Source organism: Panthera uncia (assembly GCF_023721935.1).
Source record: "Panthera uncia isolate 11264 chromosome A1 unlocalized genomic scaffold, Puncia_PCG_1.0 HiC_scaffold_17, whole genome shotgun sequence".
NCBI lineage: Eukaryota > Metazoa > Chordata > Mammalia > Carnivora > Felidae > Panthera > Panthera uncia.
This window is the reverse complement of record NW_026057577.1, coordinates 109874142-109944519: the sequence shown is the minus strand read 5'-3', so window position 1 is coordinate 109944519 and position 70378 is coordinate 109874142. Positions and strand designations below refer to the sequence as shown.

General features: G+C 48.6%; 3 protein-coding genes across 5 annotated transcripts in view; 1 reads left to right on the top strand and 2 right to left on the bottom strand.

Moving 5' to 3' along the window:
• Positions 1 to 4429, bottom strand: part of ANXA6 (annexin A6) — a 49459-nt gene extending 45030 nt beyond the window's left edge. For 2 of the 3 annotated variants that reach the window (XM_049647974.1, XM_049647975.1), the window contains exon 1: positions 4292 to 4429. The gene's annotated coding sequence lies outside the window, so the exon portion shown is untranslated. Of the gene's footprint in view, positions 1 to 4150; positions 4173 to 4291 lie in introns of those variants that run through there. The other variant, XM_049647977.1, reaches the window with a different exon arrangement.
• Positions 4430 to 16758: 12329 nt separating this feature from the next.
• On the top strand, positions 16759 to 26576 carry LOC125935275 (platelet-derived growth factor receptor-like protein). The gene is made up of 6 exons (XM_049648907.1): positions 16759 to 16816; positions 22422 to 22752; positions 23523 to 23674; positions 23923 to 24216; positions 24671 to 24810; positions 26336 to 26576. Exons 1-6 carry the CDS (start codon positions 16759 to 16761, stop codon positions 26549 to 26551), a joined length of 1191 nt encoding a protein of 396 aa, XP_049504864.1. The 3' UTR covers positions 26552 to 26576.
• Positions 26131 to 59901, bottom strand: CCDC69 (coiled-coil domain containing 69). Its single transcript, XM_049647973.1, has 9 exons — positions 59714 to 59901; positions 45181 to 45250; positions 43154 to 43260; positions 42548 to 42635; positions 32539 to 32612; positions 31451 to 31552; positions 30861 to 30980; positions 29839 to 29936; positions 26131 to 29090 (listed from the first exon to the last, which is right to left on the bottom strand). The coding sequence occupies exons 1-9, from the start codon at positions 59759 to 59761 to the stop codon at positions 28913 to 28915; spliced, it is 885 nt and encodes a 294-aa protein (XP_049503930.1). The 5' UTR covers positions 59762 to 59901; the 3' UTR covers positions 26131 to 28912.
• Positions 59902 to 70378: the final 10477 nt, after the last annotated feature.

The window sequence follows — 70378 nt, the reverse complement described above, 5'->3', positions numbered from 1 at the left end:
TTCCCCTCTCCTTCTGCCGGAAAAACCAGTTTGCCTCCATTTGAAAATTCCTTTTAAAAAAAGTGTCTACTGATTCTCTTTCAAGCTGGTTTTAACATCTGCCTGTCCAGTCATTAGTAAGTTAGTAGAATAAAATCTTGGCACATGATCATTTTTATATCTTTTGAATCACGATTTTACTGGTTGTTTTTTTTTAATTTTTTTTAACGTTTATTTATTTTTGAGACAGAGAGAGACAGAGCACGAACGGGGGAGGGTCAGAGAGAGAGGGAGACACAGAATGTGAAACAGGCTCCAGGCTCTGAGCAGTCAGCACAGAGCCCGACACGGGGCTCGAACTCACATACCGCGAGATCGTGACCTGAGCCGAAGTCGGACGCTTAACCGACTGAGCCACCCAGGCGCCCCACGATTTTACTGTTTCTTAAAAATGACTGTTCCTGCTTCTTTGCTGTACCCCTTAGCATAGGGTATGACTCATAAGGATTGTTGGGTGAAATACATTGAGCTGTTTTAATACTTTCTTAGTGACCCCGTTGGGTGTAAAAAAAATCATACAATAAGAGGACATCCAGGCTAGTGGTTTTCAAACTGTGCTTAATTCCTCATTATATAGCCAGGAGAGGAAATAACTTGAGGGGTTAAGTATAATTTGCCCAATGTCACTAAGAAAACCTAGTGATGAAGCAGGGGCTCATTTTTCAAAAAATATTTACTGAGCTTGTCCATTGGCTGGAGATGGGGGTAGAATAAAAACTGAGACCGATGAGTCTCCCACCCACACAAAGCTGGCAATCTAGTGCAGTAATCCTCAATTGTTTTGGTCTCATATACCACCAGTAACAAACAACAACAACAAAAAATTGAGCATTCATCACGATAAAAATATATTTTGTAAGCATGAGATTAAAGGCATATGTAAGAAGAGGCCTGTCTCTTCCTGTACCCCAGAAAATCATCTTCGCGCCCCCCAGGATGTGTGCACCCGACTTCAGAGGCCCCTGGCCTATAAAATCGATATCCTTCCCTTCCCCTTTTCCTGATGGCTCCTCCCCCAGCCTACAGGAAGACACCAGGATCAGCCCCACAGTCCTCGGGGAGCAAGCCTTTGATGAAGCCAGGGGAAATGCCATTCCTGGCCTTGTGCCTGGGCACACCCCCCCAGCTGGAGGCACTCGGGTTTCTTAGAGAGCAGTGTCTCTCCCTCTCCTGACCCAGAACCCTTGATCTCAGGGTTGGGCAAGTCCCCAGGAGATCCTCGGGCTGCCCCAGGTTTAGAATTGGATGGGCCTGGGTTTGAACCCCAGTTCAGGTCACTTTTGTGAGAGACAGCAATGTGTAGTGTCTAATGGGACAGACGCTGGAGCCCCATTGCCTGACAGTGAAGCCTGACCTGCACTTTGGGAGCTCTTTGGCCTTGGGTAAGTACTTAGCCTCATATGCAAAACAGGATAAAAAGAGTGCCCAGCTCAGAGGAGTGCTGGCGAGGACAGAAAGAAGACACATCTAGAGCCTCGAAGTGGCCCTGCCACACAGGAAACACAACGTTAGACGTTAGTATTATTTCTTCCCTAAACTTCTGAGGTCTTACTTCCCACGTCGGCAAAATAGGCATGGTAACAGCATGTAATATATCAAGGCTTCGGCCAGAGCCTGACAAGTTGGAAGGGTTCAATAAACAATGCAGGTTACGATTTTATTATTATTTCAGATGCACCAGGACACCCGTTTTACAGATGAGGAACCTGAGGCTCAGGTCACCTGACTTCTCAAGCACCACACCCTTCTGAGATGACAACGGTAGCACTTGCTTCTCTGGGCACAGCACTCTGCAGTTTACAAGGCGCTCTCACAGCTGCTGTCTTATAATCTCAGGAGGGTATCAACCTCCTCCTCATTTTACAGGAGGGCAATCTGAAGCTCAAAGAACCCAAAGACAGTCATTTCTCCCTAGCCAGTCTCTGTGGGAGCTTCTCAATCCCAGGAGGAAAGGAAATGCAGTGGCTGGATGCCTAGCCAAGAAATTTATAAGCATAACAGTCCTCCCTTCCCAAAGACTCCGTCTCCTCCATTGTGGAGGTGCAGGGAGGGCGGGTGTGAGGACAAGACCCGGACTTGCATGCTCAGAAATCAGGGTACAGACCACATCCTGCACTTTGTCCCCACCCAGGAAGTATCTTGGAGAAGCTGGGTGGGGTGAGGCTAAGTGATACCACTGGGCCTCCCCAGAAAATCCTAGAATAATACAACATGAGGAGTCATGCAGCCTGCACCCATTCTACCAGCTGGATGCCCTGGACACATCTCTTACCCCTCTACAGAGGAAGGAACTAACGCCCAGAAGGGTAGATGTGCCCAGGGCCCCAGCTACTCAGAGGCTGGGGCCGAGGCTGGAGCCTGGTGGCCCAAGGCTCCTGCTGGGTGCTGCACTGCAGATGCTCCAGAGGCTGGCAGCTTCCCAACACTGCAGAACTCCCCCGCCCCGTCCCAGGGGTCAGCTCCAATAGGCAAGGTTCCGCACTTCCAAAGGACAGCCCCCCTCCTTTGCACACTGGTGTCCACATTCTGCCCCAGCAAGAGCTATGGCCCTTACTCAGAAACCGCAAATATTTTCTGAATCTGAGCAGCCAGTGCCTTGGGAACAAAGGGTGGAAGGCAAGGAAAGATGGATGAGTGACTGTCACAGCTGCAGAGGGGGATGCAGGCCTGTGCCTCCCTCCCTGGCCCCACCCAACTCCCAGAATCCTAAGTCCTAGAACAGTTGAATCCTAGAACACCAGCGCTGGAAGCGACAGCCAGTCAAGCAGCCTTTGCTACGGATGGTTAACTAAGCCCCAGAGAGGGAAGGGCCTTGCCCAAGGACCCCTCCAGCACCTGGAACTGTAACCCTGCTTTCCATGACTTCCAGGCCAGTGCCCTCTGCATGGCACAGGCCTGCCAGCTGGAAGGGCAAGGTCTGCAAGAGCTGCAGCTGGATGGATCATTCACCTGGAAGGGCCAAGCAGGACAGGATATCCCTCCTGGGTCAGTGGGCTAGCAATTTAAGGTGTGCTTTGGGTGGGGCGGGGGAAGTGAGGGAAAAGAGCAGAAGGAGGAAACCAGAGTCCTTTCACCAACCCGGGAGCCATATGGCCAAATTTGGAATTGTCAGGAAGACCCAAGGGGGTTTAGAGAAAAGGAAGGGGAGGGAGGAAGCAAAGGCTGGATTCTCTTAGCAAAAGCCCCCACCCCCACCCCTTCCCCTTACAGGGCTTACAAGGGTCGCCCAGGCTTCCCAAGCCTGTAATCAAGACTTCCCAAACTTGCAATCATTCCTTGCAGCTGACAAATCAATTTTAACGATACCCATCATTTCCACCAAGAGGGTCTGAGTTTATCAGCTCTCGACTTGGAAAAGGAACGTGAGGCTCAGAGAGGGAAAGCTACGGATTCAAGGTCACACTGAAAGTTGATGGTGAAGCTGGGATTGGATTCAGGGTATTTCAGTCCCACGCGGGTATTTTGGGAGTTATCTGAAGCCCCAAGAGCTTTGGTTAGGCCTAAAATGGGCTTCCGGAGAGGAGAAAGAAGGGTGGGGCCTCCGTCCTTAGAGCCCAGCTCCAAGTCTCCTTTAGGCCAGCGGTGATCCAAAGGGGACGGGCGGGTCCCTGGGGTGTGAACAAGCCAGCCCCCCCCCCCCATCGGTCTGCACACAGAGCCTTCTTTCCAACAACACCCACAAACCGCTGCACCAGCGGCTGGACGATATGACTCTTCCTGCAGCCTCAGTCTCCGTTTGGCCTCAGCCACACCCTTCCCTGCGGGTCCTTAGATCCCCGTCCAGCTGTCCCCAACCCTAGATCTTCTAAGTCTCTCCAGCCCCCGCCCCCTCTCAAAGCGCGGCCAGCACCCGGCTCTGCGTCTGCCGGGTTGCCCCCAGCCCCTGGACCACACCCGCTGCAGGTCGGTTCGCCCGCCCCTCTCCTCCCCTCCTTTCCCCTCCTGCTCTCCCCTCCCCCAGCCAGAGCGCCTTCGCCTCTGCTTCTACGCTAGCGGCTCTAAATTTGCTCCACTGCGTTCCCCCAGGCACGTTCAGCCAGCGACCCTCCCGGGTTACCGCGCCCTCGCGTTCCCGCCCCGCCGCCGCTCCCCACCTGCCCGCGCCCTCCACCTGCCCGCACCCCTCCCAGGAGCCTCGCGGGAGGCACAGGTCAGCAATGACTGGGCGTTTATTGCTCGTCCCCGCGTCCCTGCAGCCCTCAGGAAGGGGAATCCCTCGAAGCGATCCCCTCTCCGGCCTCAATCCACTCACCGCGCGGCGGAGGCTTCCTGTAGCGGACTGGGAGACGGACGCGCGGTCGCGACGCGGAGCTCGCAGGGTGAGAGCCCGTTAGCCGAGCAGGAGCAGCAGCGCGGGGCGGGCGGGGAGGACAGCGGGCGGCTGCTCCCCCGCAGGACACGTGGCGCGCGAAGGCCAATCGGGCTCGCCCCGCCTCCTCTCCCCCAGTCCCACCCCCCAAGTTCATTCGCTCCTGGAATCTTAGAATGTCACCAGCCCGGAGCGGCCCAGCCCCACAGCCCGGAGAACCTACGTCAGTGCTCAGACCCCCGCAAAGACCTAGAGAAAGTAGGGGGATTTGGCCAAGGCCACTCAAGGCCAGAAGTCAGGGCTTCCGATTCCCTGAGCTGGACATTTCTCCCCCAAATTGCTACTACTTGCCAAAACTTTGCTGAGAAACCGAACATTGAGACTTGACAAAAAAGAGGCCATGCACTTTATCTGCCTGGTCAGATTACATTCGTCAGTAGCCCCATCATACCCGTGACATTACTTGCCCACTTTTCGGAGGAGAGCCCAGAGACGTCCAGGTCTTTGACCAACGTGGCACAGCCGGTAAGTTGTGGAGCGGGGATTTGAACCTGGCCACAGAGACTCCAGAGGGACACTTATTAGAACTTGACTCTGGGGAGTGCATAGTTCACAGGAAAGGCAAAAAGACCAGCTGTTAAAATCCAGGGCTGTGTGGAAAATTCTAGAACATAAAAAACAATAAACTATTTGAGAATACAGAGGAAATTAAGAATGTTGTTCCCCCAGGATATTTGTAAAGACTTCCTGGAGGAGGTGGTCCTACAATAAAGTTCAGTAGTATCTCCCATCCCCCCCACATCTGCCTCAGTGGGGCGCCTGGGTAGCTCAGCCAGTTATGCGTCAGACTTCAGCTCAGGTCATGATCCCACAGTTCGTGGGTTCGAGCCCCATGTTGACACCTCAGAGTCTGGAGCCTGCTTCAGATTCTGTGTCTCCCTCTCTCTCTGCCCCTCTCCTGCTCACACTCTGTCTCTCTCTCAAAAATACGTGAACATTAAAAAATATTTTTTAAAAAGAAAAAAAAGTTCTGCTTGGGTGAAAAGATGGACAGATGGCAACCCTGGGCTCCCCACTCACCTGCTGAGTTTGCATGGACAAGACATGTAACTGCTTTAAATATCAATTTGTTCATCCAAAAGATAGGGATGACCAAAAGCTTTTTCCAATGGTTGTCCTCAATCTGTCACCAGTTCAGAGTCCTCTAAGAATTCTACAAGGAGACCTGGGTGGAAAGTATGTCCTTCCATCTATTTGTAGGCGCCAAGGGCAGGCTGCTCCAAGATGGGTGACTGTGGCATAAAGATTATTTTGAGTTAAAAGCAATCCATACCCAGCAGATTCAAGGAAAGCTCTCCACCTCCCCCTCAACTGCCTAAATTTACACTGGAAAGAGCCTGTACCAAGAAGAGAGCTTTTAACAAGACATTCCAATTAGCCTAAGAAACTTATCTTCATAACAGGCTCATATAAGTGTTGCATAGCTTCAGTGCCTTTGGGATTTCCATGTTTATGTGGATTCCTTATGTATGAAACTAAATTTGATTTTTTCCCGTTAATCTGTCTCATGTCAATTTGATTCTTAGTCTAGCTAGAAGGATCTTGAAGGGCAGAGGATGTTTTTCCTCCCCAACATATTCGTTCCCCCAACAACATTTATTGAGTACCTGCTGCATGCCAGGTACTGAGCTGGGAGATGGAAGGGAACAAATAGGAAGTGGGGGCCCTGACCTGCCCTCATGGAGCATCCACTCTCACAGAAGACAAACAGGTCATTGTTGCAAAGAAGTTTGGACACTTGTGATCTGTAAACTATAAAATACAATGCTGGCCCACAGCAGATGGACCCAACCTAGGCATCCAGGTGAGAGTGATGTTGACCAGAAAGATGAATAGAATCCAGTGGGAGACTAAGAAGAAATTAAAATAATTACCTTATAATGAGGTCTGTTAAAAATAAAACCACAGGCCCAACATGGTGTCATTGAGGCTAAAGTCACAAACCATGGCTTGGGGATTAATACCTAATCCGTTTCAACCTCCCCCAGAAATGTAGGCTTCACCGGTCAGTCAGGAATTTTTCAATCAGTGCCAGTGAATCTGCCACGGAGACCCCCCAAAGAAAGATGAGATGATCTACAGGATAAGACCCCTTGCTTTTCTCCCTAAGGAAAAGCCACCTTGCCTGGAACACCCCTTTTCTTTTGCTAATAACTTTCTTGCTCACCCTCCTTCTATAAAAACTTCCATTTTGTACAACTCTTCCAGGCTCCCCTCTGCCTCCTACGTGGGACATTGCCCAATTCATGAATTATTTAATGAAGCCAACTGGATCTTCAAATATACCTGGCTGGATTTTGTTTTTGTTTTAACAGATCTTCTAGTAGATGAGGCAATACCTTCTTAGACAGATTATAAAGGGGCTGGCCCCAGAGTGGAGGTTGGGGTTCCTCAAGCATCATAAATAGTAGCTGCCGTTCACTGAGCATTTTCGGTGAGCCGGGCAGTGTTGTAAGAGCTTTACTTGTGATGTTACATTTCATCTCCCCAATTCATTAGTAAATCCTCATTCAGCACCTGCTATGGGCCAAGTACTATTTTCAGAGCTTTATCAGCAAACAAAATGAAGATCTCTGCCCTCCTGGCCTCTGCGTTCCAGCAGAGGGGAGACAGATACGCGATAAGCAGACATGACAGTATCTTAGCGGGTGACAAGTGCTGTGGACAAAAAGAAGGAAAAGCAGGTGAAGGTTCCCAGGATAACAGGAAGTTGCAGTATTCTGTAGGGTATTCGGCAGGGGCCAAACAGCGTGAACGACAGCGTGGAAGAGGTAAGGAAGGTAGCCAAGCTGTAGGAAGAGTGTCTTTGGGCAGAGGAAACAGCTGGAGCAAGTGCTTGGAGGCAACAGTAGGCCTGGAATGTTCCAGGAACAGCAAGGAGGCCAGTGTGGCTGGAGTGGAGGGAGGGGGAGGGGGAGTATCAGGAGAGCAGAGATAAGGAGGGACCCAATGAAATGGGGGTGAGGAGGAGGCTTGTGGGCCCTTGTAAGGACTTCACCTTTTACTCTGAGGCATTTGGGAGCTGTTGCAGGGCGTGGAACAGAGGAGGGACAGGACGTTTATTTTCTTCTTTCTTCGGAGGTAAAATTCACATAACATAAAGTCAGCCATTTTAAAGGGAACCATTTAGTGAAATTGAGTACCTGACCTTCACATTGTTGTGCAACCACCCGCTCTGCGTGGTTTCAAGCCGGTTTCATCCCCCTAAAAGAAAACCCTGTTAAACAATCTCCAGTGTCCCCTCCCCCAACCCTTGGAAACCACCAGTTTGCTTTCTGCCTCTATGGATTTGCCTATTCTGAGTGGGTCATACAAACGGAATGATATTATGTGTGGCCTTTAGTGTCCGGCTTCTTTCACTTAGCATAATCGTATTAGGGTTCTCCAGAGAAACAGAACCAACAGGGTATATAGAAATAGATATATATAGGAGGAGGTTTATTACAGGAATTGGCTCAGGCAGTTATGGAAACTGACAAGTCCCATAAACTGCCGGCTGCAAACTGGAGAACCAGAAAAGCCAGGGGTGTGATTTAGTTAGAGTCTGCAGGCCTGAGAATGGGGGTGGGGTGGAGGGGTGGTCGGAGGGCAGGAAAAGATAGACGTCCCAACCCAAGAAGAGAGCTGCAGGGCGCCTGGGTGGCTCAGTTGGTTCGGCATCCAACTCCTGATTTGGGCTCTGGTCGTCCTCTCCCGGTTCCTGAGTTCCAGCCCTGCATCAGGCTCTGGGCAAAGTACACAGAGCCTGCTTGGGGTGCTCTCTGCCCCTCCTCTGCTCTCTCTCTCTCTCTCTCTCCCCAAAATAAATAAACTTACGAGAGAGAGAGAGAGAGAGAGAGAGAGAGAGCGCTGCATTTGCCTTTTCTTTGCCATTTGTCATTTGTTCCATTCGCCCCTCGATGGACTGCATGATGCCCGACCAGACCACATTGGTGAGGGCAGTTCCTTACTCAGTATACTGTACCAAATGCTAATCTCTCAGTGACTCATATGCTAACCATCACAGACACACCCAGAAGTGATGTTTTATCAGCTCTCCAGGCATCCCTTAGCCCAGTCAAGTTGACATGTAAAACTAACCATCACAATAATGGCCTCGAGGTTCCTAAATGCTGCAACATGTAGCCCCACTTCATTCTTTTTATGGCTGAATAGTATTTGATTGTGTGGATATATCACACTTTGCTTATCCTTTCATCAGCTGATGGGCATTTAGCTTTTTTCCTCTTTTCGACCATTGTGAGTAGTGCTGCTATAAACATTTGTGTACCAACCCTTGTTTGAGTACTTGTTTTTAGTCCTCTTATGTATTTACTAAGAGTGGAATTGCTAGTCTGTATGGTAATTCTATATTTAACTGTTTGAGGAACTGCTGAGCTGTTTCCACAGAAGCTGCACCGCTTTATATCCCCACCAGCAATGCACAAGCGTTTTCCATGTCCTTGACAACCCTCGTTATTTTCTGGTTTTTATTTTTTGTTTAATGCCGTCCTGGTCAGTGTGAAATGGTATCTTGTGGTTTTATTTTCTCTTTTTGTAGCTGAAGTGTAGCTGAGTTGTTTTTCTCCTTCTTTTTTTGGTATCTCGTGATTTTGATTTGCATTTCTCTAATGACTAATGATGCTGAACATCTTTTCGTGTGCTGATTGGCCATTTGTACACACATCCTCTTTGAAGAGATGTCTATTCATGTCCTTCGTCCGTTTTAATTTTTTTTTCCTTTGCCTGTCTTTAAATTGGGTTGTCTTTTTGCTGGTCAGTTGTAAGAGCTCTTTATATATTCTGGAGTTGATATATTTCTGTGTCAAGGATACTGAATACTAATGGGGGGCAAGAGTAGGCACTGGGGATCTGTTAGGAGGCTTTTGTAGTAATCTGAGTGAGAAATGCTAGTGGCTCAGCCAAAATGGCATAGAGTTGGTGAGAAGTGGTTAGAGACTGGATATATTTCAAGGTGGAGTTAACATGATTTCCTGAAGGATTGGATATAAGGTGACAGAAAAAAAGAGTCAGGAATGATTTCAAGGATCTTGGCCTGAGCCACTGGAAGGATGGAGTTACTCTGAACTCTGATGAACAAAATTGCAGGAGGAGAAATTTGGAGAGTGAAAGTGGGAAAAAAGATCGACTTCAAGTCTGTGACCAGTTTCGTAAGATTTCTGTTGGACATCCAAGAGGCAATGTCTAAGAGCCATTTGGATAGACAAATCTGGCATTCAAGAAAGAGGTCGGGCTGGGGATACAAATTTGAAAGTTACAGGCATATAAATACTGTTCAAGGCCAGAGAAAGCAATGAGCTCATCAAAGGGGAAGAGAACCAAGGGTCACTCCTACAGTAAGAATCAGAAAGAGGAGAAGGACCCAGCAAAGGCACCTGGGAAAGAGCTCACAGTGAGGTGCAAGGAAACCCAAGGGGGTGTGGTGTTTTGGAAACCAAGTGAATGAAAGGGCTTCAAGGAGGAGGGAGTGGTCAGTTGTGCCAAAGGCTACTCTTAGGTCTAGTAGGACAAGACCCAAGAATCCATCACTGTATTTAGTATTATGAAGGTCAACTTTTCCCATGGAGAGCAGATTCCGTAGAGTGTTGGGGACAAGGGCCTTAGAGGAACAGGCTTAGCATAACAAGTGCAAACTACTTATTCCAGGAGTTTCGTCACAAAGGCCAGCAAAGGAAATGGGGCATCCCTGGTGGGGGGATGAGGATCAAAAGGAGAGTTTTGGATTGTTTTTTGTTTAGGATTGGTGAAATCACAGCATATTTGTGAGCTGATGGGAATGACCAGATAGAGGGTGAAGAAATGGAAGAGAAAGGGGAGCGATATTTGGAGCGAGAATAGTATCTAGTATACAAGTGGAGGGGCTCTTAGTATCCTTAGTTTGGGGTAAAGATTACTGAAGTTCAGAGAAAATACAGCATTTGCCCAAAGTCAACCCAGATGACTGAGGCAGGATTGAAAGCCTGGTCCCCTTGACTGCCTGGGCCCAGGGCCTTATTCCCTGAGCTGCAGAAACAAGGCTAATATACTGCTCATTTTCTTTGACGGGTCATCTTATTTCTAGGAATCAGTCCTAAGAAAAATAATTTGAATTACAGAGAAAGCTTTTTAGGTCCCACACCATATTTTTTAAACACAGAAAGGAAACAACATAAACATCCAGGGGCTGTGGAGGAAGCAAGTAAGCATATGTCACACACTGTCACTGACTGGTGGGAACAAAGCCTGGAAGGAGGCAAATATGGGAAGGAAACATACTGACATGACTTCATCTTTTTGGTTCTGTTCCAAGCCCCTTCCTACATGGAGTGGCCCTTCCAAAATGTTTGTGAGAGAGAAAGACAGTGTGGTGTGGAGGTGTGGCCAGAACAATGCACTGAGATTTCAGACCGTCTTCCCCCTCTCTCTGGGTGGTAGTTTCTCTGATTTCAGGAGAAAAGTTCAAAATCTCTGGGCGGCCCTCTGGAGAGCTGGAAGTGGGTAGATACTGCCACCTGCTGGCAGGTCCCAGTTCTGCCGGCCTCCATCAGGAGAGTGTGCCCAAAGATGGGTCTCACTTTTAAGTTTAGTTAAAGGAAGGAGTACCGGGGCAGGGGGACTGTTCATATGAACACCAGAAAAACCCTCTTCCCCTACAAGAAAGGCCTATATCAGTGTCCGGTATTCCCCCGAAAGACTTGGGGATTGTCCCTCTGTGTGGGGAAGAACACAAGGACTTTCTAACCACTTGGCACAAAACAGATTATTTTTGGCTATAGGTCTCAGGGATGCGAGGACACTTAGTTTGGGGCAGAGGTCACTTAGCGGGTGGAGAGATAGAGAAATACAGTGCAAACAAAAAATAGGCTTAAAAGTCACAGAATCACTTTTCTCATGATTTTTATTGTTTCTCTTGGAAAAATATTAGGCGTTCGTTATAGATAGTTCATCAAAAGATAGATAGTTCATCAAAAGATGAAAATAATTTAAAGCCATAATCCTATAATCCAAAGACAGCCTACATTAACACTATGATTAATATCATTCTTTTATTACATAACAACATCAACAGCAATAATAATAATAATAGCAACATTTATGGATCACTTATGTGCCACTCATGTATACTTTCATTTGTTAAAACCTGGAACTTACTGTGAATATTATTTTATCTCTGATATACCTTAATTTGTTATGAACAATATTTTATGTGATTAAATATTCTTCAAAACATTTAAAGTAACTATATCAAATTCCATTATATGGTAATAGTATAAGTTATTTATCTAATCGCCTGTTGTCAGACATTTAGGTTGATTCTGAATTTTTCAGCATGGCTCCGAGATTGTTTCCTAAAACTTGAATTCCAGGTAAAAGAGTAATGAATATTTTTTGAGGCTCCTCATCTTTCCAAATTGGCCTCCATTGAGGGAGATCCAACCACGCTCTCACTCACAAGGTAGAAGAGACACCATTGAACCTTAGGATCCTTACATTTATTTCATAAGTCACAAAGCATGTTTGCATGCATTATCTCTCCACCGTTGAGGTAGGCAGGGCAGGCACTAGAAGGTCATCTAAGAGACGTGGAACCTGGGACCTACGGAGGCTCCATCACTTAGCTGCCAAAACATAGCTATTTAGTGCCTGACCTCAGACGGGAACTAAGTTTCCTGATGTCATACTGTCGCTTGGATCCCATAAACAAACTCACTTCTTTTAGGCTTAACAGCACATTTAGGTCTTCAGAAGGCTTCTTTGACATGAGAGTGTATTACAGATCTTCCAGGAAGTTTATCACCCCACAGCAAGCTCAAGCCAAGAGAGTACTTTTACTCCTAAGGGCAAAGTTACAGGAAAGCTGGGGTCACTGGGAAGAGGCTTGAAAACAGCTGTAATTAGAAAAAAAGCTGTGTAGTACCGTGCATTAGAGCACAGTCTTTAAATTAAAACGCAAATAAGCAAAAACACCCTAGGGTTCTTACCGCATTCTAGCTGAGTGACCATTAACCATTTTTATTCCCCCTGAGATTCTGTTTTCTTAGTTATAATATAACTAAGAAACTATTAATATAATATTAATATAATATAAATATTATACTATATATATATACTATATATATACTATATATATAATATAATATACTATTATATTAATATAATATAACTATTAAGGTAATAATATAATATATTATTTATAATATAAATTTTATAGTATATACTATAAAACATATACTTCACAAGTTTGGTGTTGGATATAAATCGCTTAGCAGCAATTAGCACATAGTAATGAGAGTAAATGTAAACATTGTTGCTATTATTATTATTATTATTATTTACTAAATGTATGGAGTCCTAATCTATTAATAATAAGAAGTGAGCGTTCTGGCTGGCTTCTATGACTGCACTCTTTAGTTTTGTTCTGTTACTATCTGTACAATAGGAGAGAGAAGGTGATGCAAGTAAATTATCTCTTAAGATTCCCTTTGTTCTTGGGGCGCCTGGGTGGCTCCGTCGGATAAGCGTGTGACTTCAGCTCAGGTCATGATCTCACGGTTCGTGGGTTCGAGCCCCGTGTCGGGCTCTGTGCTGACAGCTCAGAGCCTGGATCCTGCTTCTGATTCTGTGTCTCCCTTCCTCTCTCTCTCTCTCTGCCTCTCTCCTGCTCATACTCTCTCTCTCTCTCTCAAAAAGAAATAAACATTAAAAAAAATTGAAAAAAAAAAGATTCCCTTTGTTCTTCTATGTGAAGATTCTGAGCCTTTAACATTGAATTCTAAGGTTCCATTTACTGTTGAAGAATCTGTAAGTATTTGTTTCAGGATTCTGTGAGGTTAAGATTCTGTGACTCTGAGATTCTCTTTCTAGGATTCCAAGATCCCGTGACTCACTCGAAATTCTATTGAAACATTCCATTTCCATGGAATGAAGGCACTTCTTGTAAGCCTGGAAGCCTACTAATAGAAGCTCATTATTCTTGTGGGTTTTCCTTAAAATAGCACTTCTTCAGAAATTCCTTCCTAATCCTTTCTCCAGAGCACTTTTCTATTTATTTATTTATTTTATTTATTTTTATTTGTTTATTTTAGAGAGAGAGAACACGAGCAGGGGAGGGGCAGAGGGAGAGATGGTGCAATGATCTTAAGCAGGCTCCGTGCTCAGCTCAGAACCCTAAGCGGGGCTCGATCCCACCACCCTGGGATCATGACCTGAGCCAAAATCAAGAGTCAGATGCACAGTCAAGGTTCAGCCAACTGAACCACCCAGGCACCCCCTCCAGTGCACTTTATACACCCCTCCCCATTATCTCTCCTAAGATCCTACTTTCCCATCACAACACTGTCCTAACTGGTGGTTAGATCATTATTTGTGTGATTTTGGCTAATATCTGTCTCCATTGCTTGGTAAAGTAGATTCTCAGTAAATATTTGATGGATGAAACAGATGAATGAATGAATAAATACTGCAGTTCAGAGCTTCTGTGAGTACCAATTCCCCAAGGCCTACTATTCCAGAATCTCCCCATCTCCCATCCCCAGCCCACTGGTGGGCTGACACCCAGGAAGGGAATGACCTTTCTAATTCTGTGATGTTGTCTGGCATGTTTGCACAGCGCCCCCTCTGCTCCCCACTCCTCCTTATTTGCCCCTTTGGGCCCTTGGGTTAAAGAGAAGGCTGTCTCTGTGCTTCTGAAACCAGGCTGGAGCAGCTCATTTATTCATTCAGCAGGTGTTTGTCTAGTGCCCACAAAGTACCAGGCACTGTGCTAGGGGACTGGAATAAGGGCTGAGCAATACAGACCTGGTCCCAGCTTTCACAGAGCTCACGCCCTACAGAGTGGGAGCCAGACATTCATGACGCAATCACACAAATTCCCATAAATAACAACCTGTGTTAAGTGCTGTGGAACAGAGGGGAATGGGGTGCTCTAAGAGCGTCTGGTAGCCAGCAGTCCAAACCCAGGATGTTGGGTTCCAGTCCGCCATGAGCGTTCTCTAGGGCCTTGGGCTGGGCTGCACGGACACTCTGTGAGATCTCTCTCCTGGGGAACAATCAGTGAGAACTTGGGTTCAAAGTGGTGGTGCCCTGCCCTGCTCCCAGCACCTCCCTTGAGAGCACTCTGCCCACGTGGCTGGAAGCTACACCATCACTTCTCAGAGCTCTTCCACTCCTTGAAGGACTCGGTCACTGAAAAGAGGAGGTTAAGGCTCTGCAAGGCCAGAGCTCTAAGTGTCCAACACCTTCCTTAAACGGATGGGGAAACTGAGGCCCAAAGAGAAGAGGCTGATCAAGGTCATACAGCAAGTGGCAAGGTGAGAACGGGGCCCCAAGCGCCCGGGCTCTCCATTCTCTGCTGCTTCCCACCCATCACACTACGTTCCAAGAATGCCCATTGAGTTTGTACAGAGGGAATCCTGTTTCAACCAGAAGCCAGGAGGCTTTCCACCTGCTTCCAACCAGTAATTAGCAGGTACACAAAACTTCAGCAAGAGGCTTACGGCTACATTTGGAGGGACTTGCCTGGTGGTGTTTACTTAGTCACAAACATGGATGAGTGAGAGTACATCCGGTCACGTGCCTGCGTTGCATACCATTCTTTCATTTTTTTTTTTTTTTAAACGTTTATTTATTTTTGAGACAGAGAGAGACAAAGCATGAACGGGGGAGGGTCAGAGAGAGGGAGACACAGAATCCGAAACAGGCTCCAGGCTCTGAGCTGTCGCACAGAGCCCGACGCAGGGCTCGAACTCACGGACCGCGAGATCATGACCTGAGCCGAAGTCGGACGCTCAACCGACTGAGCCACCCAGGCGCCCCACCATTCTTTCATTTAATAAGCATTTTCTTCAAGGAAATGTAGCTATTTGAGCCTTGAAGGGCTAGTTCTTGCTCTTTGTAGCATTGTTTCCAATAGCAAAAATGGAACCAGGTTACATGTCCTCTCCTAAGGGAATAATAAACAGTAGAGCCAAGCCATAGAATATTAGGTAGTGCTTTAAAAAGTATAAAGGTAGGTCCATATAGGGGGCCACGGAACACTGTTGAGTTCAGAAAAAAGCAAGTTTAAGAAAACTATTTGCGGTGTAAAACCATCTACAGAAAAACAAATTCACAAAACAATCCTTTGTTTCCCTGTGGATACACATATGCTTATGTCAATGCAGAAAAAGATCTAGAACACACACCCAGGCGGTAACCCCTGAGGAAAGCGGTGGTGGGGGGGGGGGGGTGGGAAGGAGGGTCAAAGGGAGCTTAAGCTTCACATGGAATATTTTTTGAGAATGAATCTTATTTACATCTTATTTAGTTCAGAAAATTATTTTTTTAATGTTTATTAATTTTTGAGAGAGAGAGAGAGAGAGAGGCAGAGTGCGAGCCGGGGAGGGGCAGAGAGAGAGGGAGACACAGAATCTGAAACAGGCTCCAGGCTCTGAGCTGTCAGCACAGAGCCTGATGCGGGGCTCGAACCCACGGACCGTGAGATCATGACCTGAGCCGAAGTCGGACGCATAACCGACTAAGCCATCCAGACGCCCCCAGAAAATTATTTTTTATAAATACCAACCTTTAGAGCAAGAGTTGACCAACGTTTTCTGCAACGGGCCAGACGGTAAATATTTTGGGCTCTGTGGGCCACGCGTCTCTGTACACAGCTGGGTGGTGGTGTAAAAGCAGCCTCAGACAGTACGTACCGGAGTGAGTGTGGCCGTTTTCCAATGCTCCTTGATTCACGGACACTGAAATTTGACTTTTATATCATTTTCATGTATCGCCAAATATGGATTTTCAGCCATTTAAAAATGAGAAGTGCCTACTTTGGCTGCGTGCACACTTGAAACTGGGACTCGTGAAGGGTTCCATACGTATATTGTTTTCAATGTGAAGCCATTCTTTGCTCAGGGCTGTGGAGAAGTGGGCTGCAGCCCACGGCTTTGGTCCTGCCAGCCCCTGCTTTAGGTCTGGTTCAGGCCTCACCCCCTCCTTGCCACACTCACCTGCTGTGTCCTCAAGTAGTCCTGTCCTTCAGGCCCTGTCATGACCCTTCTGTGACCTTCAGCGGCCCCTCCGGCTGCCTCCCAGCTCTCCCCGTCTGCCCTTGAGGACACTCCCCTCCTGGCTGCACAATTGTTTTTTTCCTGAGCAGGGCTCTGAATAGCTCCATTCACCTGGGCGGGGGGAACCCAGAGAAAGGAATTTTGTTTGGAGTCCTAGAGAAGCCAGGACTTTGATTTACCATTGAAATCAGTCCCCCTCACTTCTCCCCCCCGCCGCCCCCATCCCTCGTCCCTGGCCACTTCCCTGCTCACACAGCCCCAGCAGTCCCTCTCCTGCAGTCTCTGTGCCACATCACCTTGGCTCTAGTTCTCTGCACAATGGTCTCCCGAGCCTGCTGCTGGCTGTCCTGGTGCCTGCTCATCTGTGTCATTTCAGGTATGGACATCAATCTCGAATCTTTTTATTCCCCGGGGGTCCTGAGAACCCCCTCCTTGTCTCTGCCTTTCCCAGGAGTACCCTGTTCACAGCATGGTGGGGACGGGGACAGTGAGCACTGGAACCCCTAAGCTCAGCTTATCCATGGACTGTCTGTGCCGTCTCGGCAGGGTCTCCTCTCTGAGCTCAGCTCCCCCATCTGCACAATGACAAGGATGGACTGCGTGATCTTGCAAACCCCTTCCACACCCCTGTGTGTTACATGACCTAAGGTATGGGAAACAATCTGCACAGCTCCCGGGTGCCCGCTACTTTTCAGCTCAGATCGTTGTCATCCCCTCCAGGTCCCAAGATGAGACTTGACATCTTCACGACTTTTCCTGGGTGACTTGTTGGCTTGGCAAACCCAGAAGCTGCAAAGCTAAGGATGTCTAGATGGCTCCCAGAGAGCCACTTCCCCCACAGCCCAGCGGTGCTCATGCTGGGAGGTGGAGCCTCTCCTGAGGAAGATGTGTTTGCAGCACCCTCCCGGAGGTCCTTTGGGGCCCCGATTCTGCCAGCACAGCCCCAGCGGGGGGGGGGGGGCACTCTAACCCAGCCCATGGTTGGATTTCAACTCCAGATCATCCAGATCAAATAGGATGCCAGACACAGAACCCAGAGATACCTCCAGCCGGCTGCTCTAACGACAGCCTATCAATGAGAGCGATCAGAGAACCAGCAGGTACCCCACACCCTCTCTTATCCTGCCCTCTGATTGGCTTGCTTCTGCTTCCTGGAAGGACTCTATCTATGGAAGTCTGGCTTTGAAAGCCTTGGCTTTACATTTGCATTTGAAAAAGTTTACTATTTGTGGTAGGCAGAAAAACAGCCTCCGGAGAGGTCTCCGTCCTTATCCCCAGAACCTTACAAGGCAAAGAGGCATTAAGGCTGGAAATGGAATCAAGGTTGCGAATCAATTGACCTTAACATAGGGAAGTGGTCCTGATTAGCCATTCATTCAGGTGGCCCAATGTAATCCCAAGGGGCACCTGGGTGGCTCAGTCGGTTAAGTGGTTAAGCGTCCGACTTCGGCTCAGGTCTCGATCTCTCAGTTCGTGAGTTCGAGCCCCGCGTCGGGCTCTGTGCTGACAGCTCAGAGCCTGGAGCCTGCTTCACGTTCTGTGTCTCCCCTCTCTCTCTGCCCCTTCTCTGCTCATGCTGTGTCTCTCTCTGTCTCAAAAATAAATAAACATTAAAAAATTTAAAAAAAAAAAAGCCTCCTTGAAAGTACAGGAGGGACTCAGAGGAAGAGGCAGGGCCACGCTGCTGGCCTTCCACGCTGGCTCGAGGAAGATTCCATCCAATAGTGCTGGCTTTGAAGATGGATAAATGGGGCCATAAGCCAAGGAATCTGGGCAGCCTCTAGAAGCCAGAAAAGGCAAGGAAACAGATTTTCTAAGAGTCTGCAGGATTGCATCCTGCAGACACCTTGATTTTAGCCAGCGAGACCCACTTTAGACTTCTGACCTTCAGAATCGTAAGACGATAGATAAATTGATGGGTTTTTAAAAAAATGTTTATTTATTTTTGAGAGAGAGAGAGATCAAGCTAGGAGGAGAGAGACAGACAGACAGACAGACAGAGGATCCGAAGTGGGTTCTGTGCTGACAGCAGACCGCCTGATGCAGGGCTCGAACTCACAAACCATGAGATCATGATCTGAGCTGAAGTCTGAGGCTTAACCAACTGAGGCCACCCAGTCTGAGGCCACCCAGGTGCCCCTAAATTTGTGCTGTTTTAAACTACTAAGTCTGTGGTAATTTGTTACAGGGACAATAGGAAATGATACACTATTCTTGACAACAGCAATTTATTGAGCTTCTGTTATAAGCCAGGCACTGCACTCAGTGTTTCACATATATTATCTCATTTAATATGATAACAGTCCTGCAAGGCGGTGTTTTTGTTCCCATTTCCTAAATGAAGAAAATGGGGCTCAGAGAAATTATATGACTTGGCCAAGGTCACACAGCTAGCTTGTAGTAGAGCAAAGATTCAAAGCCTAGCTCTAAACCTCTGGCTCTAAAGTCCATCTTCTATGAACTCACCCAGGCTCCCCACCCCTTGTCTGGAGTGGCCTAGATAACTCTTTAGAGAATCTTTGTTTTAGATGCCAGACTGCAGTGTTCTAGGTCACCTCATTAATATACTGAGCCTAGCTGTTCTCTCTGAGGCTTAGTTTCTCAACCTGTAAAAAGGGGATGATAATGCTTGCTGGGGACACTTTTTGGGCTATAGCAAGGATTAAACCAGACAGTGACTTGGAAAAATTGTCTGTGAACTAAGTGCTCTCCCGTGTAAGAAATTCAGAATAAACCTACTGCCAAACTAGCACAACTTCCCCAAACCATTGCAGTACTCTATCCCTCCAGGGCCAGGCAAGGCCCCCAGGATAGATGTCCCCACCAGGGAGACCTTTTACATCGTTGTGAAATAATAGAAAATAAATATATTGATCTCCGCCCCTAGTTCCTGGCACAGGGCTCCTAAAACCTTTGCAATTTCCTAAGTGGTAAGAACACTAGGAACATGTTTTGTTCTAATATTTGCCCTTGACCCTGGTCCCTGACACAGAGTTCCTAAATCTCTTCCTAAATCTGGGTGATAGGAGTGGCTTTTGTTCTAATGAGGTGACTGCCGGTGGACTCCTGGAGAGCTTCAGGGAGGGGGCTGGACACCAGAAAGATCTAGCCATGAATAGAAGCTTGGAACTTTCAGGGCCACCTCGCATCCCCCAGAAGGGGGAGAGAGAGGGTCTGGAAACTGAGGTGATGATGGATCGTGCCTCTGTGATGGAGCCTCCATAAAAACCCCCAAAGGGTGGGGTTTGGAGAGCCTCCGGGTTGCCGAACACGTGGAGGTTCTGGGAGACTGGTGCGCTGGGAGGGGCCATGGAAGCTCCACGCCTCCTCCCGCACCCCTTGGCCTATGAACCCCTTCCACCTGGATGTTCATCTCTACCCTTTGTCATCCCCTTGTATAAGAAACCAGTAAACATAAGTGTTCCCTGAGTTCTGTGAACCATTGTAGCAAATTATCAAACCCCCAAGGGGGTCGTGGGCACCCTGACTTATAGCTGGTCGGTCAGAAGCACGAGTGACAACCTGGGACTCGAGATTGGCATCTGAAGTGGGGGAAAGGGCAGTCTTGGGGACCTTAAGCTGGGGGGTCTGATGCTCTTTCCAGGCAAATAGTGTTAGACCTGACTTAAGTTGTGCAATACCCAGATGGTGTCTCGGAGAACTGCTTGGTGTGGAAACCCCCTCCCCCAATCTGGTGTCAGAAGTCTTGTGAGTGTGGTAGTCGTGTGAGCGTAAATGACACACACACAAGAGATGTGTAGTTTTTTCTTAACAGTTGTGAAAAACAGAGGACTCAGGTTTAAACGTGGTGGTTTGGTTTCTTTCTTTATCTTGTCTTGCTTTTACCCTTTGGTACCTGTGTGTGTTGATGATGGTGGTTTGGGGCCATTAAAAAAAAAAAGACAATCGCTAAACTCCATTGGGATCTTCTCTGTTGCTGCTGTCCAAACATTATATCCACCGCTTGCCCCTGTCCCCTGCTCCCCCATGATGGATGGGGTAGCCTGAGGCTTTTGGAACTGGTAAAATAACCCATCATGTGTGAGGTTTTTTTAAGTTTATTTATTTATTTTGAGAGAAAGAGAGAGAGAGAGAGAGAGAGAGCACGAGTGGGTAAGTAGACTCTGAACTGTCAGCACAGAGCCTGACGCGGGGCTCAAACTCACAAACTGTGGGATCATGACCTGAGCGGAAATCAAGAGTTGGACGCTTACCGGGCTGAGCCGCCCAGGCGCCCCTGACCGTGATGGTTTAAGAAGAGGTGTGTGATGTGTGTCAGACTGGAAGCAAGAAGACCGGTTGGGTTCCTACATCAGCAGACTAGATGAGGTCTGACCAGGATTTGGACGGGGTGGTGACAGCAGTGGGCACGACGAGAGATTGTGTCTGGGAACTATCAGGACGGAGAGTAAAGAGCCTCAGAACTTGGTACGAATTGCACAGCCCTCTCTGTGTGAAGAGACGGTTGGGCGCTGGGGTAGTAGGCAGGCACAGGAAATGACTGCTTCCTCTTCCACAGGGAAGAAAAGTTAGGTCAGTGGTAAGAGCTGAAGATAGTGGGTCTGAAAGGTCTTTTTAGCAGGGACAGCCATTCAGCCCTAAGATATGCTGCCGGGGGTGCCTGGGTGGCTCAGTCGGTCAAGCATTCGTTTGATTTCAGCTCAGGTCATGGTCTCGCAGTGTGTGAGTTCGCGCCCCGCGTCGGACTCTGTACTGACAGCTCAGAGCCTGGAATCTGCTTCAGATTCTGTGTCTCCCCCTCTCTCTGCCCCTCCCCTGCTCATGCTCTGTCTCTCTCTGTCTCTCAATAATAAATAAATGTTAAGGGGGAGTGGGAGGGAGGGGAAAGTGGGTGATGGGCATTGAGGAGGGCACCTGTTGGGATGAGCACTGGGTGCTGTATGGAAACCAATTTGACAATAAATTTCATATTAAAAATTTTTTTTAAAAAAAGATATGCTGCCGGTGAAGCTACCATGGGTTCTGGAGCCAGACTGACCTGGGTCAGAGTTACAGGTCTCCCACTCCTTGGCACAGTACTGGGGGAAAGTGAGCTTCTGTGAGCCCCAAAGTCCTCATCTGTAAAATGAGAATAATACTTTGCATTCATTAAGAGGATGAAATAAAAAATATATATATAGACAGGGACAGGTACGATCCCAGAAACACTGCAGGCACCATCAGTGGTAGCTCTGGAGTGGCCTACATAACTCCCTAGGGAAACTTTGTTTTTAGATGCCAGACTGCATTTATTTATTTATTATTTAATAGTGCTAAATACCGAGCTCCTCATCACTAGACATACCTAAGTGCGGATTAAGTGACCTTTTTTGGAGCATGCTCTAGAAGGGTTTGAAATATTGGTGGCCACTTAGATAAGAAAGTGTGTGAGTTCCTCTCCATGGCCCCCCCACCCCCCGCAGTTCCATTTCGAAGGAACTCATTCTAAGGAAGCAATCTGATCAAAGGTGTGTAAGATGATTATTGCAGAACTATTTTGGCTGAGAATGCAGAAAACCCCAAATGCCCAGCAATGAAGAAATGAATCATCATACATCCCTACCATGAAATACCAAGCAAATTGTTTGGAATATTTTAGTATACATGTTTATTGACATGGAGTGATAATCACAACATATTACTAAGTGAAAATGTAGGTTATTAAAAATATGTGTTATCCTGTTCCATTTTATTTTTTGACCATTTCTTCAAAATATGTGCATTAAAAATGGAAAATTGGAAAAATATGCTTTAAATACTCATGGTGGTTATCTCTGGATCGTAAGTTTTGGGGCAAATTTAACCCCTTTTCTCAGGTTTGTCTGTATTTTATCATAGAGTGAGGATTATCTTTGTAGTAGTAATAAGCATAAAGGGTAACAGAGCTCTGAGGTTCTATCAACTGCTGGGGTGAGGAGAGGACCCCATTTGCGATGAACAGTGAAAGCTGGTGACCCCAAACCCATCCTGTCTCTCCACAGCTGAAGTCCAGGAGCATGGCAGAACTCCCAAGGCTCAGAAAAAGAGAGGCTTCAAAGCAGCCAGCCCTGGAGAGGTGAAGCCCCCAGGAGCCCCAGGTGGGAAAAAACCCGAAGCAGACCTCAGCCAGAAGACCCTGCAGATGGAGGCTGCAGCCCCAAGCCTCCCAGCCTCCTCCATTCTGACACTGGTGTTAGGGAGGGGCCGCTTCCAGAAGGTGGGGAACTCTCTTAGCCTGCGGGCTGGGGATCCCCTGGAGCTTCACTGCCGGGGGAAGGTGGTCCACTGGAGGGTGCCTGTATACCTGGAAGAGGAGGGCAAGGCACGCCTGAGGTATGCAATGGAGTAGCTCCTCTGACTACAGGCATCTGAAAGAAACAGTGAGATGGGCTCACGAGACCCACCAGTTGCGGAGCGGTTTAACAGAATGAGAGCCATGGCTTCCCACAATCCGGGATGTCAGTTCTGGGGGCAGCAAATGGTGCCTGCAGGGAGAAAGGTGGCAGTAGTACGGGGGACAGGCTGTCTGACCTATCTGTGCCGGAATGTTGGGCTGAGACGCCCTTATGTCAGGGATGCCATCATAGGGGAGGCAGAAATGAAGGCAGAGTTGACCCCACCAGCATCGCTCACCCCAGGTCCAGAAGCAAATCAGGCAGAGGCTGGGACATAAAAGGTTCAGGAGATTTGTCCACCTTTTCTCAATTCAGCCTCTTAGGGTGAGATTTCCTGGAACCCTGCCTCCTTTAGGGGGTAGAGTCGCTTAGAGGGCATTTACTGGCCTGAAGAGCGAGACACAGGGAAGGAGCCAAGGACAACAAAGGAGTTTGGGGGATGCCGTTTGCGATGCCATTTGCGATGCAAGGACAAGGTCTGTGAGGGGTAGATGGACCAATCAGAAGATGTGCATGAGGCCAGAGAGACAGGCGAGCGATCGGCAAACCCTTACAGCCTAAGTGGGGAAGGGAGAAGACTGAGTGGGCCATGTGATGAAAGCTGGGGAGGGGGACTCTCAGACGACTCCACGCTGCTCGCTAGGTGTCCCAGGCCATCCCCGTCTCCTGCCTGCCTCACCCTGGCCCAGCCCCACACCTGTCTTTCAGAATCAAGCACTTCAGCCGTCACAGCCAGCTGCAGCTGGTCAACTCCACGGGCGCGGACACGGGGGAATACAGCTGCTGGGCTCAGCACTGCCAGGATGGCGAGGGCGCAGAAGGCGAGGCCCGCCAGGGAAAAACCTTCATCTTCTTCACAGGTGCCCCGGAGTCAGGTCTCCAAGAACGTCAGTCAAAATGACAAAGCTGGAACTAGCAGGCTGGTCTTCAGCTGTCAGTCTTAGAAGCCCTTACCAGAGAGGAAAAAGCACCCCAGGGCAGGAATGGGCAGGGAAAGAGGGATTTTAAGTCCCCGAGACAGACCTCATGTTCATGGGCGGTGGTAGAGCGTCAGGAAACAACGAATCTGTGCCAAGCTCATTCGTCTCTCTCCCTCCTTCCTTCCCAGACCCAGAGGAGCTCTTTGTCCCCACCGAGGATTATTATAAGGTGGTGCAGTTGCACAGCCATCAACCAGTCCTGCTTCCCTGCCAGGTGACCAACCCTCTGGCCCACGTGACACTGCATCGGGAGTTCCCCCCGGAGGAAGTCCCAGTGGATGGGATAGACATCTCCTTTGACGTGAAGAAGGGCTTCACCATCCACCGGCCCCGAGCTTCCTTGGCTGGAGCCCTCTTCTGCTTGGCCAGCCTGGGCGGCTTGAGACAAATTTCTACCAAGTACATGCTGATCTACATCAAGTGTGCGTGGGCCTAGGGCTGGGGTGGGTGGGGCGAGGGAGGATATGGGGAGAGATACCTCTTAGGGACTTCAGATTTGAGTTCTGTGGATCACGGAACGCTGACCAACCAACCAGCTTTCAACAACACCCCACGTAGTCAACCATCTTGTCCAGACAGGCAGCCAGTCAGCCAGCCATTGGTTGACACTGCATCAGTGCAGGCTTTCTGTCCATCCACTCATTCTCAATCATGTCACACTATCCCATCCATCCATCTGCCCTCAAGCCAACCATTCCATTCATCCATCCTCCATTAGATCACCGGTTCCATCATCTACCCATCCCCTGTCAATTCAAGCACCCCAACCATTCCCCTCTGGGACCTTACTCATTCCACCCATTCATTTCATTCAATGGTTCCAACAATCAGTTCAACATGTTTGTTCCCATTTCTCTCCCATCTTCTCCATGGCAGACCCGTCATCCTCCCCCAAACCCACCATCCAAGCTTCAGCAACATCAGTCCAACTGGGAGAGAACTTCAGTGTGACCTGCACGGCTCTGGGTGAGCCAGACATTGCTGTGGACTTTATCTGGGAATATCCAGGGCAGAAGGTAAGCCGAGGGTAAGAGGAGGCTGTGTGTGTGTGTGCGTGCGCTGACGGTGTGTGGGGCAGGAGCATGGGGGTGAGGAATTAGGAGGAGGGTCAGGAGCGATCATGACAGAGTGGAACCACTGCTTGACTGAGATTCAGAGGAACCTGACACTGCTTCTCTGCGTGACCTTGGGCAAGTCACTTCCCTTTCCTGGGCCACAGTTTCCTCATTTGTTAAATAGAGCTACTTCTCAGGCTACCGTATAAAATTCGTTCCTTTGTTAATTTATCCAACAATTATGGAGCACCCACCACAGGCCAGACACTGTGCTAAGTGCTGAGACCACAAGGATGAGGCGAAAAGAGATATGGCTTCTGCTGTCTGCAAGCTTACAGTGGCAAATGAACACGGTCATCAAGAGAATACTAAGTGCTACCCTGAGGATACGACAGGACGGATGTGATAGCACCTTAAGATAGAGTCAAGGAGTCTTCTCTGAGGTGACGTTTGAGTTGAGACCAGACTGGCCCAAATCTCATGAGAACAGAGCCGAGGCAAGTGCTCAGTCCCTGTGGCCAGTGTGTGTATAATAAGAGATGAACAAAATACATTAGCAACTGTCTCCTGGGCATCTGCCGTGGGCCAGACCTTCCTAAGGGGTTGTTGGAGAGGTGATAGTGATGTTCCTTCCTCTCAGAGAACTTAGCCCCACAGCCTGCAAACATCTGGAGAGCACCTGGGTCAAAGAGCAGATCCACCAGCACTGAAAACTTCAGGAATTCTTAAAAAGCCTTCCTGGAAGAGTGGGATTTGACATGAGCCTCGGAGGGTGGGCTGAACCCAGCAAAGACAAGGTGAAGGTGAGCTCCCCAGAGGCCTTAGGAGGGAACGAATGGGGGATAATCCTCCCATTTGTCAAAAATGGAAACTGAGACCCAGCAAGCGGTAAAGAACACACTCATGGTTGGGAGACATGGCTTTGCTGTGCTAGCATTTCCCCAAACATGTTCCTTGGAATGGTAGCATACCAGAAAGTCCAGCCCCAACCTCCCAAAAAAGTGCTTTTAGGAAAACACTTCCTCTAATAACCATCGCCTGCCTCGGAGATTCAAAACTCACATGCACATGTGACAGACTCAGTGGCCGGAGTCTCCCCAGTTTAATTTTACTTGACTCAGTGTTTCTCAAACAATTTTCATAATAGAACCCCACCTCCCCTTCTCTGGGGAGGCAGCACCCATTAACAACCCCACAAAACCAGAGTGCCGCAAAACCCACACCACGGGGTGCTGCTCCCAGCCAAGTCACTTCCTGTATCTCCTTGAGTAGGAGAGGAGACCCCAGCTTCTCCCCAGGGACTTGAGAAGCCCACATTTCCCACAAAGAACCTGGCCTTTCAGGTGTTCTGATATATGTGTGTGACCTTGGGCGAGTCACTGTCCCTTTCCCTGAAGGGACACAGTACCTCTTACTTGCCTGCTGGTGCCTAAGTCAGAGACGACACCTGGGGTAGCTGATGGACAGTTATGTTTTGTCCCTGCAGCTGGGCCGACCCCCCTACGTCAGCGAGTGGGCCAGTGTCGTTCGCCAAGAGGGCCAGGTACAGCAGGAGGCAGGGAGTACCCTGCATGTGGAAGAGGCCCGGGCTGGGGACTCTGGCATCTACACCTGCAGAGCTACCAACCTTCAGGGCACGGGGACTGCCACCACCCACGTCCGTGTAACCAGAAGCTCTCATGTGTCCCCTGCCCCTTCCTAGCTCTGTCCCTGGCTGCAGGCATCCTGGTGTGGAGCAGCGGGCAGAAACAGGGGTAGGTAACTGTGTGAACCTTGGTGTTGTTATGCCAAGCCGTTGTCCCCTGCAGAGCAGAAAGAGCCTTTTGCACTGACCCCTGAGACTCTGCCCACCCATGACCTCTTCTAATGGCCAGCCATCACTCCAACATCGGGCCCCACTCCAAGGCTGGGCAAAGCTAGGGCCAGTGGGGTACCAGAAGTCCAGGAGGGAGTACAGAGTCACTGATGAGTCACCCAAGCCCAGACCATACTCCTCAATGATTCCTGCCACTGGCAAATGTCCTCAGAGAGGAGCTACCTCCTCCCTGTTCCAGGAAAACACTGGGGCCAGATAAACACAATACCATTGTTTCCACGGCTTGTCTGCCCCAGTGTGAGGCCATGACCGCGGTTTATCTCCTTGCATCCACCATAGGTTACTTGAGGGAAACCCTGCTCCCCATGACTTGCCCCTTCTCCAGCCCAGCCCCTCTCAATTAAAACCATGCTCTCTAAAGTGCATTCTGCAGCCTGAAGTGCTTAGGCTGGGGTAGAAAATTGGTCACAGGAGTTTAGAAAATGCTGGACACTGCTTCCTTCTTGGAAATTTGTAGTGCACATTACCATATTAAAGGTTCTGAGAAGTCCTGCACTTTGCAGATCTGTTTAACTAGACTGAATCTAGAGTTTCTCAAATTACTTGGCCATCGATTCTTTTCTTGGTCATGCCTATTAATGTGCAATGAATGAGTGTATCCCAGACAAGCTTTGGGAAAAGTTGCATGAAGAACTATGTGTGCACTTCTCTCCAGAGCTGTTCCCAAGGCTCCCAGATAGATAACTTGTTTTCCTATGGCTGGAGAAACAGCTCATCACTCCTCTAGCCCTACTAGGGGAGAAATGGAGAAACAGTCGCATCTGAACTCCCAGAACTACACATGGCTAAAGACCAGACCATATCTAGGGGAATAAAGAAGGCAGTCTGGGATCTGGGATGATGGAGGAAACCTCCGTTCTACTGGATTGTCTTTTCTTACTTGCTGGCCTGGGGCCTGGGGCTATTGCTGAGGGATCTCAGGCAAGGCCCTCTGGCTCCTGTGATCTGTTTGCTCTGCTGCTGAAGAGGGATAAAAACCGGCTTCAAGGATCTTAGGCAGATGAGAGGAGGGAAGTGTAGCTGAGAGCACTGAGTTAAAATGCTCTGTGCAGGGGAGGGGTTATCATGATGGCATCCAGATGACCTGAAGCTTCCTGAGAAGAACAGTAAACCCACAGACGGTCTGGGCTGGACAGGCATGCTGAGGTTGGTTACTCTAGCTGCCCTTCTGCATGGATGGGGAAGCTGAGGGCCACATTCCGGGGTCCTGGCGCCTGGCATTAGGGGTGGTAGAAGGAGTCAAGATAGGGAGGAGTAAGAGAGGGACCGGAAGTGAGTGGGGCAGGTAGAGGTCAGAGGAGAAAGACTAAGTCGCACATCTGATCCTTCCGGAGCCTGGGGAGAAAAACAAGCACAACACACGAAGAGCTGGATGACAGAGGAGGTCCTAGTCCTTGTTTTGGGGGCCCCACTCTCCACTTTGGTTTCCTTGTCAGTATAGGGATGAGGTCCCAGCTCTGTGTGTACCCGGGTGTCACTGAGACTGAGGGACCAGGAGGGCTGAGGAGTTGCTCTGGCTTAACCCCTGGGCTGAGCAAGACTCCGGGACCGGGAGCAGTCGCCTGCCCCACACCATACCCAGCCCCAGCCCCAAGGGCCTGCAGTGACCCCCTTACCAGCAGCCTGCCTTTCCCTGTTGATTCCCAGGGTGTGGGCCACTTCCTTTCTGGTCCCCCAGCCCCTGGTCTGAGCCTCGCACCATCCTAGAATGGGGCACTGTAGTGACTCAAGTATCATTCGCTGGGTTCCCCTGGCTGTTTTAGAGGAGAGGTAACCTGAGGCTGAGGGAGGGCCCGACCAGAGGTGGGAACATCTCGGGGAGGGGGGGAGCTGACAAGTCAGGACCAGTGGGTTGTCACTTCTTCGTCAGATGGCCTCAGTGGCACTGGCTGCCCCTGGGAAAAGCTCGGGACTTCCCTGATTTGGACGGAGAGAACTGGGAGGGATGGAAGGACTCCTCTTTGCTTGTTTCCTGGGCCAACTCAGGGGAAGGTGCTTCTAGGGCCTCAAAGCCCGGTGGGTGATCCTGCACGGCCCAAGCCCTCAGGGCTCCCTGGGCTCGTACCCTGGCTGCCCATCTCGCTCCTGCCCTCCGCCCCTCCTGGGCATGGAACGAGAGGCCCCCGCTGTCTTCTCTGGTAAATCCTCAAGAGGGCGCTGTGACCACAGGCGTCCTGGCCCTGCGTCCTAGCTGGCGAGGAAGGAGACCTCGGTGGGGGTGACGGAGGCCAGAGGGAAGGCGGGGGAGGCATCGGCCCCGAGGACCCGGTACAGCAGCTCCTCCTTCTCCTGCTGGAGCTGTCGCCGCAACTGGCACTCCTTCTCCAGGGCCTCGCGGGCGAGAAGCAGGTCCTCCGAGAGCTGCCTGTGGATGGAGATGGGCCGACGTCGCCAGGGGGAAGCAGCCCGACAGCGGCCGCACAGACCAACCCATTCCTCTGGGAGGCCTTCCTCGGATGGGCCGCCAGCCCGCTCCAGGGCCCCCACCGCCCTGTCGTCCTGTCGTCTGCCTGTGTGCAGGAGGCCATTCATTTGATTGGCTGACAGTGGAGCCCGGCCCTCCCAGGCAGACAGCTCCAGGTTCAGATCCGCCCCACTAGTTTAGCTGTGTAACCTTGGACAAGTTATTTACTCTTGACAAATTTCAGCGTCCTCATGGGTACAATGGGACTGATCATAGGAGGACCCAGCTCTTCGAGTAATTATGACGATTAGGTGAGACCATATGTAAAGTATTCAACGAATTATGTCTGACCCATGAGGCAGGCTCTCATTTACTAAGCCTTTCGAACGAGTTCATTCATTCATTCATGTACATTCATTCATTCATTAGGTCACCTCAGCTAGAAATTTCCTGTCCCCTCTTCCTGTATTGGGCTTTGCCGTGGAGCCTGCTCAGCCAGGATGGGGACAGATACCAATCAGGGCACTGAGACAGGTTTCTAGGCAGAGCTGGGTCCCTTGGGATTCTTCACTTCCATTTTCTTGACATTCCCCAGAAAGGCCTGGGCCTACCTGCCAATCCATTCCCCAGGCTTCTCAGAGACCCTCCTAAGTAGAGATTTTGGCCAAAAGAGTGGGGGTGGGAGGAGAGGAGGCAGGGAGGCAGCTACCTTGACATAACCATCTGGTTGCGGCCCCGGACATGGAGCTCCTCATTCTCCTGCTGCAGAGTGGTGATTTTTTCCTCCAACATCAGATTTTTCTCTTTCTGCAACACATCAGAAGGAGCTCAGAAAGCCACCCGACTCACATGGCACAGTGTGTTTCGTCACCTCCCTCTTATCTGTGGTCACTGAAAACACCGACTCATTCTGGACTAGATGTTACATTTCGTGAGGCAATGAGATTACTTAAAAAAATGTATGTAACTAAGGAGGGGACACAGGGTTGCCAACTTTCGATTTTGCCACATGAGATGTAGGAAAAGAACACAGCCACTCCCACGTAACATTTCCATCAGTTCATAAAAGAATGGATATTTTTGGTTCTCCCAAAGTCAGAAGGATATAATCTATATAAATAAAATTACATGTGTCTGTTATACTATTCCACAAGCGTGGTTGAACAGAATTCCCAGGGACTCTCTGAGACGGGCCTGATTAGAATGTAGGCTGTGTGGTACACGCGGGTGGGGAGACTCCTTCCAGAGCAACATCATCTCTGTTTGGACTCAGCCCCGGGTTCCCAAGGCCTCCCTTCTCCTGGAGACAAAGCCATCTGTGTGCCCAACGCCCACCACTCCCCAGGCCTGTCCTCGCTCACTCTGGCCTCCTACGTCGGTCCGATTTTTCAGCCTCGGCTTCTTCCCCGGCCCCTGCCTGACAGGGGACATCTGCCAGCCCCTCCTGATTAGCCAGGTTACCTGCCCTGGTGTCACCCAAGCTAGAGAAACATGAATAGTCAAGAAAAGCACGGAGGCCCTATGAGAAGGAGCCACTGCTTGACCCGGACTGGCCACAGACAGGCCACAGCCGTCCCAAGGGCCAGCATGGAAGGCAGGTCAAAGCTGGGGTGGACCAGGCTGGGGCCTCCTCAAACTGCCTTCCCTCCACACACTTTACAGAGGAAATGCCCGGAAAACAGAAGCCCAAGGTGTATCTTCCCAGCAACCCACCCCCTTCCAGTCACACACCACTGTTTCCATGAGGATCAGCCGCTTGTCCAGCTCACGGATACGCTCGTTCTTCATCTCGATGACAAAGTGTAAGCTCTCCAGTTCCTGCTCCCAGAACTGGTTGGGGCTTCCGTAATCCTAGATGGGGACACGAAGTGGTCTCACCAGACCAGCAGGGAGAGAGGGGCAGGGGCTACCTGCCTCTTCCCCATTGTGCCTCCAAATCACTGTTTGCCTCTCACATGCCGCCTACTTCTCTTGGCTCACGGTAAGTGCTTACTACGCGTGATCTCATTCTAGCCTAATGATGCCCTTCGAGGCAGGCCCCACTACCACCCCAGCTGAGGAACCGTAGCGCCGATCGGGTAAGTCACTCATGCTAAGTGGTAGGTCAGCTCTTTGCACCCCATTCCTCCTGAATCCAGAACCTGAGCATTTTACCATCCCCCCTGTGCTCTAAGTCTTTCTTTCCCCGCAGTGACATGAGGACCCTGTTTCTTCCAAGCTCAGGTCTGAGCCCTGGCCTTGAGGAAGGCCTGGCCTTTCCTGCTGCCCAGACCCTGACCTCCCTGGAGATTCAAGAAGGAAAAGTATTCTCTGCCACCCACCTGGATGTGCTTCTTATAGTCTCGGCTCAGAATGGACTCTTCTACCCTCTTCATCTTGGCCTGGAAGACCTCCAGCTGTGAGGACAGTCCATCAATGGTCTCCTGGAAAAGGGAGCGGGAGGGAGATGGTCAAAGCCTGGTTCATAAAGGCTGAAGGTGGACTTCTGTGCTTCCCGGAAAGGGGTCAGTTTAGGATTCTTCCATCTATCTTCACTCTGTCCTACCCAACAATGCAGGCTTGGTTTGCTTCAACCATTGCCTGAAACACGCCAGCCCTATCTCTCATCATAGAGCCTTAATGGCTCCCCATGCCCTTGGGGACAATGTCCCCGTGTTTGAGGCTGGTGCTAGCTTGGCATTCAAAGCCCAACCTACCAGGCTCTGCACTTTCCCAGTCTTCCCTCTTGCTGCTCCTGCGGCCAGGCATCACACCAGTCCTTCTGCCGCTGGGTACATTCCTGCCTCCTACTCTCCCTTGTCAGGAGTTTCCTGCTCCCCAACCTTGCCCATTACCTTCAGGATAGAGCAGGGCTTCGATATGGCCCCCAGGCCCCACAGTTTGGCCCTCGCCTCCTGTCCAACCTCAGCTCCCTCCCACTCATACCCTTCACCCCAGGCATCTTGGACTTCTTTCAGTTCTACACGTACTCCATATTTCCCTCTCCTCTCCAAGTCTTTAAGCACAGTTTTGTTTTGTTTTCTGCCTAGGGCATCCTTGTTTACCCTTCTTCATTTGAAGAATTCCAACCCATCCTTCAGGTTCCAGCTAAGATTTCATCCCTCTGGGAAGTGCCTGACCTGACAAATTGGCTCAGACACCTTCCTTCGTGCTTCCGCCTGCCAGCCCAGTCACACTGTGGTGCCCGGTCCGTGAGGTCTCTAAGATCCTCCAATAGTCCTTAGAAAAACAGGCCAACCCTAATCTCAGAGCGAGTCCTCTTGAGCTGAGAGCCCAGTCGCCACGTGGAGGGGCTGGATACACGGAAGACACTCGTCCCTGTCCCTCACACCTTAAGTGGAGGCCGTGCTGTTTTCCCGCAGGCCCTTCCCTCCCCTGGCAGAGTCTGCCATGGCCCAGCTCTTCTCACCTGCAAGGTTGCCTTGGCCTCCTGGAAGGAGTGGGTGAGGGCTTCCTTCTCCTGCTCGTGTGAGGCCCGGAGGACTGCAGGGAAAGGAGACCTCTGTGAGCTCAGATACCCTATAGCTTTCTGGCAGGCGCCATGAGGGCGGGAGAACCCGCGTGATTAGCAGGGCCCCCCAGGGGCCGGGGGTCTGGGGACGGTCTTATTCAATCTTTGTTTGCTGGGCTTGCAGCTGTGCCAGAAATATAGGAGATATTTAACAAAAGCTCATAGAAATGGAAACAAATTATATCCTCGGAGGAATTGTGAACCCTACCAGATTGTGGGGCCACCCACGCCTCACTGAGGCCAAGACCCCAAAGATCCTGCAGCAACCTTGTTCATTTTGTTCACCACGCCATGGACCGTGCACAGAACCAATGTTTTACAAGCTGGGTTACCCAAACTTTGAAACCGTTAAATCATCACTCATCAAACCACTGGCACAAAACTGCAGTCAGTACCTTTCGTCCGGGGCCGGGAAATCTACCTTGTCCTGATTCTGCTTCTTCACAACTGAGAAACCTTGCAAAGATCACCTCGAATACCTAAAAGTCCCATTGCCTCAACTGTGAAGTGAGTTGTCACTAAGGGATGGCCGAAGGATGGCATGAGAAAAGGACACTCAAGGGCTTTCCCTTGATTGATTCCCCCAAATCAATATAGTTTTATTTATTTATTTATTTATTTATTTATTTATTTAGTGGCATGTGTGTGTGAGCAGTCATGTGAGGAGCAGAGAAAGAGAGGAGAGAGAACACCAAGCAGGCCCGGTGTGGTCAGCAGGAGGTCCGGTGCAGAGCGTGACCTCATGGTTCACGAGATTGTGACCTGAGCTGGTCTCAAGAGTTGGACTTGGTCAGGCTAAGCCACCCAGGTGCCCCAGTATAGTTGTATTTATTATCCCTCCTCCTTTGTAGAACTCCTTATGGAAAATTCTACCCTTGTCTCCGCTGAAAGAAGACAACTGAGAAGTGACCAACCAGTGGGCGGGATGGGAAATAGGACAGAGAGGACAGGGAAAAAAGAGCTTCATACGACCAAAGGCCCAGGTATACATGGGCCTGCATCACAGTGGGCAGTGACACACACACAAAAACAGTGTTCAGTGACATAAACGTGTCAGAGCTGTCAAAATGGAAAAGATCAGCTGTTTGAAACCTACAGGCTAACTTTTTCCAAATCACGGGCCTAATTTGTTAATTTGCCTATTAAGACGGGTTCTGGGGGCGCCTGGGTGGCTCAGTCGGTTAAGCGTCCAACTTTGGCTCAGGTCACGATCTCGCAGTCCGTGAGTTTGAGCCCGGTGTTGGGCTCTGTGCTGATGGCTCAGAGCCTGGAGCCTGCTTCCGATTCTGTGTCTCCCTCTCTCTCTGTCCCTCCCCCATTCATGCTCTGTCGCTCTCTGTCTCAAAAATAAATAAAAAATTAAAAAAAAAAAACAAAAACCTTAAAAAAAAAAGACGGGTTCTGATTCCAGGTAAGATGGAAAATGTAAACTCCATATAGTTTGTCCCACTGAATGTAGCTATGAAACCTAGACAGACTGAATAGAGTAGTTATTTGCAGACTGCGAAAGGTAAATGGTAGCAGGCAGAGGGGGCAAGAAGACCAGAATTCAAAGTACCACGGAACCAACAGTCTGAAACAAGACTCAGAATCGTATGTATTCACATCATTTCAGAATATAATACAAAATTACTCAGCATACGAATCGAAACAGCAAAAGCAGGAAAATCTTAACTTGGCTGAGGAAAGATATTCAGCAGATGTCAACACTGTGATGCTACAGATGTTGGAATTATTAACAGAGACTTTAAGGCACCCGATACAAAAATGCTTCATGATCTGGGCGCCTGGGTGGCTCAGCCGGTTGGTCGTCCGTCTTCAGCTCAGGTATGATCTCGTGGTCCGTGAGTTCAAGCTCCGTGTCAGGCTCTGTGCTGACAGCTCAGAGCCCGGAGCCTGCTTTGGATTCTGTGTCTCCCTCTCTCTTTGCCCCTCCCCCTCTCACACTCTGTCTCTCTCTCACTCTCAAAAATAAATAAACATTAAAAAAAATTTTTTTAATATTAAAAAAATGCTTCATGAAGTAAGGGTGAATACTCTTGAAAAGCATGGAAAGATAGAAAGCCTGAGCAAACACATAGAAGCTATTAAAAAGAACCAAAAGGAAATTTTAGAACTAAAAAATGTGATAAATGAAATTTAAAAATTTCCTGGGTGGGCTCAGTAGCAGAACAGAGATGACATAGGTAAAAGCCAGTGAACTTGAATATAGATCAATAGAGATTATCTAGTCTGAACAACAGAGAGATAAAACGATTGGAAAACAATGAACAAAGCCTCAGGGACCCATAACACAATCCAGAAATGTCTAACATTCGTGCATCAGAGTCTCAGAAAGAGAAGAGAGAGAGCATAGTACACAAACCGTGTTTGAAGAAAGGATGGTTTGAGTGCTTCCCACATGTGGCAAAATGTAAACCTACAGATCGAAGACACTCCCTGGGCCCCAAAGAAAGCAAACTGAAAGTAATCCACACCCAGGCACATCATTTTTGAAAACTAATAACCAAGAAAAAATCTGGAACAGAAGCAGAGAAAAACAGTGCATTACTTAGAGAAAACAACAGGGAGAATGACTGTGGATTTCTTATCAGAAACCTTGGAGAGGAGAAAAAGTAAGAACGTAAATAAGAAATAAAAATGGCTGAAATAGGGGCGCCTGGGTGGCGCAGTCGGTTAAGCGTCCGACTTCAGCCAGGTCACGATCTCGCGGTCCGTGAGTTCGAGCCCCGCGTCAGGCTCTGGGCTGATGGCTCGGAGCCTGGAGCATGTTTCCGATTCTGTGTCTCCCTCTCTCTCTGCCCCTCCCCCGTTCATGCTCTGTCTCTCTCTGTCCCAAAAATAAATAAAAAACGTTGAAAAAAAAATTTTTAAAAATGGCTGAAATAAAAGAACGGTGAATCAAGAATCTGATAGCCAGTGAAAATATCCTCAGGAAAGAAGGTGAAATAAAGACATTCTCAGATGAAAAAATACTAAAATAATTCCTCACCTGCAGACCTTCTAAAAGAATTGCTTAAGGAAATGCTTCAGACAGAAAGCAAATGATACCAGAGGAAAACTGGAAACTTCAGGACTATAGGAAGAGCAACCAGACTGGTAAACGCCTGGGTAATATTCTTCTTCCTCTTCTTCCTTGTGCTCTTTAAACTACTATTGGTGGTAAATCAATGTAAACAGTGTAACATTATCTGATGGGGCATTCAGTGTATGCAGATGTAATACCTAAGACAAACACAACAAAAAGGAGAGAGGATTGGGACTTACGCAATAGTAAACTTTCTGCATTCCACTCGACATGGCAAAATATTAATTCTGGGGGCACCTGGGTGGCTCAGTCGATTAAGCGTTTGACTTCCGCTCAAGTCATGGTCTCATGGTTCGTGGGTTCAAGCCCTGTGTCTGGCTCTGTGCTGACAGCTCAGAGCCTAGAGCCTGCTTTGGATTCTGTCTCCCTCTCTCTGCCCTTCCCCTGCCTGTGCTCTGTCTCTCTGTCTCTCAAAAATAAATAAAAATTAAAAAAATTTTAAAATATTAATTCTAAGTTGTCTCTTAAGTATTTTGTAACTCTTAGAGCAAAGAATTAAAAAAAAAAAGAACTATATAGGAGATATAATTAAAAGACCATAGACAAGTTAAAGTGGAATACTAAAAACATTCGAATAGTCCAAAATAAAGCAGGGAAAGGAAAGTAGAGGATAAAAACAGAACAACCAGAAAACAAATACAAAAATGACAACCTAAATCCAACCATATCAATAACAACACTAAACTAAATAATCTAAACATCCTAAATAAAAGATAGGGATTGTCAGAATGGATCTTAAAAAAAAATACCCCCAACTATGTGCTATTTAAAAGAAACCCACTTTAAATATATGTCATAGGTAGATTAAAAGTAAAAAGGTAGAAAAAGCAATATTAATCAAAGGAAAGTTGCGGTGGCTGTATTCATTTCAGATGAAGTGCACGTAAGAATAAGGAATATTACAGGGATGAGGAAGGTCATTACATAATGATAAAGAGGTCAGTTCTCCAGGAAGGCATAGTAATCCTAACTGTTTATATACATAACAAAGGAGCTTTGAAATATATGAAGCAAAAACTAACAGAACTGAAATGAGCAACAATGACACAATTATAGTTGGAGATTCTATGCTCTTCAGTATTCATTAGAAAAAAGAAGCATAAAATCAGTAACAATATAGAAGAACTGAACACTGTCAACACACTGATTTCATTAATTTATAAACTACAACCTGACAGCAGCAGAATACACATTTATTCAAGTGCACATGAAACATTCACAAGATAGACCATATCCCGAGTCATAAAACAAACCTTAACAAATTATCAAATGAGCAAAATACAAACCATGTTCTCTGACCATAATGAAAACAAACTGGAAATCAGTCACAGAAAGAGAACTATAAATCTCTAAACACTTATGAGTGTTTTGATGAGCCAAAGAGGAAGTCTCAAGGAAAACCAGAAGATATTTTGAATTGAACAAAAATAAAAACACAAAACATCAATCTGTGGGATGCAGATAATTCAGTGCTTGGGGTGGGGGGTGATTTATAGCACTAAAGCCTTATGTTAGAAAAGGAGAAAGATCTCAAATCAACAATCTAAGCTTTTAGTTTAAGACACCATAAAAAGAAGAGCTAAGTATAAAGCAAAAAAAAAAAAAAAAAAAAAAAAAGGAGAAGGAAGGAAATAAACAGAAATCAATGAAATTGAAAATAGGGGGAAGAAATCAATGAACCCAAAAGCTGGTTTCTGGAAAGGATTAATAAAATTGATAAACCTTAAGCAAGACTGACAAAGAAAAAGAGAATACACAACTACCAATATCAAGAAATTAAGAGGGAATACCACCAAAGACACAGAAGATATTTAAAATAATAGTAAGAGACCACTACGAGCAATTCCAGGCATATAAACTCGACAACTTAAATGAAATGTACCAATTCCCGAAAAAACTACAAACTACCAAAATTCACCCAAGGTAAATGCATAACCTGGGCATTCCTATTACTGCTAAAGAATTTTAATTTGTACTTAAATACTTTCTGGATAACAAATGTGTGAGAACAGTTGATTTCATTCACAAATTCTACTGAACATTTAAAAATGATATAATACCAATTCTATATAATTTCTTCCATAAATGGAAGAAAATGGGACATATCTCAACTCATTCTATGAGGCAAGTCATACTTTAAAACTTGAACTGGGCAGATGGTACAGAACAATTGCCCTCATGTACACAGACACAAATATCTTCAGTAAAATATTAGCAAATCAAATTCAGCAACATATAAAAAAGAGTAATAATAGCAGCATGACCAAGTAGGGCTTATGCCAGGAAGGCAAGGCTAGTTCAATATTTGAAACTCAAATCAGGGGCACCTGGGTGGCTCAGCTGGTTAAAGTGTCTGACTCCTGATTTCGGCTCACAGTTGTGAGATTGAGATTCTCTCTCTCTCTCTCTCTCTCTCTCTCTCTCTCTCTGCCCCTCCCCCCACTCACATGTGTGTGCACTCTTAGAAGGAAGGAAGGAAGGAAGGAAGGAAGGAAGGAAGGAAGGAAGAAAGAGAGAGAGAGAGAGAGAAAGAAGGAAAGAAAGAAAGAAAGAAAGAAAGGAAAGAAAGAAAAGAAAGAAACTCAAATCAATGTAATCCACCATATTAACAGTCCAAAGAAGAAAAATCACACCATTATAGGGGTCATAGATCTAAATGTAAAATGTAAAACCATACAAATTTTGGAAGACAACATAGAAGATCTTTGTTACCTGGGGTTTGGCATAGAATTTTTAGGATACAACACCAAAAGCATAATCAATACAAGAAAAAAAAATTGGAATTTATCAAAATTAAAAGCTTTGCTTTGTAACATACATTGTTAAGAAAATGAAAAAAACAAAACAAAACAAAACAAAACAGGGGCACCTGGGTGGCTCAGTCGGTAAGGCATCCAACTTCGGCTCAGGTCATGATCTCACAGTTCATGAGTTCAAGCCCCGCATTGGACTCTGTGCTGACAGCTCAGAGCTTGGAGCCTGCTTCAGATTCTGTGTCTCCCTCTCTCTGCCCCTCCCCTGCTCACATTCTGTCTTGCTCTCTTTCTCAAAAACAAATAATAAAAACATTAAAAATAAATAAAAAATAAAATAAAGAAAACTTCAAGAAATACACAGATTATTAAAAAACAAAAACACCACTTGTTTCTCCCAGTTATCTGTATACCACACCCCAAACAAATAGAATCCTGTATTTCCCCTCCCACTATGCTTTTGTTCATTCATTTAATACACATGTATGTACCACCTTATATAAGCCAAGTGATTTAGAAATAACTAAGAAAGAATTCTGACTGATGGTAAGAATTCAAGATAGGCAGTCCCTTCTCCTCTGGGGTTTTTACAACAGTAACATTTTCTTATCAACCTATCTATTATGCTAAAAAATAGTATCAAAGCAATGCACAGACAGCAAAGCTGCTTTCCCACAATAGCATCATGAGGTGGGGAAGGTACACTGTAGAGATACGGAAAATGAACTGAGATTCAAGGTAGATTCTAGAGATGTAGAAACTGAACTGAAGTTGAGTGACAGGCCCAGTATCACACAGCACATTAGAATTAAAACATAACTCTTCAAATTCCCAGGGTGAGGGCTTCAATTCCATTTCAAAACATTTTGTGCTAATGTTGCAATATGTTTCAAGAATCTTAAAAGTGTTCAGACCTCTGTTCTAGTTATTCCATTTCTGGGACTCTAAGGACATAACATGAAATGTCTGCACAGATTTATGCAAAAGACTTTCGGTGCAGTGTTACTTACAGTAGTTAAAATCTAGATGTCTAGACTCATGGGAAATAAGGAAAACCATGTATGCAGTGGTCTAACCTTTATAAACGTTTAAATTTTTTTTTTCAACGTTTTTTATTTATTTTTGGGACAGAGAGAGACAGAGCATGAACGGGGGAGGGGCAAAGAGAGAGGGATACACAGAATCAGAAACAGGCTCCAGGCTCCGAGCCATCAGCCCAGAGCCCGACGCGGGGCTCGAACTCACGGACCGCGAGATCATGACCTGGCTGAAGTCGGACGCTTAACCGACTGTGCCACCCAGGTGCCCCAAACCTTTATAAACGTTTAGAAGCAGCATGATTATTTGGAAACATGTTGGAAACAATGTCAAATGGAAAGAACAGGATCTTAACATTTTACATACAAAATAATCCTAACTGTATTTTTTAATTAAATTTTTTTAATGTTTTATTTATTTTTGAGACAGAGAGCATGAGCAGAGCAGGGGCAGAGAAAGACAGAGACACAGAATCCAAAGCAGGCTCAAGGCTCTGAGCTGTCAGCACAGAGACCAATGTGGAGCTCAAACCCACAAACTGAGATCATGACCTGAGCTGAAGTCGGACGCTTAACTGACTGAGCCACCCAGGCACCCCAATATCAGTGCATAGTCTGATGCAGGGCTTGAAGTCACAAATGGTGAGACCATGACCTCAGCCGAGGTCAAGACTCAGAGGCTTAACCCACTGCGCCACCCAGGCGCCCCCTAACTGTATTTTAAAAGAGAGTTCTGGGGAAAGATCATGCAAATACTGATGAATAAAAGAAACACCAGTATAGCATTTTCTAGGTCTGTTTCAATAGCGTCAAAAATACACGCAACCTTCGCCAAAGAAGATACACAAGTGGTCAAAAAGCACATGTAAAGATGCTCAGCAAAACTAGGCATTAGGGAAATGCAAATCAAAACCGCAATGAGATACCACTCCACGCCTCACTAGGACAGCAATAATAACAACAGCAACAACAATGGAAAATAGCAAGTGTTGGCGAGGATGTGGTGCAATTGGAACCCTCGGGCACTGCTGGTGGGAATGCAAAGTGGTGCAGCTGCTGTGGAAAACAGGTTGGCGGTTTCTCAAAAAGTTAAGCATAGATGTGCGTATGACCCAGCAATTCTACTTCTGGACAGATGTACACCCAGGGAAACTGAAAGCAGGTGTACAAGCAGGTGCGTCTGCTAGTGGCACAATGCACAGTGGCCAAAGGGCGTCCAACCAATGAATGGATAACAAAATGTGGTGTGTCCAGGCCAATGATAATAGAATATTATTCAGCCATAAAAAGGAAGGGAGTAGCTTTTAAAATGGAAGGGGAAAAAAGAACTGTAGTGCAAATGTAATGTGCACCATGGATGCACCCGGAGACATTATGCTGGGTGAAGAAAGCCAGACATGGGGGTCACGGATGGTATGATTCCATTTATTGAGCATCCAGAATGGACAAAACCCATGACCGGAGAGTGGATCAGTGGCTGCCAGTGACTGGATCAGGGGCTAGGAGGTTGGGGAGGTGCAGGGAGTGACTGCTTGGTGGGTATGAGATTTACTTTTAGGGTAACGGGATGGAACGGGATGGGGTGATGGTTGCTGGGCACTGTGAAGGTACTAAGTGTCACTAATGGTAAGTCTTGTATGTATTTTACCCATATATATATATATATATATGGGTATATATATATATATGGGTGTGCGTATAGATACAGATATAGATATAGATATAGATATAGATATAGATATATACTTTGCCACACCAACTCTACCAGAATGTTTTTTGAAAGATAAAATCATGAATGTGGCAAAGATTTTACAAAACAGAGTTCACTGTGTAAGTATCATTGCTATTATAAACAGTGGCAAAAGTTTGAAATTACCTAAATGCCTAACCAATGGGGCTCAGTAAATGAATAAGGGTACGCATTGGAATGCTGTGCAGTTGCTAAAACTTATATTACAGAAGTTTAATGACAAGATGTTAATACCATTCAAACAGAAAAATCAATTTATCTCCTCCCCCCAATGTATATGTGTGTGTATAGAAGAATATCCCAGGTGTATACAAACACACACACACACACACACACACACACACACACACAGAGTGAAAAGGATCTATATTAAAGGGGTAACAGTGACTAGTGACTGGTTCTGGGTAGAATTGTACACAATTTTAATTTTTGCAATAATAAAATAAGTACTAATTATTATTTGCTAAGTATCTTATGAAATATCAGGCACTGTTCTAAATTTTACCTATCCATCTATCTAACAAATCATTTAATTCTCATAAACACCCTAGGAATGAGATTAACTAAATTCTTCAAGGTTGCACAGCCAGTAAGAGGGGAAGCAGGGATTCAAACCCAGGGACTGTGGCTGCAGAGCCTGAGATCTTAACCACTATGCTATAAGATCGTATTGTTTAGTCCATAGATTCTAAATTTTCTATCATTGTTACATCACATATAAAAGGAAAGAAAGCTATTTGAAAAAAATAACTAACCATATAAATAACCTAACCATAAAATTTAAGAGCTGTCATCGTTGTAGGGAAGGAATATGGATATTTAAAAATTCTCCTATTTGTCTAGATTTTTCAAATTTCCTTTAAGGAATATGAATTGCTTTTAAAATTTTAAGGGAAAAAACGTCTCAACTAAGGTTAAACAAAGCATGGTGTCAGAGTTTTAAAGCCTTTCCTGAAAGGACAAGTCCAAGGATACTGAAGACTCCAGTGCGGAGGCAGCCAACTGCTTGTGGACCAGAGGCAGGAGGGGACAGCCAGAGGTAGGAGAAAAGGACCAGAGGCAGGAGGGAGGGGCCAGTGAGAGAAGGGAGGGGCCATAGCAGGAGGGAGGGGCCATAGCAGGAGGGAGGGGCCATAGGCAGGAGGGAGGGGCTACAGGTGGGGGGAGGGGCTAGAGGCAGGAGGGAGGAGGCAGTGGGAGACCACCTGTGAACTCGGTGAGGTGAGGGCCCAAGAAGGACCCTTCTACATCTATGCTAGTGAAGCATTTCCATCCTTACCTTGCAGTGCCTCCTCATGCTCTGCCTCCAGGGCTCTTTGCTGTTCATCTAGTTTCTCTCGAAGCTCCAGCTCCCTCTCCTTCTCTACCTGGGGACAGAAAGTGGTAAGCAGTGTGAGATTGAGCAGGTTCAGCACAGCCTCGCTTATCCACTCCCGGAACCCTGGAGCTTTGCAGAGGCTGGTGATCAGAGTCCCACCCTGTCGTCTACGTGATGGGGACAATCTGAGTTCAGAGAGGGCACAAGGCCTCCAAGACACAGCAGATGTGGCTGACTTTGCTTCTTTAGGGCTTAGAAGGGGGCTCCTAGAGAACCGTCTAGGTGGAAGGCAAGTAGGGGTCTTCCAACCCTGATGCCCGCTCCAGGCAGGAAGTCTTTCTACTGCATCAGAGTGTTTCCTGACCTTTCATTGCATATAATGTACATAACATGCAAGCAGTTACAAATATTTATTCAAAAGATAAAGGACTCCCTTCTTGGTAATGGAGTAAGAGATACTTACAACAACAAAATCAAAAGTTGGTCCTCACTCTGGGACTTAGCGAGGTTAGCTGAGCAGGAGGTTTTCCTGTTCAACACAGGTGGGGTTGTGTCACCTGGACTTACCTGTTGTGCCCATTTCTTCCTGTCCTCTTCGTGTTGCTGGAGAATTCTGGTTATATCCTTCTGGCACCGCTCAGCCTCCTCAGATGCGCACAGCTGGACAGTTGTGGCTGTGAGTGAGGAAGCAAAAAATGCACACAGAGCAGAGGAGAAGCCAGGGTCCGGCAGAGAGGATGTGGGAGGCCAGGGCTAAGGGATGATAACTCTAGTGTCCACCTCAAGAACAGTTTCAGTTGGGAGATCAACCTCCAGAGGCCCCCCCAACCCCGCACATCTCTCTGGCTTGGGAGACCCTCCTTAGTGCAGGAGCCAGTGGGCTCATTTTGTTGTCCTCTAGGATCTACAGCAGAGCTGGTAACTTGCAGGACAGACTCAGCCCGTAAAGGTACAATTTGCTCTAGCTAATATCTAAATTTAAAAAATAATTAGTTGCAGGGTGCCTGGGCGGCTTAGTCAGGTAAGCGTCAGACTCATGATTTTGGCTCAGGTCATGATCTCGTGGTTTGTGCGCTCGAACCCCTGCATCAAGCTCTGTGCTGACCATGTGGAGCCTGCTTGGGATTCTCTCTCTCTCCCTCTCTCTCTCTCTCTGCCCATTCTCGGCTCACGCGGTCTCTGTCCTCTCTCTCAAAATAAATAAGGAAATAAACATTTTTAAAAAATTAGTTGGTGAGGTTTACTAACTGGGCAGCTTTTACTTCATGTACAGATGTCTGTCCAACTTGTTTTCAAGGAGCAGGAGAACTGGCAGTGTATGAAGCTGAGGCCGGCCTGTCTCCTGCTTTGTCCAGGGTGTGGCTCTGCCATTTACCCCAGGCCTTGCCTCTCTCTCCTGAGGCTGCCTCATCACCTGCTTTACCTGCTGGAGCCTGAAGGTGTCTGAGTGTGTGACCCATGACCTTTAGCAGGCCCCACCCCCAGCTGGAGGCAGAGGGGCTGCTGTGAGTGGGAAGGAGGCGCCAACAGGAAGCTTCGCTCTTGCTTAGGGAAACTCCAAAACCCGCCCACGCAGCTGAGTCCAGTAGGCTCTGGGTGTGACCTAGGGCATGACCCATCCTCTCTGTGCCTCAGTTACCCAATATGTGAACTCAGGATAATAATAATACCCACGTGCCCTGAGTCCTGGGGGATGGCAGTGGTCAAGTACAGAGAACCCCAGACTCAAACAAACCATTTGGCTCAGCATCCCAGGCTTTGGTCCACAACCTGGCCCCAGCCAGGGAGAAGCTTATAAGACAGATATCGTCACCAACAATAGTCTTCAGCCCCACTCCCAGAGATTCTTAATTACTTGGTCGGCGGCGGGGCCCCAGAATCCGTATCTTTGATGTTCCCCCAAGTAATTCTTATGTACAGGCAGGTTACAGAACCTCTGAATTCTGGTCCCATGGCTGATCTGGAACTTAAACTTCATCTATAATGTCCCTGACAGTCTTCAGCCTGTAACTGGACACTTTCAGAGACGAGAGCTCGTTTCATTATGAGGCAGCTCTGATGGTTCTAAAACAACAATCACACAAAAAATCCTTTGAGATTGAACTGAATTCTGCCTGCCTGTTTCTGCCGCCTTGAAGCCCTTCTACTGACCTCTGAGTCACACTGAACAAGGCTTATCTTTCTTCTCTATGAGGGCACTTCAGACACTTGGAGAGAACTGTTGTGTTTTACTGCAGTATCTTCTTTCCAGGTAGAACATCCTCTGCTCCTTTAACTGCTCCTTATAGGACGTGGCTTCTAGATTCCTCACCAGCCTGATCTGCCTTCCACTGTACTCCCTCCAATTTTTCTGGATTCTTCTGAAAGTGTACTTTCCAGAAATAAACTCCGCACTCCAGGTATGACATCAATAGCCAGGAACAGGCCAGTACAGGTCAGGACTATCACCTCCCTCATTTTAGACATGATACTCCTATTAATGTAACTGACTTAAGGTCTCATGAGATAATTAAACAGCTGTATCACCTTTGTTGGTTATAAGGGAGGAAACCTCATGGATGGTGGGGAGGGCATATGTAGGCCTGGCCACTCACCTGTGTCCCCATTGAGGGGACCTAATTCCTGTGGCTGTGGTCTGGGTAGCTGATCTGGTTTGCGGCGCCTCTGGAAGAAAGGAGACAACAATGACGTGAGGGTAGAGGGTAGAGGTCAGTGTGAGGATGGGTGTAGGATCCTTCCAAAGGCAAGACACAACTTCCAGTTATGCCAGAGCCTGCCCTGTATCCAGTTACTTAGGCTGCCTCCCCCACTAGCCAAAGGGGAAGGGGTTCCCAGAGCAGAATTTCTCATCATTTCCAGGCGAACCCTCACTGGGGAGTTTGATGCTGGTTGACCTGTCCTTAGAGCCTTGTGGTTTGTGCTGCCATCCACGGGGCCCTCCCTGCCCACCTCTTTCTTCTCCCAGGACTTGGCCAGACCTCCTGCTATTACCCTCACTCCAGTTATGGCTGAAACTTCCCAACCTCTAGTTCAGAGACAATTCCCCTTTCCTCTCAGGGCCTATGGCTACCACAACTTCCTTCCAAGTTCCCCATATTGGGGACAAAGCATCAGAAGTCCAAGCCATGATTTTACATGCTTATTCTTTGTTAGAGGGGGGTATTCCCCCAACTATAAGGAGGCAGGGGTACTTACCTTGACTGATGGGGGGGAAGATACCGTACTCAGGATGTACCGGACGCTATGATGTCTTATCTATATTATCTTAGCTAATCTTCAGAATGAACCTGGGAAATATGAACGTGCCCAATTTAAAGATCAGGAAGTTGAGGCCGAGTGACGTTAGGGCTCAACCAAAGCAGATTAGTGGATAATTGGCAGAGTCAGGTATCTTAGCCATACCTCTGGGCACGTTAACCAACTTTGGCCAGGATTGGTTGGATTGGATCAAAGGAGGGAACCAATGCCAAAGGCTATATCCCAAAGCAGTGTCAGTGGCACCCAGATAATCAAGTTTCATAAATCGTATTTTTTAATAGGAGAGTTGATATGGGTTGACAATCAAGAATGACTGAAACGCTGCTAGGAAGCATACTTCTGGTTGGGGAGGAAGATAAGTCAAGGGAAGGCTTCTACAACCTTCTGCTCCTGCCCCACAGTGCCCAGCACAGAGCCTGGTATGGTGTGAGCCCCTGACAAGCTGGACCCAACCGGGCACCTCCCCTAGGCCCTGGTGCCTCAAATCTGCTCAGTGGCTGGGCATGCCTGACAAGTGGGTTTTCCTTTCACCCTGTTTAGACTCAGCTCCCCCTGCCCCGGGGAGCGGGGGTGCCTGGCCAGGGAACAAGCCAGGGAAGCTGTCAAAGCAGGAGTCTGGGGAAGTGACAGGAGCCAGCCTTTCTATCCTGGGCTGCAGGAAGGAGGAGATAAATGGTTGTCTCATCCCCGTTGCCACGACTGGTTACACTAATCTGGGAATGTTTTTCATGGGACTGAGAATTCCTGAATTCCAGGCCTGGCTCTACAAAACTGGATAAATCTCTTCCCTCTTCTGGGCCCTGCTCCCTCCTTTGTGAAGGAGAGGCAAGGAGGTCTTAGTCGATCCCCATGGTGTTCATACTCGGAGCCTATGACCTCAGATCCTCTTAATAGCACTGACAGGCAGGGCTATTACAGGTAAGGACACTGAAGCCCAGGGAGGTAAGCCACCATCACACTGTGCCCTGATGTCAAAATTAACATCAGGACCAGGTCTCTGCACTGGGGCGCCTGGGTGGCTCAGTCAGTTAAGCGTCTGACTTCGGCTCAAGTCATGAACTCACGGTTCCTGAGTTTGAGCCCCGTGTTGGGTTCTCTGCTGTCGGCACGGAGCCTGCTTGGGTTCCTCTTTCCCCTTTTCCCTCTGCCTCTCCCCTGCTCTCTCTGCCTCAAAATAAATCAAATAAACATTAAAAAAAAAAAAAAAAAAGAAAGAAGTCTCAGCCCTTTAGAGACTGGAGCTGCGTGGTTAAGAACTCTGGGATTCTAGAATTACCCAGACCTGGATTCGAATCTTAAATCAAACCCTGTGTGACTGTATGGCCTCTCCAAACCTCGGATTTCTAACGTTGCTTTAAGGATTAGATGGGATAATGCACCTATAATGTCTGACATATTCTAAGAGCTCAAACATTGCCTGAGTTTATTACTTTCTGAAGAACAAAGACCCTGAAATGCTTTGGGAGATCTCCCTCAGACTGGCCTGAAGTCAGATCATAAAGCTCATGAGAAACCGTCTTCTCCCAAATAACAGCCACAGAGAAGTGAAAAACTCTTCTCCACGAACAGCCTCCAGACCACAGGCAGGATGTGACTGTGCGCCTGAGTCCCCAGATCCTAACGAAACCACTCCCCAGGATTCCTCCGTCAAATAACATCCAAGACTCATCACCATCCGTCCTCAGGCTACCAACCTCCTTGTCCGCCTTCCTTCCTTAGTAAATATTTGTAAACATCTTCTTCCGATTATAGTAGTAGTAATAATTTATTCATTAAAGGAATGTTACCTATGCTTCCTGATATTTTAATTTTTCAAATATATTATGAGCATTTACTACATGGCATTAAATATTCTGTACACATATTAATTTTCATGACTCGAACATTACATCCTTGTGGATGAATTCAATCATTTAACGCATAATCTGCATGAGTATTTGAATTATTTCCATTTTTTAATTTCCGAATGATACTTTAGTGAACATACTGACTTTGTTACATAGCCAAAGCTATGGGTTCTACCCTCCAGAAAGGTTAAAAGAACTCACCCACTAACAGCACACAAGAAGGCCAGCGTCACTGCAACCTTGCCAACATGGAACAGTATCATTTTTACAAAATAATCGGCAAATTTGCTGGGCCCAACTAAACAGGCCTATTGTACTTCTGGTCCCAATATGCACATCCACGTGTCCAAGAGTATCCCAAGCTGCTCAAGACCATCCCAGCATGACGTACACTCTCAGGCTTCTGGGCTGAGTTCATGTAACATTTCTCCTCTGTCTCTCCCCAGGGCTGAGTTAGTTCCTATCAGCTCTATGCTCCAGTGTCTGTTCAGACACCCATGTGAGTACCTACCTGGCTACCCAGGTTTCTCCAGCTAGGCCAAGGGGCTCCTTGAGGACCAGGACCATTTTTGAAATCCACTTGGGATTTGTCCCAGCATGTGTGTTATGATGCCCAGAACAGTATTTCTAGGAATGTGGCCTATGGGCCTCCCGTATTAGAACCACCTAGAGTGCTTGTTTAACACAGCCCGCAGGCCCAGTTCTAGACCCACAGAATCCAAGGGTGCTACACGTGCCAGGAAGCTCCCATCTGCCCATCTATGCAGGTGGTTCCGAAATCACGAAAGCCTGGGGACACAGAGCCCAGGGCCGAGTAGGAATTGATAAGCAACTACTGCATGGAAAATCCCCAGGTTGGGACTCTGGCAGCTTCCTCCTCAGAGGCCACGGAGCAGAGTTTACCCTGCAGTGGGAGAGGACAGGAGCTGGGAGGGGAACACAAGAATTTCCCCTTCCAAAAGCAGAGCGGGGAGGCCCAGGGCTGGGGGTGGGGCATTCGGATTGAGCTCTGGAGGAGGGCTAGCAAGGTCAGTGGGGTTTCCTGAGTTAAGAGAAACTTGGGAGAAGAGAGCTCGAGGGGCAGCTGGCAGCACAGGACGTAGGGAGAACACAGGACTGGGGGAGACACCTGAAGACCAGGGTTCCAGCTTTACTATGAGACATTAGGCAAGTCCCCCACTCTGGTCCTCAGTGTCTCTATCTGTCATGCACCAGGGTTGGAACAGGTGTTCTCTTCAGTTCCTTTGAACTCAAGGGCAGCCCTTCAACTAATAAGGCTGGAAACAGGGCCTTTATATCTTTTTTTTTTTTTTAATTTTTTAACGTTTTTTTATTTTTGAGACAGAGAGAGACACAGCATGAGTGGGGGAGAGTCAGAGAGAGGCAGACACAGAAATCTGAAACAGGCTCCAGGCTCTGAGCTGTCAGCACAGAGCCCGACGCGGGGCTCAAACTCACAGACCGTGAGATCATGACCTGAGCTGAAGTCAGACGCCCAACCGACTGAGCCACCCAGGCACCCCAGGGCCTTTATATCTTGGCAGCAACCATGGTTGTGGGGCCCATCTTCTTGTTCAAGCAGACCAGACCCCTGCTTTGGGTTCAACCTGAAGCAAACCTGGTCTGTAACGGGATGTGGCACAGTCAGGGCAGAGAGGGAGGGCGGTGCCAGGTGAGCTCACATCGGGTCTAGTGAGACCCCTAGAATATGCTTGCATTTTGAAGGGTAAACTGACAAACTGAATGCATCCAGAAGCAGCTGACAAGACGTGGCAGGAGGCACGAAACCAAAGTATGGGAGGTGCTATTAACAGAACAAGTTGGTCCGCCTCAAGAACAGACAAGAAAACCTGGCCACTGCCTTCAAATCTCACAGGACTATCCTAAGGTGGAGGCTCTAGTGTGTGGCCCACAGCCTTGGAGGGCAGGACTGTGGCTGAGGACTAGAAGTTTCGAGAAGTTTCAGTTCAGCATGAAGAAGAATTTCAGAACTGTCCCCGGAACAGAGATAAGCTGCCTTACTAGAGGTTGGGGTTTGGCGGTGGTAGTGAGTTCTCCGTCACTGGTAGCGTGCAAGAAGAGGCAACCTTCATTTCGCAGGTTGGACTGAGAGATCACAGAGGACCTTCAACTCCAACAGTCTGAAATTCTGTGAAGTATCCTTGATGTTCAGCAAGGAAAGACCTCCGCTAAGCATAAAGTGCAGATGGGATGTGAAACCCACCAGCATTAACATTGTATCAGAGGGCTCTGTAGAGTATTACCAGGGTTGTAGTACTTTGTAGTACAGGTGAATTTCCATAGTCTACTTCCCTCAAATTGTGAGCTGCATCAGGCAAGAGTGAGTAAGGCAGAAGCAGCTCGGATGGAGCCGCCCAGCTCTTCCTCACCTTGGGACTCCTGCTATGGTGGAAGCCAAGGGCAGCCCTGAGGATAGCTCAGCCTCCTGAAGACACTTTAGGACCATCACTAACCTCGCTGTGGGGACCATCACTCCATGCTTTCCGTGGGCCTTCGGGCTTTGTGTATTTCTGATGGAGTGGTATGACATATCCCCTCGTTATTCCTGCTTAGCTTAGAGAGTTCAGTAATCAAAGGACCCTTTAGTTACCTGTTCCTTTCCTGTCCCGTAACTTGCCTTGGCCACATAGTTCTATCACACCTATTCTGGCCGAGGAACGCTTCCTGGGACCCAGAAGGCAGGATTGGAAGGGCCCCTGGAGACAGTTTATTCCAATCCCCACCTCCTATTTCCAGATGGAAAACCTGAGGCCCAGTGGTGGGATGGGCAGCATTTGCCAGAGGCCTCAAAGCATGGGAGCAGAGCCCTAATGAGAACCTGGATTCAAGGAGGCTGGAGGCCCTTCTGTTTCCTTTATGCAAACACCAGATTGATCCCAGTAGCTGAAGTGTAGGGGATAGATGATTTGGGGCCTTGAGGGACTCAGTCCCTGCTGTATCTGAGCTGCCTTTCCGGTGTCTGGACTCAGCGTGGGTGGGGCCCCACACCAGCAGTTTCAGAAGCTTACCAACCACAGGCCAAGCCTATTGGCTGAGGTAGAGGCAGGAAGGAGGTGGGGGTGGAGGCCCCAAGGGCCCCCTCCAGAAGTGGGAGGAAAGGCAAGGCCTAAAAGTTCAGGGCTGTTGAGAAATTAGCGTTCCCACCCAAATCACAGAGGCTCTGATCACCATACACACAGGCCTCAGCTTCCCTACCTCTAAAATGGGCAGAAGTATTTTGCCAAAGTAATGCCGGAATTTGATTTCATTTTACCAGTACCTGGGGCGGTGAAGATTTAGTTCAATTTGTTCATATCATACAGCGTGGGGTCAGCCACAACTGACTGCCCCGGGGATACAGATCAGTGTGGTGATACAACCGACCTAAAGGGAGGAGGGCCAGCCTGCACTTGGCTGTGCTGGGGGGCCACCGCCTATTCTCTGAACACCTGTGATGCCCCCAGAGCACCCCAGTCAGGGGCGGATGTGGTCTCGACTGCTCTTATTTGATCGACTGATGAATGAGACCTCAGGGGAGGACAGAACCACCTGCCTCTTAAGCACCAGGACTACTGAGTCAGACCATGGCAGTCGGCGCGGCAGGCCTTGAATGCAGAGCTCATCCTCATTCACAGACAGAGAGGCTGAGGCCCAGACAAAGGCTTTCCAATGCACCACATTCCTTTTCCTCCTCCCCAGAGCCTACCTTTTCCGGCCCCCTACCAGCTTCCCAGGGCGTCTGCCAGTTCTGATCACCTTAGAGGGTCTGGTGCTGGACACGGCAGTCTGCACCATTTCTGGCATTTGGGTCAGTCTGAGACCCTGAAGGAGTGGGGCAGAAAACGACGTCAGTGGCCGGGGCAGGGCAAGAGACGTGCCGAGAGCACAGATAACCCTGCCAGACAGCCACCTTGCTCCCCAACCCAATGGCAAACTCCCCAGTGGGTGTTCAGAGTCAAAACCCTGGCTTGCCACGTGCCTGCTGTGTGACCTTGGGAAAGTACCCTACCCTCTCTGGGCTTCTGTTTCCTCCTCTTTCTGGCACGGAGTTGGGCAATGGGATACATCGGAGTCCTTCTGGTTTTGACACGCTTGGGATGTAGAAGAAGGGCAGAGGGAGGTCATCCGGACACCTCATCCTGTATCAATCCCGTCACACTCGTTTGCTCTGGGCAGAGCAGGGCAGGTGATCCGACACACTCAGCCGTCAACCCCTGCATGAAGAGGGCTTCTCCAGAGGACAAGAAAGGAGGTGCCTTTGCTCAGGAGGGCCTGGGTGGGTCTCCTGCACCCTTCACACCACCCTCTGTTCTCGAGCAGCCCCCGTGGGGAGGCAATAAAAGGAAGGGCAAGCTGACGGGGACCTCAGCAGCCACCCCAGCTTACAGGCGGCATACCCCACCCCCCTGCAATCGCAGTGCTTAGCAGAGAGGCGCCCGTCAGTGAGGACACGGCACCTCCAGGGCGCTCACAGCAAAGTCGTTTGTAACAGTGGAAACACTGGAAACCAGCCTCATGTCTGTAGTGGGGGCTGGCTCGATACACTAAGATACCTAATACTCTGCGATGTCACTCATAAGTTTAAAAACTGAAGCACGTGTTACATACCCAGTTGGAAAGGCATCTGGTAGACCACCAATATGCACATAAACTATTTCTACTGCGCACAAAAGAACAGAGTAAAGGGCCAAGAAAAGCACAGGTTGATGGCACTTGTTTGTCATCTCCAGAGAAAGGACGAAGATTGCTGTGGCCAAGGAGGGGTAGCATTAGTTTTACCTTAATTCTTAGGACTTTTTAAACAACAGTGTATTCCGGGGCGCCTGGGTGGCTCAGTCGGTTAAGCGTCCGACTTCAGCTCAGGTCACGATCTCACGGTTTGTGGGTTCGAGCCCCGCGTTGGGCTCTGTGCTGACAGCTTGGAGCCTGCTTCACATTCTGTGTCTCCCTCTCTCTCTGCCCCTCCCCTACTCATGCTCTGTCTCTGTCTCTGTCTCTCTCTCAAAAATAAAGTAAAAACATAAAAAATAAATTAAAAAAACCCACAACAGTGTATTTAAACTTTACTTGTGTGCAAAGAAATTAACAAGAAGAAATACCTCTCTCTAAGCCTAAAAGCAGCCACAGCAGTCATTTTACAGATGGAGAAGTCAGGGCCCAGGGAGAGAACCTCCTATCTGCCATCCCACAGCAAGTTAGTGGAAGAGGCAGGAGTCAGTCCACTGCTGACTCCCAGGGCGGCCCTTGCCTCCGCAGGTGCCGCGGCCAGTGGCCGGTGGCCAAAAGCATCTGGGCCTCCTCGTCCAAGCACCTCCGCGTTTGCCACGCTCCCTACTCTTCTGGTGAGCCATGGGTCCAAGGGTGGGCTCTTGCTGTCCACCTTGACTGCTGGCAAGGCAGGGGCGAAGGCTGAGCGCGAGGGTGGGAGCCATTAACCCGAAGACATACAAGCTCCCCAGGGCTGCTGTAGCAAATCACCACAAAGATGGAGCCTTAAAACGGAAGTGTGCTCTCCCACAGTTCTGGAGGCTACAAGTCCAAAAGCAAGGTTGTCAGGTGAGTGGGTTCCTTCTGGAGGTTCTGAGGAAGAATCCGTCCTAGCTCCTTCTCCTGGCTTCTGGCAGTTGCCAGCAAGTCTTGGTGTCCCTTGGCCTGTGCGTCCGCATCCTTCCAATCCCTGCTTCTGTTACCGCATGGCCTTCTCCCTGTCCAAAATTTCCTGTTCTTATGAGGATAACTGTCATTGGATGAAGGCCCGTCCTAATCCAGTATGACCTCATCCTAACTGGATCCCATCTCCAAAATAAGGTCACATTCATGGGTTCTAGGTGCACATGAGTTGGGGGGGGGTACAGATAAATTTCCTAACATCAAGGCTATTTCCTTAAGGAGCGGCAGCAGGTAGGGTGGTGTGGAGCCATGGAGAAATGGCAAGGAGGTCTACAAGGTTCTGGCACACTCAGTGAAAGAGCTCCACCATTGGGGGAGAGGGAGACGTGGAAGTAGGTCAGGTTGTACATCACTTATCTGGGGGAAAAGCATGGACGTGGGAGGGGTGTTTTAGGTATTGTAAGGCATCTGGCCTAGATGTTCGGGAAGATTCAGGTTTGAAAATAAAGTGACAAGATCAACGATTTTCAGGGATTAAAATTCACCTGGCGAGAAATGCCAGGTGACTTGTCTTCAGGTAATGGGCAGGTTTAGATCTCCACACGCTGAAGAAGGATGGACGTTCTCTTGCGCCTTCTCTCTGCCCACGGTGTGCTCACAGGGGCTCCCCCTGCTCTCCCTCCGGGTCCTGCTCTGCCTCCAGGTCATCCTGCACGGTTCACAGTGCTCTGAGGGTGGAGGACTGAGAAGACAAAGATGGAACCCCAAGTGCCCCCAGAACTCGGGCCAACCATCAGGTTCTTCCTTTTATTGGAGGGTATTCCTACTTTTTCCCGGTTTCTTCTTCGAACATGAATGTTTTATCGAGGCCCTTTAGAAACCTTTTCCTAGGCAGATTTCAGACACTCGTTTACTACCTGATCTACAAATACTGAGAGGTCAGGTGGCCATCCCCCCCCCGCCAAGAGTGTCACCAGCTTGACCGACATAGCAGCCTGCTTCTGGGCAACTAATTTGAAGTTTTATCTTTCCTGTTCTCTTTACAACAACAACAACAAAAGACATGAAGCACAGGCCCCAAACTCAACACCCAATTTTGGCAAAGATGCAAGTCTTTAGGTGGCTGGGGGCCCTTGAGGGACCTATGCCAGCCACCTGGGAATTCAACTACAAAGGAAAAGAATAGAATTAAAAACATGTACATGTGCAGAAAATGTGTTGCCAAAGATTGAGTCTCTAAGGCAAGGATTATTAGAAATTTTTCTAATCGTCTTAGGTCACAGGGTACAGATGTCCCTTTATAAAACAGAAATCTGGCTTTCAATCTCACAAGATTTTCAGAATGCATATGTATGGAAGCCCATAAGGGCTTTAGCTGGCATGATTTTACAGACTGGGCAAAAATCATTAGCTCGGAGGCTACATACACACCAACGTCTCCACGATGCGTGGGGCAGAGGGCTCGGTGCCCAGGAAAGTCAGCTTCCTTTCATACTCCCGACCACCCCACCCTCAGCAAACCAAGCTAAGAGGTCAGATTTGCCCTGTTCCTACTGACCAGATGTCAGGGCCCGGACTTTCCTATTTCCCACTTACCCCAAAACAACCATCTAGCCCCCATCCCACCAACCTTCAAAACCCAGCTGTCTCAGGAAGCCACCCCTCAGTCCCTCTGCTCCCCTCTGAGCTCAAAGCCACCCTCTCCCTCCTTAGCATGAAAACACAAGGATGCTCATGAAAAATGAGCACAGGACTAGGGCATATAAACAACCAAGGGTCCAAACTGGTTAAATAAGCCATGGAACATCCACAGAATATTAGGTGGCCATTAAAAATCATGTTTCTGTGGACGATTTAACAAAAATGCACCCAGAAAATATTAACTAGAGTATGGCTATTTAAAACATATTCCTGGGGCACGTGGGTGGCTCAGCCGGTTGAGCATCCAACTCTTGATTCTGGCTCAGGTCATGATCCCAGGGTCATGGATCCCTGCTGAGTGTGGAGCCTGCTTAAGATAATCTCTCCCACTCCCTCTGCCCCTCCCCTGCTTGTATCCACATGCACACTCTCTAGAAAAATATATATATATATTCCCAATTGTATAAAAATAGTCACCCTCATGTATATTATATATATAGTAGGGAAAATAGAATGACACTGAAATATACACAGAGGCTATGTCTTAATGGTGGGATTAAAAGTGATTTTTAAAGTTCTTTATATTTTTCCAAGTTCCGAAATTTTGCCTTAAACATTATAATAATCAGAATTAGATTTCTTAAGCGGAATCCTAAATACTTGCTAGTCCCAATCCCCCCTTCTGTTCTTGCCAAAATGTCACCTGACCTCTGCTTGAACTCCTCCAGAGATGGAGAACTCGCTACCTTTCTTCCCCATGAGAAGTAGAATCTGGCTTCCTTTAGCTTCCCCTCACTGGCCACAATTCTGCCTTCTGGAACAACAGAGAACAAGGCTGCTCCCCAAGCCCCCTTGGCAACGCTTCAGAGGGTTGGAGGTAACGGCCAGGTTCCAGGCTTCATTGCCCCAATCCCCAAAGCCTTCCAAGGACATTCATGTCCCCCTGTCTCTCACATCCCTGTTTGCTTTCTTCGGGTCCAATCCAGGCAGTGATGTCCTTAAAGTATAACTGGGTCTCCCTTTTGACATTATGCACACGCCCTCTTATCAACAGCACAGTACTTGCCAGCCCGTGTATCAGGGACTCTCCTACGTGCATTCTTTCATCTAATCTCTAGAACAACCCTATGACCTGGCAGCTAATCTCATGCCTATCTTACAGATGGAGAAACCGAGGCACAAAGAAGCCACGCCCTTTCCACGGTCACTTCATGGACCTGCGACAGAGCCAGGACTGAAGCAGCACCTAGCCCAGAGCCTGCTGTGCCGAGGGAAGAAAACAATGCGTGAACCCAGCTCTAAAGCCCACACCCTTAGCATCCATGGTTTTGTTTCGGAATTATTTATGCCTACGCCCGGGCTCTTCCACGTCAATCACTTCTGCAGCCCTCCCTCTCTCTCTCTCCTGGCCTGCTACCCGGAAGTGTTCATGAAGGGCTCCTGAAAGACACCCATTGAGGACCCAGCTGTGGGAGCAGGACCAAGTGAGTTCTCCGACACTCTACTCAGGGCTGAGGTGCCGGGGCCAGAGCCAAAGCCCGGGGCACTGGGCAGTTCTGACATCATGCCAGGCACACACACAGGGGGGCCACCGCGAGGCACTGGGAGCCCCTCCCCATCCCTGGTAAGCTACCGGGGATGGAAGGTCCCTCTGTACTCCCATGTCACTTCTACAGGCAAGTCCATGGAAAATTTGTTTCCTTGGTCCCTCCCCTCTGTCCATCCTCCGCCCAAGGCCTCCTGGGGACATGACCACATCACCCATGGTCTCAGTCAAGATGGGTTTAGGAAGGACCACGTGGTGTGGATGGCTCCACAGCACCCAGCTGCCAGCGATCCCCACTCAGGCATTCATTCGTCAGGATGTCAACTCATCCCAATCAGTGGCTTAGCCTCAGGCCGGGTCTCTCAGCTAAGGCCACCAGGCACAGGAGACTACAGAACTCAGCAAACCCTCTCATCCCTGAACTTGGAAGGACAGAGAGGTCCTAGTGGTCAAGCCCCTGTCCGTAGCCAGGGTAGTCCCCGCTGAAAGTTCCAGACTCATTCCTCGCCGCCTGTCACCTCCACTCTCCCCAAGGAGCCCCACCATACTGGGCTCTCTCTGGTTCAGCCTTGGCTTAGGCTCTTCCCTCTGCCTCGACTGTAACTCCTCCCAAACCTTCAGCACTCAGTCAAGGCATCCCCACACCCCCCTTTGCCCCAATCCAAGGAGCCGTCCTGTATCTCTTGAGGCTGAAGGAGGTACTATTGTTGCACCCCAGGCTCACCCTGGCTTAGCCTGGCTCTTGTTTGCCCCCATTTGCTCACTCAAATATTTCCACAGCACCTGCTCTGTACCGGCGATGAGCATCAGGCCGGGTGTGGCAAACCAAGCTCAGCTGCACAGCTTTATCCCCAGCCGGCTCTATGACTTTGGACACATCACGCCTCTCTGAACCTTCGTGTCCTCACCTGTGGAGTGGTGAAGACCCTGCAGCTCAGCCTAGCTCCCAGGGCTTTTGCGAGGCCGGCCCGCAGGATGTGAGCGAGAGTACTCTGTCAACTGCCACTAAGGGTGAGTCATCGTTGCCTCAATCTGACCCTTCTGTAGTCTGAGCTCATCTTTGCACCTCCCATCCTTAGAGCCCTGTGTCCCCCCAGGGGACTGACAGCCTGTGAGGATGGCCTTGGGAGCATCCTTGGATAAGAAATTGGGCAGGAGCACAGCCTGGAGGGATGGAAACAGGCATGAACTTTAAACAGAACTGGCCTGTAAGTCCCGCCGCACAGGGGCAGAGGCCTGGCGTTGCTGGGGCAAGGAAGGAAGGCCAGACTGCCCTGAGGCCACAGAGTGAAGGCTTTGATGCCAAAAGGCTTTGGAATCACTAAGAAGCCACATGAAGCACAGAGTTGGGGTGGGGACAAAGAGCACTGGACTAGGGGGCTGGATACCCGGGGTCTGCTCTAAGTTACTCCTTCCCTTCTCCAGGCCTTAACCTCCCATCTGTATACTGGGTATATCAGCCCAGGCGATACCCAGGGCCCTTTCCCACTCGGATAGTCTGTGTGGACTTGACTTGCCCTTCAAAGCTTGGGGCGGGAGGGTCCAGTTCAGGCTGTACCAAGGACAGACAGGGACAGCTGGTAAGGCTCTCAGAAGGGCCAGGAGGCAAGGGAACCCATGCTCACTGTTGGAAGGGTCATGCCTAGACCAGGGCTCCTCTTCCAGTCTCCTTCTGTCCCTGCTTAGATGGAAATCACACTCGGCTCACTTTGCAGACTCAGATGCTGACATGGGTTCAGAGAACACGGACCCTCCGACCCTTAGAAGTCATCCCATTCATCTCTCTTCCTCTCCACGCAGAGGGAGAAACCGAGGCCCCGAGAGGGCTGAGGGCTTGCTCGGGGATACACCACTCCACAGGTGAGGACACAAAGCCTGTTTATGGCAGAGCCAGAACTGACGTCCACCTATCACCAGCTCATTCCAGTCGCAAGCCAGGCTCGGCTCTATCTGCCCACCATCCCTGTCAGCCAGCCCTCTGCTTCCACTGCTTCAGGCAAGCCTCAGTTTCCCTGTGGGATTAAGGGAAGACGTGACTCTTTCTGGGTCAGAGCTTGGTGAGGTTTTTTGAACTAGGAATAAAGGAGGAGCAAGGAAAGTGGGAGAGGCATTGTACTTGGGGGGAAAACTCATCTTCCTGAACTAGAACTAGGCACAAGGCAGGGAAAGCTTGTCCTGGCCTTAGCAAAGCAGGAGCAGAGAGCAGGGAGATTCAAGTTTTATGAAAAATAACTACATTTTATGGCAGCTTGGAGCCTCTCAAGGTCTCCAGAGGCTCATCAAGTTTATGGGACCACCTGTCCCCACCTGGCAGAAAGGCAGGCAGTAGTAGGAAGAGAAGTTAGAACTTGAGGATCCCCTCTTCCCTCTCTGTGCCCGGGGCTGTCCCCCGAGGACAGTCTTCCGGCCCCAGGCTCTGACCTTCTGGGCTGGTCAGACTTCAAGGGGCAGCTGGGCCCACTGTCAGAAACCCGAGTCGAGTCTCCTGGGTCCTAACCCAGCTCCGAGGCCCCTCGGGGGAGGGACAGGAAGGAAAGGAAGGGCAGCAGCAGGCTGCAGATCTCCTCCCTCTTTGGCCCCTCCCAGCTACCCCCAGGACGGCCCACATGCACCGGCTCTGGGGCCTCGAGGAGGCTCCAGACGGGCGCTTCTCAAACTTTAAAGCCTGTTGTGAGCACCCGGTATCTCGTTAAAAAAGTCAGGTTCTATTTTGGCAGCTCCGGGGCAGAGCCTGAGATTCTGCATTTCAAACAGGTCCCGGGTGGTGCCGCTGCTGTAAACCCGTGGACCATTCTGCGAGTAGCGGCCTTAGAGATAATCTGCCTCCGAACGGTGGGAAAAGCGGAAGGCCCAGAGAGGTCAAGTCACTAGTCCGTGGCCACACAGCGAAGCTGCTCCCAGACCGAAGGAAGAGGGCACCTGCCACAGCACTAGACATTTCCCTACTCAGGCAGCCGGAATTAGCTGCGCTTCCCGGGCCCGGGGGCCGTGTGGCTAAACTCGGCTGCCCCGCGCGGCTCAGCCCGGGGCCGGGGGGTTGGTGGGGGAAAGAGCGTCGCCCGGCCGAGCTTTCCCCGCCTCCCTCCGCGCCGGCCTCTGGCCGTCCTCCGCCTGGCACCCCGGGGGGGACCGGCGGGGGGCCGGCGGCGCCGACAGTCCCTGCGGCGGAGCGGTTCCGCACCCTCCTCCCCTCTGAAGGCAAACTTCGCCGCCGGAGCCCTTTACCTTTTTGGGGGCTTTGCAGCAGCTCGGCCGGCTGTGTCCGCAGCCCATCCTCCTCCGGGGACTCCCGGACGCCGCCTGCCTGCTCCGGGGCCCCCGAGGACCCAGCCGCCCGGGCCCCGCCGCCCGCTGCGCGCCCGCCGGCCGGGGCTGCCGGCGAGACCCTGAAACTGAACCTGGAAGCGCAGACTTGAGTCGGAGCTGGGGCGGCCGCGCGCCGTAAATACCCAAAGAGCAGGGCCTCGGGGTTCGCGGTGGCACCGCCCGCGGCAAGTGACCAGACTCTCCGTAAATGGTGACAACTTTGGGCCAGGGCAGAGAAGATCCCTATGAACAATGGATGTTTTCCCCGACCCTTGGCAGAGACAAGGCCAGGAAGAAAAATGAAAACAATGATTTAGTAAACACAACAGCTACCATTTACTGGGAGCTGGGTCTGCCCTGGCTACTTTGTACATATTACTTTATTTTTTCCCATCTCCTTGCCACGAAGGTATTATTCCTTCCACTTTACAGGTTACGAAGACGGGGATCAGAGACGTGATTTGCCTTAGCTCACATAACTAGGAAGTACCAGAGCCCAAATAAATTCCAGTTCTAACTCCTGAACCTAAGCTTCGAGCCACGTCCCTACAAATACATAATGATACTTTGTTCAGTGGTAATGCCTCCTTTACTTCTGGGTCCATAGCTCTTTCCAGTTCACGAGCGTCTGTACTACTCTGTCCATCCTGGATAGATGTTACCCATCACAACAACCTTGTGGAGCAGACAGGCAGATGCCGTGGGAATAAGGGACATCACATGTCAATGCCCGGGGAAAAGAACTTTTATTTACCCTCACTTTGTTACCAGCTGAGGTTTCTGGGAGTGGCAGTGCAGAAAAAGCACACCTAACTTTGAAAGTCAGTGTGCATGTGTGTGTGTGTGTGTATTAGCAAATTATACAAGGCCCGGAGACACTTGGGGAGGTATGGCCACGTAAAAGGCGCTCGCGGTCATGAGTGAGGAAAGAATATGAAACCACATATTCCCGCTCCACAGACTATAAGACCAATTGTAGCAGGCTCTAAGAAAGGAAACTAAAGACCCAGATGATATTAGGCTCATGGAAGGAAGAATAATATAAGACAGTGATTCACAAAATGTGGTCCCCAAATCAGCAGTGTCTGCAGTACCAGACATCTTAGTGAGAAATAGAAATTATCGGGGTGCTTGGGCGGCTCAGTCAGTTACGTGTGCCACTTCGGCTCAGGTCGCGATCTCGTGGCTGGTGAGACTGAGCCCCATATCCTGCTCTGCACTGACAGCATGCGGCCTGCTTGGGATTCTCTCTCTCTCTCTCTCTCTCTCTCTCTCTCCCTCTCTCTCTGCCCCTCCCCTGCTCATGCACGAGCATGCAAGGTTTTTGTTTGTTTGTTGTGTTGTGTTTTGCTTTGCAGCTTGAGTTTGAATAAGGTTGGCTAATGGAATTTTCAGTGGTTGATGTACCAGTCAGGTTAGGTTAGGTTAGGTTCTACTGCGGTAATGAAACACATAAAGTTGCAGTGACTCACTGCGAGGAAAGCTAAGTTTTGTTCACACTCCACGTCCAGCGTGGGGAGGCAGGGGGCCCTGCAGTACGCAGACATTCTGCACCGTCCTACGATGCAGTCATTTCAACCCTATGCCTTCAGGGTTCGCCAGGGCAAGAGGAGAGCATATAGAAGGGAATGGTGCAAAGGGTCTTAAATGCTTCTGCTCAGAACTGACACACCTGAAATCCACTCACATTTTATTGGCCAAAGCAAGTCACATAGTCATGCTCTGCTTCAAGGGCGCGGGAAAGTACAATACGTACCCGGAAGGAGAGAACCAGAAATACTGGCCAACAGCAGAAATGTCTACCGTAGTTACCAATCAATGAGCAGGTACGATGTGCCCTCTTCTTGGGCAAGTGGGGTGGCTCACTCATTCTGGTTTGCTCAGTGTTTCTGCACTTTTAGCTTTGGAGGTCCCATGTCCCCTCAGTCCTGGGCCCACTGGGATGATCGGTCACCTTTTGGACAAGGCATAGCGAACGTAAAGGGAAGAAGACTCAGGTCTTGTCCTTGAATTAGTTATAATCTGCCTTTTCTTTTTCTTACATTGCACCTATACATAGAAAAAGAGGGAGAACAATAGAAAACAGGTGATAAAGCTAATGTTAAGTTGTGTACTCCTCGGGGAAATTATTAGGATTAAAGAAGGTAAGAGACTGTGGTGGGTAAGGAGAGGGAAGAGGAATTCCAGGAGGAATAACACAGCCAAAGAACCTTCATGCTGAAAGGAATCCTAGAGTCCCAGGCCGGCTTCTGCTGCTTGCAACTAAGACCAATGTCTCTTACAATGTCCCTTGCAGGTGTTTGTGCAGTCTATGCTTTTGTACTTCCAGTGGTTGGGAGACCACTACTTACCTTGCCATATGTAGAGGAAGAGGAGAGGCAGAGAGGAGCAACTCGGGGGGGGGGGGGGGGGGGGAAAGGGGGGGGGGGCGGCCGGGGGGGGGGGGGGGGGGGGGGGGGGGAGGAAGAGCATGAGTGCAGTCATGGTAGAGTGTGGAGGTGGGGGAGTTGAGGAATGAGGAATTAGAGTTGGTGGCTGGGTTGTGTGTAGAGTTCAAGTTGGGGGACGAGGTGCGCTCTTTTGGGAAAGATTGGAAGGAATAATATGGGGATTATCCTGAACATCTTTCATGAGAGAAGGACAGTATACCCACGTAGAAAAAGTTTTGCATAGAATTTCAGGCAATTCAGGGGCGCCTGGGTGGCTCAGTGGGTTAAGCGACTGACTCTTGACTTCAGCTCAGGTCATGGTCCCAGGGGGGTGGGATCAAGCCCCCAGATTTTCTCTCTCTCCCTCTCTCTCTGCCCCTCCCCTGCTCACACACACTCTTTCTCTCTCTCTCAAAATAAATAAACATTAAAAAAAAAAAAAGGATTTCAAGTGATTCAGGGACCCCTGAAGCCCCTGCAGTAAGGCTATGTGTGCATCTCAGGTTAAGAACCTTTTGAAGTTTATTCATTTTTCAGGGGGGAGCAGAACCCTATGCGGGGCTGGAACCCATGAACTATGAGACCATGACCTGAGCTGAAATCAAGAGTAGGACCCATTGAGCCACCCGGATGCCCCTCAGGTTAGGAACCTTTGAACTCAGTGGCTGCTAAATGTCTTTAAGCTCCGAAAGCTTTTTTTGTTCAGGTTCTTCTGATTGAGCTCCGTTGGTCCCCAAACGTGTTGTCTGCCTGGAGTGACTTCCTGCACCATCCATCTCTGTGGGTTATAGTTTCACCTGAACATCAAGAAGCAGCTCAAATGCTGTCTCCTCCCGACAACCTTGTGGTACCTGTTCCACAGCTCTCTCAGCACACATGCAGAGTTCTAGTTTGTGTGCTAATGCACTGCAGGTTACATGGCTCCCATCTCCTCCCTCCTTCCCCTTCTGGTACTTTGTAGATTGTGGCAGAGACTTCCAGACACCTTACTCAACTTCCATTCTTCCTTCTTCCTTAATTACAGAATCGTATTCTCTGGGTCAGCAACGTGTAGGGCTAACAGGCTACTTACCCAGCTTCCCATGCATCTGGGGGTGACTGGTGATATGTCAGGGGAAATTACTGGTTGGGGCTTCCAGGAAAACTTCTAATAGGGAAATGACTCAGCTGGGAGGAGGGATCCCCCTTTTCCTGCCCAGAATACAGACATGATGGCCGACTTCCAGCAGCCATTTTATTACCCTGAGTAAAAAGATAGAATGAGCCTGATCTCTGATGAATTTATCGAGCCCCCATACCAGCCTTGATCAACTACTTCCTAATTTTTTCACATAATAGAATAAACAACAACTTTGTTTAAGCCACTGCCATTGACATTTTGTCACTAGCAACAGAATGCAATTTGTAACGAATTCATAAGGTTTGTTACATTGAACTTAGAATATTTTCCTCTTGGAGACACTGTGTGCACCCCAGCTTCAGTTCTGGAGATAGGAAGTGAGGCTCTGCTGAGAAAAGTACCCTGGGCTTGCCAGACCTTTGATGGAAATGTTGGTTTTGATAGCTTCCTCTTGAAATTATATATAAGAGAAAAAAATGGGAGGAAACCTAAAGTTGTTGAATCTTTAGGCTTTTTGTTGTTGTTAAGTAAGCTCTACCCCAAGGTGGTGATCGAACTCCTGCCCCTGAGGAGTAGTGTGTTCTACTGACAGAGCCAACCAGGTACCCCAAGTCCTTTGGCTTCAATTAGAGTGTTTCTCAAGGAATCATCTGGAGTCCTCCTCGTGGGTTCGAGCCCCGCATCAGCCTCTGAGCTGAAGGTGCAGAGACTGCTTGAAATTCTGTCTCTCCTTCTCTCTGCCCCTCCCCCGGCTGTGCTCACTCTCTTTCTCTCCTCTCTCAAAATAAATAAACTTAAAAAAATTATATTGAGGGGCGCCTGGGTGGCTCAGCTGGTTAAGCACCCGACTTCGGCTTTGGTCATGATCTCATGGTTATTGAATTTGAGCCCCACTAAGCGTGCAGAGCCTGCTTCGGATCCTCTGTCTCTCTCTCTCTCTGCTCCTCCCTTGCTCTCTCTCTCCCTCAAAAATAAATAAACATTAAAAAAATTATGCTGAATTATGTTGAACTAATTGATGGGGGAGTTTTTGGAAAGGAGAATGGAGCCTGAGTAATGCTAATTAGTGAAAAGCCACCCCTGCCTATTGTCCCAGGATACGTGTGGATTTGGGGCTGCCTTGGGAGAGGCGGCAGGCAAGATTCACTTTACCATTTTCTTTACCAAGAGTCGATGCACGTCAATAATCATTGGTTAGCATTTTATCTGTTCAATAAAGTTCAGATGGAAGTCTTCGAGGATCTCAATACGGTAATACAGAGTAGGAAAGGCACAATGTCACATGAAGAGTTTCTCTAAGGAAAATTGTAGATCACTTCTTTAAGTGGGCTCTAGGTTCTGGAAATATTAGCAATGGACAGGGGTGGACATTTCTTTATATCAGTGGTTCTCAGGGATCAGCAGCATTCACATCTTTTGGGAAGTTGTTAGAAATTCTTCGGCCCCACCCCAGACCACCTGAATCAGAAATGCTGGCTGTGGGGCTCAGGCATCTGTGTTTTACAAGTCCTCCAGGCAATTTGGATGTGTGCTTATATTTGAGTTGCTTGACCTTTATGTCCTCCTGATGTCTGACGGTGATTTTTTAACATGAGTTTGGAGGTGAGGTAGGAAGTGGGGTCCAGGGCTCAGTGAGTCTATGTGTGAGCCCGATTTTCCATGTTTGAGACATCCTTGGCTGGGCTGATGTCTAGGTCACCCCTACCTGTACTGCCCTCTCCATGTGAAACACAAGGGACTGTGCTGTGGGTTCTGAACCAGGCCCTGAGCCACCTTATATCTAGGAACTAAGACTGAATCCTAGATAGGGTCCTCTGATGAGCGTTTGTTGATTTAAATGTAACTGAATGAGCGGGACTCCAACATTAGCTGGGGTCTTTCCAGATCAAAGATGAATAGTCACTTGCCTGGCTGCACCTAAGCCAGTAATTGGCCTGCCCCTCCTACGTGACCCCCTCATATCCCTTATCAGAGGACGGTTTGTACGTTCTGCATGTTCTCGATTCCTTTCAGCTTCAGACGTATTTACTGTACATCCTTGTTCACTGTATATGCTTGTTTCTAGCACTCCGTTTCATTCTTTATTTTTATTTATTTATTTTAGAGGGGGGATGCAAGTGAGTGAAGGGCAGAAGGAGAGAGAGAGAGAGAGAGAGAGAGAGAGAGAGAGAGAATATCCCACAAGGGGCAGAAAGAAAGGGGGGGCAGAGAGGCAGAGAGGCAGAGAGGCAGGACCCATCAGGGCTCATATTTTTACCTGAAGCAGGGCTCCAGCTCACCCGAAGCAGGGTTCGTGCTCACCCCATGTAGGACTGAAACTCAACAACCATGAGATCATGACCTGAGCTGAAGTCAGATGCTTAATGACTGAGCCACCCAGGCGCCCGGTTCTTTAATTTGAACAATGAAGACTTGTCCACCTATGTGTACTGCTATGTAATCACGATTTAAGCCACCCTTTCCTGACCGATAACTGCCCCATCCCTGCCCTTCTGCTCCTCCTAGCCCTGATGCTACCCTCCTTGCTCTGTTCCAGTGAGAGCATCTTCCCTGCAGGAAAGTAACTGGGATGAGAGTCAGAGAATGGTGAGGACGGACACTGAGCTTTCCAAGTCAAAGATTGGAACACATGATTTAACAAAGGAATTTGTGACGTTTGTATTTTGTATTGACCCGATTCTATTCATTCGTTTACACTTTGCCAACATATTGGAACTCCTGGGATACGAAAATTTATGGGGACAAGGAAGTCAAATATTGGTAAATGGGAGTGACACAGAATATCTGAGAGGAATGGTCTAGGTCCACGGCTTAAAGCTGAAATGCCTACAGGGCTGGGTAGGTACATCAGCGGGGAGGGGGGTGCCAGCTGGAAATCACACAGCCATCTGCAAGGAGCACCAATGGGTACGTGACAGTGGACGGGCATCAGGAGGGCCTGACTTCCAGGTGTTCAAGAGAAACTAAGCCCCTGGATGGCTCAGTCAGGTAAGCATCTGACTCTTTTTTTTTTTTTTTTTAATGTTTATTTTTTGAGAGAGAGAGCAAGTGGGGGAAGGGCAGAGAGAGAGCGGGAGACAGAGGATCCAAAGCAGGCTCTACACTGACAGCAGAGAGCCTGATGTGGGGCTCAAACCCACAAGCCATGAGATCATGACCTGAGCCCAAGACTGACACTTAACCGACAGGAGCCACCCAGGCGCCCCAAGCATCTGACTCTGGATTTCGCCTCAGGTCATGGTCTCACGGTGGCTTGAGCCCTGGCTCAGGCTCTGAGCTGACAGCATGGAGCCTGCTTGGGATTCTCTCTCTCCCTCTCTGTCTGCCTCTCTTCCGAGCTCTCTCTCTTTCTGTCTCTCTCTCAAAAGAAATAAATAAACTAAAAAAAAAAAAAAAAAAAAGAGACAGAGAAACGAGAAATCCGTTTTTGTCTTATTTTGTTTTTTAATGTATAAGCCCCCCCCTCCCCCATCATGCAAGCTAAATAAAACATCTGCAGAAGGCGACACTGCCTCTGCTCCAGGTAGACAAGTAATGTAACAAGGGGTATGGAAAAGTACCACGAAGCAGGAGTAGCGAATTCCGCCTGGGAGAGAGCAGGACACAGCAGGCTTCACCAAAGATGTGATGTTTGATTAAGCAGGGGTTCTTCTTGTAAAGAAAGTGATGGATGTAACTGACCATACTGTGGTGATAATTTTGCAGTTTACACATGTATAAAAGTAAAATAAAAAAAAGGGGCCGCCTGGGTGGCTCAGTGAGTTAGGCCCCGAGCCTCTTGATCACACAGGTTCATGAGTCTGAGCCCCACGTCGGGCTCTGGGCTGACAGTGGAGACCCTGCTTGGGATTCTCCCTCTCTCCCTCTCTGCACCTCCCCCGCTTACACAATCTCTCTCTCTCTCTCTCTCTCTCTCTCTCTCTCTCTCAAAATAAACAAATACACTTAAAAAAAATAAAGAGAAAAAAAAGGAAGAAAGAGAGTAGGGAAGACCTTTCAGGCCCAGGGCTGTGTGGGTTTTCGGGGCGGCTCAGTGCCTCAGTATGGCTGGAGAGCTGGCAAACGGGGGTGGGGGGAGCGCAGGAGTTGCAGACAGGCGGAAGAAGCCTTGAAGGCCCAGCCAAGCTGCTTTTACTCTGTCCCGTGGGCAGCGAGAGAGGCACCATCAGACTGCTGTTATAAACGCTCACTCTGGGGCGCGGGTGGAGTGTGGACAGAGAGCACTGGCCTGGAGCCGTCCAGTAGCCCCCAGAATGGTTCCTAAGAGAACTGGTGAGGGTCCAAAAGGCACTTCGGTCCAGGACTGCAGCCCCCGGGGTCCAGCTCAGGCCCTGCCCTCACGGAACTTCCAGCCTAATATAATATGGTAACTACGGCGGGCGGGCACTGCAGAGTATAGGGTGCCTCGGGTAGGCGGAGAGCTGTTTCCTCCCCTCTTAGCCTGGGAGGTGGCAGCTAGAAGCCAGCCGTGTTGTGGTTACCAGGGCCTTGGGTTACAACACATGTTTGTTTTTTGTTTTGTTTTAAAAACGTTGCAATACCTTTTAAATCAGGGCCCTGGACAGGATCCAAGGACAGTAGCAAGGACCAGCCCCTTGGCACTTCTTAAAGAAGCAGCTGCAGAGGGTGGCGGCCGCGGGAACCTGGATTGCTGGAAAAGCCCGAGTTCAGGCAGGGCTTGGACGTGGGGCAAGGCTGGAAGGAGGTCGAACCTCCAGCTCACCCCACTCCCCCTCGACGCACTTTTGCGTCTAGAGCACTCGAAGATGATGAGTCCTCCTAGTTGTCTTGGAAAACCAGAAGCAGTGGGTAGAGGAACCCTGGAATGTAGAGTCCACCTCCTTGGGAGGAAAGAACTGCCAACTGGCCCAAGATTCGGGGGTCTGGTTTGACCGGGAGTGAGTGCCCCATTGCGGGAGGTATGTTAACAGAAGCTAACTTTGGTAGGGCGGGTTGGAGAAAGCATGCAAGGATCTGCTGGGGTACGGGTCCTGAAAGAAGGGATGCTCAGATCCATTGTCATTGCCACGGGAAGAGATCTTTGTTTTGATCCCTTTTCAGAGACAGAAGTTATTCCTCAAATGAGTCAAGACTGAGATTCAAGACACTTTTGTTCCAGTACACTGTTGGTGGGGATGTAAAGTGGTGTGGACACTATGGAAAACAGTGTGGAGTTTCCTTTAAAAGTTAAAAATATGGTAAAATCATCCAGTAATTCCACTTCTGGATATATATCCACAAGAACTGAAATAAAGATCTTTAAAAAAAATTTTTTTAAATGTTTATTCATTTTTGAGAGAAAGAGAGATAGAGAGAGAGCAGGGAAGGAGCAGAGAGAGAGAGAGGGAGACACAGAATCTGAAGCAGGCTCCAGGCTCTGAGCTGTCAGCACAGAGCCTGATGTGGAGCTCAAACTCAGAAACTGGGAGATCATGACCCAAGCCAAAGTCAGGTGCTTAACTGACTGAGCCACCAAGGTGCCCCGGAAATCAGGATCTTGAAGAGATATCTGCACACCCATGTTTATTACAACAGTATTCACCATAGCTAAGATATGGAAACAGCCCAAATGTCCACTGACAGATGAACAGATAAAGAAAATGTGGTATGTACATACAGTGGGATATTAGCCTTTAAAAAGAAGGAAATTTAGGGGTGCCTGGTGCTCAGTCTGTTAAGCATCTGACTCTTGATTTCGGCTCTCATCATGATCCTGTAATTTGTGAGATTGAGTCCTGAGTCAGGCTCTGGGCCGGCAGCTTGGAGCCTGCTTGGAATTCTCTCTCTCTCTCTCTCTCTCTCTCTCTCTCTCTCTTTCTCTCTCTCTGCCCCTCCCGCATCTGTGTGTGTGCACACACGCGCGCGCTCTCTCTCTTTCTCAAAATAAATTTGAAAAACATTAAAAAAATCTTAAAAAAAATAGAAGGAACAGTTGCCACTTGTGACACATGGATGAATCTTAAGGACTAACGCATCGTGAAATAAGTCACAGGAGGACAAATACTGAATGATGCTACTTACATAAGATTTCTCAAATAGTCAAACTCATAGAAGCAGAGAAGAGAAAGATGTTTCTAGAGCTCTGTGGTACAACATAGTGCCTATAGTTAACAACACTCAATTGGTACCAGGGTGTGGATCTTAGGTTAAGTGTTCTTACCACAAAAACAGACCGAAACAAAAACCAAAAAAATAAAGAAGCACAAAGGAAACTTTTGGAAGTGATGAATATGTTTATTGACCTTGATTGTGGTGATGGTTTCAGGGGTCTATGCGTATGTCCAAACTCATGGAATCATATACATTAAATACGTCCATTTCTTCTCTGTCAGTTATATACCACAAGAAATGATGAATGGATTAATTGGATGGATTGGGATCCATGGGCCACAGAGGTTACATGAACCTCTTGAATGGTGTGTGTATGAGTGATTCCATTTTGGTCTATAGCTTTAATCACCATCACTATCACTTACTGATGATTTGTTATGATATGCTAAAGTCTTTACATCCTTTACCACATTTAATCATCAGGAACCATCCACTGTAAAGTGAAAACTCAGTTTGGGGGAGTGTAAGAACTTGCTTCGTGTCATAAGCTCGATCAGGCAGATGTTAATCGGTCTTCCCTACCTGAGCTCTAAACTACTATGATGAATGACTCCAGCTTCTCAAAGAGATCTGTGACCCCAGAAGGGTGAAGAGAAAACATTCTAGGTCTCTAGAGCTTTATTTCTCTACGGGACTATGGGGAATAGGGGATAAGGGGTGGAGGTGGAGGAGAAAGCCAGCCAGCCAGCCAGCCAGCCAGCCAGCCGGAGCAGGAGAGCGCCCACGCCTCCAAGAGCTGCTATTTAGAGCAGCCCGAGAGCCCCCAGAAAGGATGATAAGGGGGCAGGCAGGGGAGAGCAGTTGTAAAAGGAGCCCCAGGAGGGGGAGGGGGCTATCTCCTCCCCCGGCCCTGCTGCCTCCAGCTCACTCTGTCGCCTGATGTCTAAATAAGGCTTACAGGCACATTCTAGGCAGCTAAAAATA

What these genes read in the sequence shown, in the direction of transcription:
- LOC125935275 (XM_049648907.1), top strand. Translation starts at nt 16,759, where the DNA reads ATGGTCTCCCGAGCCTGCTGCTGGCTGTCCTGGTGCCTGCTCATCTGT. An exon ending in GAGGGCAAGGCACGCCTGAG is followed by an intron (nt 22,753 to 23,522) that starts GTATGCAATGGA and finishes CCTGTCTTTCAG; the next exon opens with AATCAAGCACTTCAGCCGTC. An exon ending in GGGAATATCCAGGGCAGAAG is followed by an intron (nt 24,811 to 26,335) that starts GTAAGCCGAGGG and finishes TTGTCCCTGCAG; the next exon opens with CTGGGCCGACCCCCCTACGT.
- CCDC69 (XM_049647973.1), bottom strand. Translation starts at nt 59,761, where the DNA reads ATGGGCTGCGGACACAGCCGGCCGAGCTGCTGCAAAGCCCCCAAAAAG. An exon ending in GCATGAGGAGGCACTGCAAG is followed by an intron (nt 32,613 to 42,547) that starts GTAAGGATGGAA and finishes CTTTCCCTGCAG; the next exon opens with TCCTCCGGGCCTCACACGAG. An exon ending in AGGCCAAGGCAACCTTGCAG is followed by an intron (nt 31,553 to 32,538) that starts GTGAGAAGAGCT and finishes TCCCTTTTCCAG; the next exon opens with GAGACCATTGATGGACTGTC.